This window comes from Lissotriton helveticus, chromosome 5_1 (assembly GCF_964261635.1).
Source record: "Lissotriton helveticus chromosome 5_1, aLisHel1.1, whole genome shotgun sequence".
Classification (NCBI taxonomy): domain Eukaryota; kingdom Metazoa; phylum Chordata; class Amphibia; order Caudata; family Salamandridae; genus Lissotriton; species Lissotriton helveticus.
The window spans coordinates 1,522,342,405-1,522,414,493 of NC_136065.1; positions in this window are offsets into that span (position 1 = coordinate 1,522,342,405).

The window sequence follows — 72,089 nt, forward strand, 5'->3', positions numbered from 1 at the left end:
CCGCTCTTCTTCCCTTGCCTTTCTCCTCTTTTCACTTTTCCTTCTCATCACGTTCCACTCCAATCTTGCAATTCCAATCTCTGCTTTCCACATTTCTTTTCACATTCTTTGTCTACCGCATCTATCTTTGCCTTCAGACCTCTCCTCCTTCCTCACTCTCCCTTTTAATTTTTCCTTCTTGCACAGATGTTTATATACACTCCAGGAATCTGTGTTCTATCTCAGGGTCATAAGTTGAAATCTTGGTGGGGCCACTCAGTTTTTCATCTTTAGATAAAATGAGTGCAATTAAGATGGATAACATATTCAATTTGGTGTCAAGGCCCCCTCTGGTAAATATGTGCTTACAAACATACAAGGTGTGTTTCTCCCTCTATCCCTTCATTTCTCCCTTTCACATTATTTTCTTAGTTCCTCCTTCTTTCAACCATTACTTATTTAGGGGCATATTATCAAGCTGCAGGTATAAATATTCCTGGACGCTCTTAGTGAGAACTTATTTATCTACGGCTATCGCTGGCAATTATCGCCATGCTATCGCTGTATTAACAACGCATAGCGCAATGGCGATAATTTTCCAGCGATAGCGGTGTTTTCCATGGAACATTGCTGTTTTTCCAGCGATGTTCCATGGAAAACGTCGATGACCTTGCTGATACGACCCTGTGGTTGTATCAGCATAATCCACCCCCATTGTTAGGTATAGGTAAGTCAGCATTTTAGCAGACGTTAGTTTTTGATGAAAACCGCAGCTTTTGCCAAAAACTAACGTCTGCTAAAATGTGTGGGCCACCTTGTAAATATCGCAATGTACATTTAGTGATATTTGACAAAGTAGTCCATCAGGGGTACTCACAGTGATGCCCACTTTGCATCTTATTAGAGATGCAAAGCGAGGCGTTGGGAAAATGGGTGCTAAAATGCGCTAATGCGTGTTAGCACCACCTTGTAAATAGGGCGATGAAAATATCGCTGCTTTAGCGGCAAAAAGTGCCGCTAAAAGCGGCGATACTGCCCTTGTTAATATGCCCCTTATTTCCTTACTCCAGTGCTCCTCTTACTGCCTGCATTTGTACAAGCACTTTTTCTTTCATTTGCAAAGCTGCTCAAGTCCTCAAAGTGACCTTATCTAAAGCTCTATTTTTTTAGATTTACACACATTTACTTCTAAGTTGTTGTCATAGGCTACCTAAATGTTATATTATTTATATGGATTTGTATAGCACACTGATCACCCAGGAGGGTATCCAGTGGACTGGGCAGGTTTGTAGGTGTGAGGTGCCTGAGGTGCTTTTGTGAAGAGTAAGCATGGGCGGATTTTGCGGATCCACGATTCACGGATTTGCGTAATCACGGATCGTGGATTCGCAAAATCCGCGTATTTGCGGATTAGCGGATTTGCGGATTTGGGGCGGGGCTTCCATGCGAGTGCACATGCCTCTTGTGTGTATAAAAGGTCAGAGACCGATCAGAGCAGCGGATGAAGAAGATACAGAAGCTCCTGGCCACAGGAACAGCACGAGGATTGCGCTCGTGACAGTCAAGGATGCAAAGGCCTCTGTCCAGCATCACAGCCGATTTTCGATGGTATATTTGGGAAGAGGGCACAGCTGCCCAGCCTTGACAACGCTCACAATTGCTTTTTGGGCCGATGAATGAGTCACTGAATTTAAGCTTCAACTAGGGCACATGCTTAAATGATATCTGTAAGTGCTTCCGGTTGAGGTTTAATTTTTGTGCCAGGACCATCGTGCCAGAATGAACCCTGCCCTTCATATTTATTCAAGAAGACGCCACTGTTTTGTGCCATACCTCGTTGGCTAAATGTATAGTGCTTTCACTACACTACAATACAGCAGCCTAAAGTGCCAGAGAGTTGTCTACAGCGACCAGGTGTATGTTACTATGCAATAGTGCCGAAAGGCGCAGGGGTCCCTTGAGTGAGCTATAAAAGCTCCTGTCCCCAGGAACAGCACGAGGATTGCGCTCGTGACAGTCAAGGATGCAAAGGCCTCTGTCCAGCATCACAGCCGATTTTCGATGGTATATTTGGGAAGAGGGCACAGCTGCCTGGCCTGTTAACTATTTTACGATGGCGCCGGCAAGCTGCCAGCGCCATCCTAAAATAGTTACTAAATTAGCTTCAACAGGAAGCTCGAATAGATAAAATAAAGCAGATGCACGAGCGCCTGCTTGATTTTATCTATTAGTGCTTCCTGTTGAAGCTAATTTAGTAACTATTTTACGATGGCGCTGGCAGCTTGCCGGCGCCATCGTAAATTAGTTACAACAACAGGCTAGGAAGGCTTGAACTTTTGGCCTCGGAATCCGCCGCTCGCGGATTGCGAATTTTCGGTAAATTCGCGAGAGTTCACGGATCGCGGATTTACCAAAAATTCGCAAAATCCGCGAGCGTAGCGGATTTTGCGCTCATGCTTAGTGAAAAGACAGGTCTTCAGCTTCTTGCAGAACTCAAGAAGTGAGGAGGTGCCTCTGATGTCTTGAGACTTGTGGATGTGGATGGAGCTAATAAAGGAAGTGGATGGAGCCACTTGAGGAAGTGGGCAGAGCTGGGGAATTGGGTGTGGCTCTTTAAAAACTGTGAGCACTTGCACTTCATATTTTACAAATTAGGCACTGACACTAAGTCAAGGTTTCTATCGATGTGGCCTTAGCGCTCAGCTGACGCTCGAACTATTACAAAAGAGATGCAAGTCTTTATCGTCACATACGTAATAGGCACACTACATTCTGACCAGGGCCCTGCGTTTAGCTCTCGAGTTTACAAAGAAGCCATGGCCAGTCTGGGCGTATCATTGCGGTATTCCAATCCGTTTCATCTTGAGGGAAATTCTGCTGTGGAGAGGAAAAACCGGGACATAAAGCAGTCTATAACAGCTAGGGTATTAGGTTCGGGAGATGGGTGGGTCAAACATCTTTATGGGGTCCAACACTGATTAAACAATTTGCCAAGAAGTTATCTAGGGGGGCTCACTCCATATGAGATCCTATTTGGGATAAGACTGTGGGTATCGGATCTCGAATGTAAAGGCACACTGGTGGAAAATAAACCCTTTGATATCAAAGATCGTTTGGCTCTTTTACAGGACTTAAATAAACTAAGATCGAAACAAAAGCAACATGTTCCCGAAGCCAACCACCACTAGAGAGATTCCAGCCATCCCAGCAAGGCCCGGTTAGATCCCAAAGCTTGGGGATCTAGTCAGAGATAAGATTACGGACAAGAAAGAATTTGGGCCTTCTTACAGACAACCAGTACCTGTCCTAATCATCCACGGAACAAGAACAGTACTTCTGCCACCCCTTGCTGGAAAAGAGGAGAAAAGATTTGTGTCAATCGACCTCATCAAAACACACTATGTGACCAATACTAAGCAGTAGGCCTTGTGGACTCTGACCAAGTGGCAAATGCACTCCTCTAGCTACTAACCAAGAGGTTCAAACTGAAAGACTCATCACCATTGAGAATTTAGAGGTAAAAAATAAAGGACTAAGCAACAATGCTATGGAACTTATTCCTCTTGACACCCAAATAACAGTTCGTCCTGATTAGGGGTGGGTGGGAAATTCCGTTCCGCTCTCGGAACATGCGAAATTTTGGCATTTTAGCGTTCCCCGCGGAACGTGAAAATGTCAAAACTTCCGCTATACGCATCGGAACGGAAGCATCTTCGTTGATAATGTGCAGGGCAGGATTCTTTCTGGCACAGTGCTCCTGTCACAAAAATTTAAGTTCAACAGGAAGCACTTACAGATATAAATAAAGCAGGTGCCTGAGTTTAAGCTCAAATTCAGTAATTCATTAATCAGCCCAAAAATATTGTGAGCTTTGTATCACTTACTGATTAGCCAGTAGAAAGTACTCCAGTTGAGTAGAGGTATCGAACAAAACGGTGGCGTCTTTTCTTGGATAAATATGCAGGGCATGATTCATTCTGGCACGATGCTCCTGTTACAAAAATTAAAGCTTAACAGGAAGCACTTACTGTTCAGATAGAAATAAAGCAGGTGCCAGATACGCATGGAACGTAACGGAAGCATCTTCGTTGATAATATGCAGGGCAGGATTCTTTCTGGCACAGTGCTCCTGTCACAAAAATGTAAGTTCAACAGGAAGCACTTACAGATATAAATAAAGCAGGTGCCTGAGTTTAAGCTCAAATTCAGTAACTCATTAATCAGCCCAAAAAACTCGTGAGCTTTGACGAGGCTGGGCAGGTGTGCTTTCTCCCCATATCTACCCTCGAAAATTAGCTGTGATGCTTGATGGAGGCCTTTGAATCCTTGACTTTCCCAAGCGCAATCCCCATGCAGTGCCTGTGACCAGTAGCTTCTTTCTCCCCATCTGGTGCTCTGATCAGTCTCTGACCTTGTATAAACACGAGAGGCATGTGAACTTGAATAGAAGCCCCCCGTTTGGCCCCACCCCGCACACCAGCAGTGTGCACCGTCTTCCTGCTCTTTACACATTATGATGGATAGCTCACTCAAGGGACCCTGGCTATTTCATTAACTTTGATATGTTTTCTGAGGATCCAAGCGAACCTGAAACAACACCAGCACATAGAATCTTCAAAGAACAAGTACAATATTTTTTTCATCTCCTGAAAAAGACTTTTCTGGTTTCACCATGGATTGAACTTTGGATTATTTCTGGAATAGTTTTCTTTCTGCTTTGGCTAGCTTTAGTAATGACTCTTAGCGTTCTGATAAACGGAAGATATATTCACTTGGACACTGAAATTAAAAATGTGAACTTACTTTTAAAACCACACAAATCATCCCATTGTGAAGCAAGAGATTTGTCAGCAGTGAAAATCACAGCCGTTCCTATACAAGATGTTATAGTTTGAAACAAAACCGATGATGATATATTCGGCCTGTCGGAACTTTTGAATATTCAACACTTATTTAAAATTCCATTAAGTGAATTTATTAACTCTAGTAACTATTCTGATGATTGGGACTTTGCGATTTTTAATAACATGATGTCTGATCTAAAAAAGTCAGCTGCATTCTCTAACCATGAAAACTTAGAGGGTTCATCAGACTTTGAACAGCTTTATTGTATAACCACTATGGTCATAATTTGTTGCATAAATCTGCAACACCTAAAAATGTATTTATGTATAACCAATGGGAACATTGTCCTACACCACCAAAGGGTAGGTCAAAAACATTTGCAATAAAGTTTCCTTATTTTTCAGAATGTAATACATCCAATCCAGAAACGTTTTACTTTAAAAATGTGAACAAAACAGAAATGAAAAATATGTTTACTAATACAAAACAGTTTTATTCTGCAGCCTTTATTGCCCAACTGTCACGGGTTTGACTTTTGGAAAGGCACAATTGACAAAGAATCTGTCTGGGGTTCAAAAGATTGGCAAATGCAGCCAATAGAAGCTCTGTTTAGAACCCGTATCATCCCAAAGCAGATAATGTTTTTGAATCTCACTGTCAAACAAACATCTTGCCTTGTATTAGCCAACATCAAAGACATGAACACACCTTCTCTGCCAAAACCTTCATGCAATAGCACTACACAGGAAGCGGTCACAGTAGACACAATTTTACAAAACAACAGATCAGATCCTGAATGGGAAAAATTATTGTTCTGGTATACAGACACAAACATCTGTCAAGCAAGATGCCTGAATAGAATACAGGGTTTTACTATGAATAGGCCAGACCCCCGTTATGTTCAAAGACAGCTTCTAGGGGTAGTAACAACATACAGTGTAGGAATATTATGCCTTGATTGGCTACAGAAATCTACACTCGAGTATGTGAAACAACACTTATCTTTACTTAAAAAAGGAGCAGACCTTAGGATTTCTTGCTAGGACCGAGAAAACCGCATCAAAATTTTTTATATATGCCGGCATCTATGCTGCTTATAATGAAATATGCAAGGCTACCCAAGCAGGCGCCGCAGAAAGAATACGAGAAATTGGATCGTGTTGATTTAGAGAAATCTCTCGCTGTGGTTGACAATGAGTTAATGACTCTGTCATCCAGGATATATTCACTGGGTAACATTGTATCCTCTGCTATAGACATACTGGAACAAGTCAGTCAGTCAAAATACTTTATTGCGATAACTTAATATCATATAAAGACGATGGCAAAATACAAACATACATATGCAACAGATATAAACATCTAAAAGCAGTTAAAATACAATACTCTAAAAATCATACATCAATTTACAATTCATGATGATGTGATGATGCAAAGTGCAAAATACTAAAGTGATTAAAGTGCAACAATGAAATACTAAAAGGGAATATCCCCAAGAAAATAGGCATTACTAACACAGAAAGTCCATGTGAGAAGATCTTATATAATTACAAGTCCTGATGTAAATACATGTAAATACATATAAGTACACATAAGGTGTCTATTTAGGGGAAATAGCCACATATTTTAATCTAACATTCCTACTCCTAATAGCTCTAACCAGAAAACTAGCTACACAAAACATGATCTTGGGAGTCTGTAGAAGCTGTAAATAAATAAGAGCAGGTTTAACCTGGATAAATCCAGCTTCCCTAAGAATAGACACCAAAAACTTTCTCCTAGCATCAATGTAATGACTACAAAGCATCACAAAGTGCATAGTGTTTTGTTCGGAGAAATGATCACAAGAACATGGTAACGCCTTGTCGGGGGTAGACCATACAGGATAAAAACCAAGAGTAAAATGTATCAAGTTAAAACGAAAACGAGTTAAAATAAACCTGTGGTAGGGATAGGTCACTGTATTCAAATAATTCTCTGGGCCGTCGGGTATAGACAATATTAAGCTAGCCCTGACACTGTTTTTTTTTAGCTCTTGTTCTTCTCTCTCCAAAAATAAGAGCTCTTTCATTGCAAGTTTTGTAGACTCTATATCTCTAAGTGTTATAGAGTCTGTTTCAGAATAAAGCTCCGGCCTCCCCAGCCTTATGAAGTTTTCCTAATGTATGTCAGCCATCTAATGTTATTAACCTTGTCCATGCACAGACAGTCTCTCATAATGATATGGTTTAAGGGGATTTCCTTATTAAGCCACAACCTCAGCCAAGCAACTAACGGTGCTGTTTTTATTAGGTCTGTGATGTAGCCTTCCCCTAATTCCAAATGGACAGTGTAGGACGGGGTTGACTGTGGGACTCCGACGACAGATCTGAAAAATTTATTTTCCATCGTCTGTAAGGGATCCAGTCCCCTATAACCCCATAATGAACCACCATAGGATGCCACTGAGATACATTTGGCTTTATAGATTTTCAGTATGGCTGCAATTGGCCTAGCCCCAAGTTTCTTAGAAAACCCCTGAAGGGCTGCAGATGTTCTAGCTAACAAGGTTGCTCTATTCTTTACATGAGGTCCCCAGTTACCCTTCTCATCGAAGGTAATCCCTAGATAGGGAAAGGAGGTTACACGAGCAAGTTTTTCTTGTCCACAGAGAAAAGTTTTATGATAATTTTTTCTAACTACCCTGCCCATGAGCATAATTTGTGATTTTTTCACATTTATTTTCAAATCGAGTGAGCCCATAAAGGATTCAAAAGCATCCAGGAGTCGTTGGAGTCCCACCCCGGTGCGCGCAAGAAGAACCGCGTCATCCGCGTAAAGGAGAACAGGAATCCCCTGTTCCCCTGCACGCGGAATGTCGAGGGTCGCGTTCCTAAGGGCGGGCTCCAAAGCGTTCACATAAAGCGTGAACAACAGAGGTGCCAAGATGCACCCCTGTCTAACTCCCTTCTCAGAGGCAAAGACGTCAGTACACCTACCATTTGAGGAAACTCTGATTTTTGCAGTAAGGCCAGAGTGCAGGTCAGCCAATAAATTGACTATTGACCTATCTAAGCCCATTTCCAGTAATTTTGACCAAAACTTAGATCTATTAACTAGGTCAAAGGCTGAGGAGAGGTCCATGAAACCGAGGTACATGGACCCCTCCTTAGCCCTGGTATATTTCTCAATCAGCAGGTGGAGATTAAGGCATTGGTCCAGGGCACTTCATCCAGGTCTAAAACCATATTGCACGTTAGTCAAAATGCCATTCTCGTTAACCCAGTCATTTAATTTTACTAGTATAGCTCTTCCTAAGATCTTAACTGATGAATCAATCAGTGAGATTGGTCTATAACATGCAGGGTCCTGCCTGTTTCCCTTTTTAAACACCGGGATAATTATAGACGATTTCCATGACTCAGGAATGTTATCATGGTTTAGTGCGTTAAAGACCCTGCAAAGTAGTCTTGACCAAAAGTTAGGAAAGCATTTAAAGGCGTCAGCAGGAACACCGTCGGGTCCTGGCGCCTTTTTCTTCAGGGTACAATCAATGGCATATAGAACTTGCGATACTTCAAAGTGCAAATAGTTCCCAACAGCATTAGTGTCAACCACCTGATCCCCAAGATCACCGCTGGTATGATCGGTATAAATATCACTAAAGTGTTTAATCCAACCTTCATCAGGGATATTATTTTCAAGGGGCGAGTTTTCCTCACCTGTAAATAGAGGTTGATTGACAATCTTCCAAAATTCTCCACTGTTTTTCAGTACTGCTGGATCTATAAGCTGCAACCAGGCTTCATCTTTAATCTGTTTTTTCCTGTCTGCTATGGCCTTTTTATACTGGGCTCTACAAGTGGTAATAAGTTCACGATCTTTCGGGGCAACTTTTAAAGCATTTAACAATGCAGAATGTGCGTTTGAACATCTACGATCAAACCATCTTTTGATGAGCATTTTCCTAGGTTTAGAGCCAACAGATAGCCTAGAGTTAATCTTACTACATATACTAGCGAACGCAGATATCACTTCCTTGTCCTCAGATTCACTAGATAGACACACTCCAACCTCACCCTCAGCCTCAAAGAGTACCTCTTGTATAAAAGAATCCGGAGGTATACTATCCCATTTCAGTCTGCGTCCTTGGTCTTTAGCCTTAAGTACATGTTTAAAACTACAAGGGCCATGTTTACGCCCTATGAAGTCTGAGGCCAATAGATCCAAGGAGACAGGGTTGTGATCACTGAAAACGGATACTACGGTTTTATACATTAAAACCTTAGCTAAAAAGCATGCTGAAATAAATATGTAATCAATAACAGAGCCATTGTCGGTTCCCTTAAATGTAGGGGCCCTCTCCCTTCCCTCTCCGCAACCAGACTCATATAAGTTCCATCTTGCTAAAAAGTTCTCTAAACATTCCCCCTGTTTATTATGTTCAAGATGGATAGGCAAACAGTTTGGGGGGGATTCTGCATCATCGCAAACACAAGTTAGTGAACACGGGTGTATATTAAAATCACCCAAAAACACAATTTCAAAAGAGTTAACGTTTTCACTATAGACTGACAAGAAAACATCCAATCTGTCTAGACTATATAAAGTACAGTCAGATGCATTAGAATAATAAAAATGTATGAATAAAATATTAGGGAATTCTGCCGACGAAAGTTCAACAATTAAACATTGCTCGGATCCCGAGTCACATTTCTTTAAGTTTCCTTTAATGTTCAATTTAAAGAGGCTTAACTTACTGGAACAAGATTTGGTCATGCTGCGACAAGGCCTGTCTCAATTGCGTTCTATTATGCTATTAGGCTGGACACTACAAAACTTGTGTGCAGGCTATGTGCCTTGGCGTTTCATCAACACGTCATCTCTGTTTACAGATACAATCTCACTGATAATCAGATCAAACTGGCACAAAGGTGAGCAAAGTGTACAGTGCTGAGCATTGAAAAACTGGAAAAATTGCCATTTAGGGTAGCAGAAAAAACTACTACAGAATGGATCATTCATGGCAAAATACCTCTGTCTGTAACAACTTTCCATTTTCAGTATTGCCTCAAACAAATGCAAGCAGGCAAATATGAAAGATTGGGTAAATAATGCATTAAGACATCCTGGGATTTACCTAACACACACACATATTGGAGTGGGGGGCGTGAACTGTTTCTTAGCGGTACACACTGTGAAAATGCACTGAGCGGCTCACTCATATATCGGGATATTAGATTACACGGGGCTTGTAACGGTTCTATGGCAAATCTATCTTGCCACCTGCAAGGTTCACCGGCTGCTGTGATTAATCCAATGTTTGGACAACTTTCAATGGGACTTACCTCATGTTGAATGATCAGAGTTGCTGTGGCAAGTTGCCAAGCATTTCATATCTGGTAACGGTTAGCTCCAGGGCCACTTGCTGTATGCAAGTGTTGTTCCCCCAAATAGACAAAGTCAGGGAGTTGCCTTTATGGCATTCACTGAACGTTTCTTCTATACGAATTGATACTTTAAGCAGAATGAAAGCCATTCTTTTACAACAAACCGTGCTTTGCCCTCGGCCAAAGAAACCTATGATCTACAAATTGCAAGGAGTTCGGCCAAGATACAGGCTTTAAGAAGTACATACTACCCTATACATTTCACAGAAATTATTAGACATATCTTAAACATGTCTGATACGAGCAGTTTTGTGCAGGTATTTAAGACCATATGTTCAGAACTGTTAATACCTTTGCAGGCGGTTCTTGGAATCATTCCAAACTTCGGTGTTTGGTGGTCTGCGACCAATTCTAGCATTAGTTGCAGGAATCCTGTTTTTATTCCTACTACTACGCTATGCCAAGCAAATCCACGGGCGTCACTCCAAGCAACTTGGAGAAAGCTCTCCTAGAACGGAAATGTCTTGAGAGCATAGTACAACTTTTGGGCTTACTTCATCTACGAGAATTAAATTAGGAGGGCTGGGCGTAGTTTGCGAAGTAGCTCTTCGCGAAGCTACGCAAAGTGCACTTCGCACTACGTGAGCTAAGCGTAGCACTACGCAAACTGCTTAGTACCCTGTTCGCACTGTGCAAGATGCAATTTCCAATGATTGCACAGTGCGGACAAGCATCCGGCACTGTGCAGTCATTGGAAACGGCATCTTGCACAGTGCGAGCTGTAGTTTTCTGCCACTCGAGTAGATTTTTTCACGAGCATATGCGACCACTCGTAATGAGAAACCTGTCCTCCCCGCGTTGAGAATCTCACCGGGAGGTTTATTTTCCAAGCTCACGATCAGCAACTTGATGTTGCTGATCGCGAATGAGGAAAAAGTCTTGCTGCTATGTCGTTTTGCTTGCTCGCGGTCGTCAACTTGACGTTGAGGGCCACGAGCAAGCAAAAACTGACCACTGCTCTATACTACGCTACACGTGTTTGCACTGTGCTACGTGCAGTTCGTGTAGTGCGCCGTAGCGCAAACTTCGCAAATTACGCCAGCGTAGCGTAGTGCTTCGCCCAGGCCTAAATTAAATACAACATGGTTTCTATCATTCAGACCTATCTGGTTAGATTACATCTTACCTGTTCTATGCTGCCTGCTTTGTGGTGAAGAATGCGTGCTAGACATCTCTCTAACACTCCCATCAGACATGCCAACTGATAGCGATACTCTGCTGGATCCGTTAACGGCCCATGCTCTGTGTTGTCCCCAAAGGCTACCAATCCTGATGACGGCATTTGCTGAGATATCACAGACACAAAATGCTACTGCTGAGGTACAAGATGGATCAACAGGCACACAGGTAACATCGGAAACGGACATTGCTACTTGCGATGCTTCACATCTATGTGCAGTTAATCTTCTAAATGAGGTATTCCAACTATCACCGACATCGGTAGATGATCTTTTATCTACAGGAATAGAGGATTTCATGTTTTCACCAGCCCCTTACACTGACTTTTGATTCGGCTCACAGTGTACTGGGAAAGCTTTTTCCTGCAATTTGTAGGTTTTCCTAAATCATGTCCTTATATAGGCACAATTTGCTTTGCCCTGATTTAGGCACAAATCCCAGTCGTATTTAGGCATTTGCCATGCTATCCAAATACAGGCATGGTCACCTACATCCATCCACCCCAACGTCACAACGAGTTCTTAGAAACCAGACCCTTAATCCATTTGAACTTTCCCTAGCCTAGGATTATTGATTTCTCCTAGACCTCATTCATTATGCATGAACCGCTATGCCTCAAGGGTTCATTCATGATGTCTTCCTCTGCCCGAATTTACGTCAATGCTAACATTCCAAGACACCTACCAGGTATAAATATACCTTCCCTTACCAAGGCAAACCATGGCTTGATTCGGCTTGGCTCGCCTCAGCAAGTTCAGAAGAAACCACGACTCCAGGGGAATTCATGTCCCAGCCTGACACACTGACCAGACGCTGTCATCCTTGCTTGCAGAGAATCTAGCTTCCAGTGTTCTGACTCCCTTCGCGGGGTGTTAGAGTTTGAGACCCAGAAAGAGACTCCCACCTCTCTCATTCTAAGGTATGGAGCAGACTAGAACTTGGATGGACTCTTGGCATACCAAACTAATTCTTACCATACTATAGAATGCAGCACCTACTTCTTATTTTGTACTACACTTAGGTTAAGTACACTAGTTAGAAGCATCAGACAAGTATCCCCTTTTTAGCCTGTGTTATTTATGTATATGTGTATGAATATGTGTCATAGCTAAAAGACAATGCTATTGCAGTATTATTTATTTTTACTACTTACACTGTACGTAATATATCTCGCATACTGTCTTACGATTATAAAAGCTCATATCTCTTATATGAGAAACAAGACTGTTTAATAAATCCTTTTATAGAAACGCCCATCTATTCCTTTCTGTGTAACTCTGAAGAAACTAAGCATGCACCTTTAGCTGAGTGTACCTGTTATCTATTGTTTCCATGATTCTGAGACATGTTCCAATTCTAAAGGGAAACAAAGTTGTCATGTTTATGCGGTTGCCAGAAACTACTCCCTTCTTGTTTTTCAAGGAGTTACTAGCGGCCTACGAGTTAGCTGGCACATATAATACTTACGTTTAATGTACTCAATAGAGGCATACTGACCTCAGTCCTTTGCCAAAACTATAGTGTATATTATTCCAATGCGCAGAGCCTATTGGGAAAATAGGAACTACACTACAATACAAATACTTGCATACCTCCCTTTCTTTCTGCTCATCATACATGGCACATGGGTATTCAATAGGATATTTGAGGGGCTCTATAACACCTATATACATAAGACATGTCTGCCAGTGCAATCGAATGACAGAACAGAACTAAGAAGATTTGACCACCTATAGGAGAAGCTACCCACTTTTTAAGCTACCATCTTCAGATGTCAGATGTGAGAATACATGTACAAGTAGACTCATACCTCAGTCACAAGACCACGTGGATCTTTAAACTTGACAGCTTGCGCTTCTCATTTGAATACAGAAAGATGCAAGACAAGTACAGAAAGAAGCAATAGAATTTCAGAAAAAAGCGAAAGAGGTGCAGAAAGAGTAGGAAATGTGCACAAAGAGGCAAGAGAAGTGCAGAAAGAGGCAAGAGAAGTGAATAAAGAAGCAATAGAGGAGCAGAAAGAGACAGGTGAGGTGCATAAAGAGGGTAGAGGGACGCAGAAAGAGGCTAGAGGGGTGCAGAAACAGGCAAAAGAGGTACAGACATAAGAAAGAGCAGTGCAGAAAGAACGAATGGAGATGCAGAAGGAGGCAAGAGGAGTGTAGAGAGAGGCAAGAGGGGTGCAGAAATTTGCAAAACAGGAACAGTGCAGAAAGAACCAATAGAGGTGCAGAAACAGACAAGAGGGGTGCAGAAAGAGGCAAGATATGTGCAGAAAGAAGCAACAGAGGTGCAGAAGGCGACAAGAGAACTGTGAAACGAGGCAAGAGATTTGCAGAAACAGGAAAGAGAGGTGCAGAAAAAGGGAACGGGGTACAGAAAGAGGCAAGAGAGGTGCAGAAAGAGGGAAGAGAGGTGGAGAAACCAGCAAAAGAGGTGCATGAAGAAGCAAGAGCAGTGCAGAAAGAACCAACAGAGGTGCCGAAGGAGGCAAGTAGGGTGCCAAAAGATGGAAGAGAGTAGCAGAAACTGGCAAAAGAGGTGCAGAAAGAGGAGTACAGAAAGAGGCAAGAGAGGTGCATAAAGAAGCAAGAGAAGTGCACAAAGAGGGAAGAAGGGTGCACAAAGAGGCAAGAGGGGTGCAGAAATCAGCAAGAGAGGTACGGAAAGAAGCAAGAGAAGTGCAGAAACAAGCAACTGAGGTACAGAAAGAGGCAGGAAGGGGGAAGAAAGAAGCAGGAGAAGTATAGAAACAAGCAACAGAGGTACAGAAAGAGGCAAGAGAGTTGCGGAAACAGGCAAAAGAGGTACAGAAAGAGGGGATAGGGATATAGACAGAGGCAAGAGAGGTATAGAAAGAAGGAAGAGGGGTGCAGAAAGAGGGAAGAGGGGTGTAGACATTTACATGAGAGGTGCAGAAAGAAGCAAGAGCAGTGCAGAGAAAACAAACAGAGGTGCAGAAGGAGGGAAGAGGGGTACAGAAAGAAGCACAAGGGGTACAGAGATTTGTAAGAGAGGTACAGAAGGAAGCAAGAGCAGTGCAGAAAGAACCAACAGAGGTGCAGACAAGAGAGGTGCACAAAGAGGAAAGAGAAGTGCAGGAAGAAACAACAGATGTGCAGACGGAGGCAACAGAACTACATAAAGAGGCAAGAGAATTGCAAAAAAAGGCAAGAGAAGTACAGAAAAAGGGAACAGGGGTGCAGAAAGAGGCAAGAGAGGTGCAGAAAGAGGGAACAAGGGTGCAGAAAGAGGCATGCAGAAAGAGGCAAGAGAAGGGCAGACAGAGGCAAAAGAGTTGCAAAACAAGCAAAAGAGGTGCAGAAAGAATTAGGAGCAGTGCAGAAAGAACCAAAAGAGGTGTAGAAAGAGGCAAGAGAGTTGTGGAGCCCGGCAAAAGAGGTACATGAAGAAGCAAGAGCAGTGCAGAAAGAACCAACAGAGGAGCCGCAGGAGACAAGCGGGGTGCATAAAGAAGTAAGAGAGTTGCAGAAACAGGCAAAAGAGGTGCAGAAAGAACCAGCAGAGGTGCAGAAACAGACAAGAGAGGTGCACAAAGAGGCAAAGAAGTGCAGGAAGAAACAACAGATGTGCAGAAGGAGGCAACAGAAATGCAGAAAGTGGCAAGAGAATTGCAAAAACAGGCAAGAGAGGTGCAGAAAAAGGGAAGAGGGGTACAGAAAGAAACAAGAGAGGCGCAGAAAGAGGGAAGAAGGGTACAGAAAGAGGCAAGAGAGGTACAGAAAGAAGCAAGAGAGGTACAGAAAAAAAGCAAGAGCCGTGCAGAAAGAACCAATAGAGGTGCAGAAACAGACAAGAGAAGTGCAGAAAGAAACAAAAGATGTGCAGAAGGAGACAACAGAACTGCAGAAAGAGGCAAGAGAGTTGGAGAAATAGGCAAAAGAGGTGCAGAAAAAGGGAAGAGGGGAGCAGAAAGAGGGGCAAGAGAGGTGCAGAAAGAGGGAAGATGTGTACAGAAAGAGGCAGGAGGGCTGCAGAAAGAAGAAAGAGAGGTGCAGAAAGAGGTAACAGTGGTGTAGAAAGAGGCAAGAGGGATGCGGAAAGAAGCAAGAGAGGTGCAGAAAGAGGCAAAAGTTGTGCAAAAAGAGACAGGACAGGTACAGAAACAGGCAAGAGCAGTACAGAATGAACCAATTGAGGTGCAGAAGGAGGCAAGATGGGTATAGAAAGAAGCAAGAGGGATACAGAAAGAGGAAAGGGAAGAGCAGAAAGAAGAAAAAGTGGTGCAGAAAGGGGCACGAGACGTGCACATTGAGGAAATAAGGGTGCAGAAAGATACAATAGGGGTGTAGAACGAAGCAAGAGAGGTACAAAAACAAGTAAGAGAAGTGCAGAAACACGCAACAGAGGTACAGAAAAAGGCAAGAGGGGTGCCCAAAGAAGCAACAGAGTTGCAGAAAGAGGCAAGAGAGGTGTAGAAACAGGCAAGAGAAATGCAGAAAGAGGCACGAGAAGTGCTGAAAGAAGCAACAAAGTTACAGAAATAAGCAAGAGAAGTACAGAAGGAGGCAAGATGGGTATAGAAAGAGGCAAGAGGGGTACAGAAAGAGGCAAGGGAAGAGCAGAAAGAAGCAAAAGTGGTGCAGAAAGGGGCAAGAGATGTGCACAACGAGGGCAGAAGGGTGCAGAAAGAATCAAGAGAAGTGATTTAAGAGACAAGAGAGTTGCAGAAAGAAACAAGAGATGCAGAAAAAAAGCATGAGAAGGAGGCAAGAGAACTGCAGAAAGAGGCAACACTGCAAAAAGAAGCAAAAGGGGTGCAGAAAGAGGTTAGAGAAGTACAGCAAGAAATAAAAGATGTGCATAAAGAGGCAAGACAGGTGCAGAAAGATGCAAGAGAAGTGCAGAAACAGCCAACTGAGGTACAGAAACAGGCAATCGAAGTGCAGAAAGAAGTAAGAGAAGGGCAGAAAGAAGTGAGAGAAGTGCAGAAAGAAGCAAGTGAGGTGCATAAAGAGGCAAGAGAAGTGCACAAAGAGGCAAGAGAGGTACAGAAAGAGGCAAGAGAGGTACCGAAAGACAGAAGAGGGTACAGAAAGAGGCAAGCGAATGGCAGAAAAAAGCACCGGAGGTACAGAAAGGTACAAGAGAGGTGCAGAAAGAAGGGAGGTTCAGAAAGCAGAAGAGATATGTGGAAAGAGGTAAGAGAAGTGCAGAAAAAGGAAGAAATTAATAACTGTTCCATCATCTTTTATCATGCTCACCTCTTCAATTCCAGCTATATTATTTACTGCTAGCTTTTTTAGAGAACTATGTCGTTTTTTTGTCATCAGATGCAAAGACACAAGCGAAATGTAGAAAGAAGCAAGAGAGGCGCAAAAACAAGCAAGAGTGGTCTGTACACCATTAGTATCAATTTAACACCCACATTTAGCAATAAGTAAAAGGTGACCATTCCAGGTTTGCAAAGGGCCTTCCACCATGCTATAACGCTTGTTGCTGCATTGTTGGTAATGTTTGAGCAGTTTGAGATAGAAACAAGTTTTTTTTGTTCAAATCTGCAGATTATGCAGCAGATGATGGATAATGTGGCAAATGCGCAAAATTTAAAAATGTGCAAAGGTCGGTGCAGCCAAACAGTTCCATTTTTCCAGTGGCCCTGCTCATACAACTGACTAGGTCCAGAAGTGCTCCTCACTGGTTCCTTCTTTGTTTTCTTTCTTTTTTTGTCTCATTGAGTTCATAGTTTAGCTTCTATGGAAATGAGGAAGATTAAACCTGAGGTTACTACTCCACAACACAGACTACCATACCACATAAATACTCTTCATAACACATAATCCCACTCTACATAATTCCTATACACTAAATACCACATACTTTCTATTCACTCAATTTCACTGCACACCATACCACATAATTCCACTACAAACAAGGTACACCCACTCCACTCAATAAAACATTAGTAAAAACTTTTACATTTACAACGCCCATAGCCCTAATTTTCACAAATGCGGGACCTAATACATTGCAAATGGTTCTTTAACTAGTAGTCACATTTGCAGAGAGGTGGAGAAAGGGGGCTGGGCCTCTGACCAGCGCTCCGGAATTTGGCTGCATAGGACGTACAGGAGGTACCAGGAGGGCTTCTAGGCCCTAAAAGTCCTTCAGGAGTATAGTGGACTTCATCCCCCAACCAGTAGTTTGCCAGGAGGCCCGTGTGCTGAGTGGTGGTGAAAGGGGGCGTGGCCTCTGAAGACCTCTTAGCAATCCCACTGTGTGGGACTTACTGGAGGTAACAGGAGGGGTAGTTGGACCCCAAGGAAATCCTTGGGGGCCGATTACCACTCCTATTGACTCCAATAATTCCCACACAGCAGGATGTGTAATTTCTTATAACAGGTCATGCCCCCTTTGCCCACCACTTTGCAAAAACACTCCCTGGCATGCTCATGGATGGGGATTGAAGTCCCCTTTGCTTCTGGTGGTCCTTAGGGCCCAACTAGCCTACCTCTTACCTCCAGTAAGCCCCACACAGTGGGATTGATGAGAGGTGGACATAGGCCACACCCCCTTTCTCTACCACTCTGCAAACACACCTCACGGCATGCTGTTGGTTGGTGATGAATTCCCGTTACCTCCTGATGGTCCCTGGGGGCCAACTAGCCCTCCTGTTATCTCTAGTAAGCCCAACACAGCTGGATTGCTGAGAGTGGTCCGAGGCCACGACCCCTTTTTACACCACTCTGCAAAGATGCCCCCTGGTGCACTGCTGCTTGGGGGATGAAGTCCACTTCAGTCCTGAGGTCCTTAGGACACAAGAGGACCTCATCACCCCACCAGCAATGTGCCAAGAGGTGCATTTGCAGAGTGGTGTTATAAAAGGGGCATTGCCTCGAACCACCTCTCAGCAATCCCACTATGTGGGGATTACTGGAGGTACTTGGTGGGCTATTTGGACCCTAAGGACCCTTAGGAGTCAAGGGGACTCAATCCCCCAACCCAGAATGCACCAGGAAGAGTGTTTGCAGAGTGATACAGGAAGGGGGTGGGGCCTCCGGCAAGATGCAGGCTTCTTTTTTCTTTTCTTTTTTAGAAGAGGGGCTGTGTGGCCCCCTTTCTCTTAATATTTTTTGGGCCCTATTGACCCCATTCCCCAGGGCCTGAGATATTGTTTATTTATTTTTTTATTAATTGGTAAGGGGGCCACGTGGCCCTCCCAAGATTGATTTCAGCCCAGGGGACCCCATCCCCTGAGACATGGGCACTTATTATTTTTTTAATATATTTAAAAAAGGGGGCCCCTCATGAGGCCATTTTTGGCCCAGGGACCCCATCCCCCCCCGCTTTGCCTCTAAAAAAATCCAAATTTAATTACTGAAGGGGGCTCCCCTTCCCTGGGCCACTTTTGACTCCAGGGACCCCATCCCCTGGGTCCTGGCCTCCCGTTGGGGATAGCGGGGGTAGCTCCAATGCCCCAGCGGTCCCTGCTGGCTTCCTGCCTGCTGCAAGAGCTGGCATTGCTTTTGGACAAAGGGTGCTGCAAACATTCAGCTCCCTTTGCCCAAAAGCAAATCTGCTTCACTTCATGGAAGTGAGAGCAGGAAAGCTTCCATGAAGTGAAGCAGAAGTTTGCAATGGCAGGGCGGCATCAGTGCTCTCGCCTTGCCATTGCATCCTGCAATGTCCCGAGTGTAGGCACCCCAGGACATTGCTGGAGCTGGTCCCCAATGGATAGGGACGGCCCCGGGGATGGGGTCCCCAGGTCTAGAAGTGGCCCGGGAGGGGGGCCACGTGGCCCCCTGACCCAAAACAATAAAAATTAAAGAAAGGCCAGACCCGGGAGATGGGGTCCCCGGAGCCAATAGAGGCCTCAGGAGAGGGGCCACGCAGCCGGCCTCCATAAAATAAGGAATATATTTGGTCATGCCCCGGGAATGGGTCCCCCTCACCCAATTTAAAATAAATAAATAAATAAAGGCCGGCCCCGGGTGATGGTGCCCCAGGGCCAATAGAGGCCTCAGGAGGGGGGCCATGCAGCCCCCTTCCTTAAAAAATTAAATAAATGTGGCCATGCCCCAGGGGATGGGGTCCCCTAGTCCGGAATTGGCCAGGGGAAGGGGGCCCACAAGGCCCCCTTCCCGTTCAGACTTTATTTTTTTTTAAAAAGAGGTCAGGCCCTGTGGGATGGGGTCCCCAGGGCCCAAAAAAAAGAAAAAGAAGGGGGGCCACACAGCCACCCTTCTCAAAAAAAGAAAGTTAAAAAAAGACCAGCATTGTGCCCGAGGCCCTGTCCCATCCCAGCAACATTCTGCAAACGCGCCCTGTGGCGCATTTTAAGTTGGGGAATCAATTCCCCTTCAAAACTGGGGGTCCCTGGGGGCCAACTAGCCCACCAGGTACCACCTGTATGCACCACAAGCCTGCCTTGCAGAGAGGTGGTCCGAGGCCACACCCTTTTTGAACACCACTCTGCAACTCAGCTCTGTTTCGCTTACTGGAGGTACCTGGTGGGCTAGTTGGACCCAGGGACCCTGAGGCTTCAAGGGGACTTAATCCCCCCCAACTTAAAGCACACCAGGGGCGTGTTTGCACAGTGGTGAAGGGAAGAGGCGGGGCCTGATGTGAAATGTATGCAAATACGCCCCGTGGTGCGTGTTAAGTTGGGGAATTAATTCCCCTTCACTGCTGAGAGTCCCTGGGAGCCAACTAGTCCACCAGATACCTCCAGTAAGCACCACAGGGCTGCGTTGCAGAGAGGTGATCCGAGACCATGCTCCTTTTTACACCTCTCAGCAATGCAGCTCTGTGGCGCTTGACTGGAGATATCTGGTGGGCTAGTTAGACCACAGGGATCTTCAGGGTTTAAAGGGACTTAATCCCCTAGCTTAAAAAGAGCCACTTGGCGTGTTTGCACAGTGGTGAAGGCAGGGGATGTGGCCTGATGTGACAAGTGTGCGAACGCGCTCCGTGGCACATTTTAAGTTGGGGGATTAAGTCCCCTTAGACAATGAGGGTCCCTCGGGCCAACTAGCCCACCAGGGAACTTCAGTAAGCACAACAGAGTTGCGTTGCAGAGAGGTGAAAAAAGGGGCGTGGTCTCAGACCAACTCTCTGCAACGCAGCTCCGTGGTGCTGACTGTAGGTACCTGGTGGGCTAGTTGGACCCCAGGGACCCTCAGGATTCAAGGGGACTTAATCCCCCCACTTAAAACGTGACACGAGGCGCGTTTGCACACTTGTCACTTCAGGTCCCACCCCCTCCCTTCACCACTGTGCAAAAGGGCCCTCTAGCACGTTGTAAGTTCGGGCGTTAAGTCCCCTTGAATCCTGAGGGTCCCTTGGGTCCAACTAGCCCACCAGGTACCTCCAATACGCGCCACAGAGCTGAGTTGCAGAGAGGTGTAAAAAGGGACATGGCCTTGGACCACCTCTCTGCAATGCAGCTCTGTGGCGCTTACTGGAGGTACCTGGTGGGCTTGTTGGCCCCCAGGGACCCTCAGAATTCAAGGGGAATTAATTAGGGCTTGGCGTACTTCACAAAGTAGCGCTACGCGTAGCTACACGAAGTGCACTTCGCACTACGCCAGCTACGCGTAGCACTACACAAACTGCGTAGTACCCTGTTCGCACTGTGCAAGCTGCCGTTTTCAACGATTGCACAGTGCGGACAAGCATCCGGCACTGTGCAATCATTGAAACCTTCATCTTGCACAGTGCGAGCTGTAAGTTTAAGTTTAGTTTAAGTTAATTTTATTATGTTCGGTTAATTAAAAATGTTGCATACAAAGGATTGAACATTTCTTGTGATAAAATTGGTCTTTAATAAAAAGTTTAACATCATATTAAAATAGCACAAATTATTAAAACATTCTGTACATTAGCTTTGCTTATTACTGATATTATTTTGAGTATGGTTATTCTTGTTATCATCCTTTCAGTTCATATGAAGATTAGTCTTTTTGCTGCTCTTTCCCATATTTTATTCTTTTTGCGGGTATATCGAGGGATTTCATTAGCCGGCAGTTTACCTCAAATTTGAGGTGGAATTTTGCTTTTAGATACAACTCCCTTTACCTCTCTTGTTTTGGGGGTGCCTATCTGTCTCTGGACACTACTATCTAAACCAGAGGTTGCCTCGGGTTGAGGCTGGCATACAACACGAATTTGGACACCCAATGATAATGCCTTAACGCATATGTGGGGCGGAAGAAAGATATACACCACACAATTAACATAGCGTTTATGAGGATGATTCAATCTAACCTATGGTTATATAATTACCAGTGTCCACTCTCTCACATGATTATTTGATAAACTGTGTAAATGTCTGTATCCGTATGTCTGTTGGTGTGTAAGCGGCTGCATGGGTTTGCGAATAGTTACATGAGTGTCGATATGGGTTATTGATTGGTTGTCTGAGTATCAGTATGGGTGCCTGAGTGTTTGTGTGTGTGGGGTGTGTGTGACTCTGTGCTTAGATGTGTAAGTGGGTGATTCACTGGGTGCATGGTTTCAAGAGTGCATCTGTGATGAACTGTAAGGGTGGGTGAGTGTGTGTATGGGTGTGTTAGTGAGTGAATGTATATCTCATTATACAAGTGTGAGTAACTACGTATGTGAGAGGCAGTATATATGTGTGTTGGAGTATATAAATGGCTATAAGTGAGAGTGTGTGATTGTGAGAGTGGCTGTATGGATGAGTGTGTGCTTGTATCAGTGATTGTATAAGAGTGTAAGAATGTGCTAGTATTTGTATGAGTAATAGAGCTGTGTGTGTATAACTGTATAGGTGAATAAATGGCAGTGTGATTAATTATTTGCATGACTGACTAGGTGTGTGACTACTTCTATGGGTGAGTGGTGGTGTGTGAGTGTCTATATAGGCGTATGAGTGCATATGATAGTCCTGTACTGAGTGACCATAAGTATGAGTAACTGTACGGGTGAGTGAATGGATGTGTGTGTAAACCTAAAAATCAGTGAGTGGGTATGTCATTATTGGTGTTGGAGTGTCTATGGTTTTGAGAATGGCAGTCTGTAATTTAGAGTGGGTGTCTCAAATGTTTTAATAGGGTCTGAGAAGATGCGTCAAACCATCACAAGGATGATGTCATCAGTGATGTCATTTGAGATGTCCTCAGTGATGTCATCAGTGATGCCACTGACCATGTCAAGAGTGATGTAATATGTGACGTCATCAGCACTGCATTGCGGGGGCCTGAGTTATAGTTAGTTGAACTAACTATAACAGGGGAATTTCTATGGTTTTGTACAAATGAAATATCCAACTAACTATAACGTCCCTGAAACCTATGTTTTTTTAAATGCTAGTTTCTAACTATGCCTACAGAGGTAGGACATGTGAAGAAAGATGGAAAACGCACGGAAAGATGCACAAAAAATGCAGAAAGAAGCAACAGAAGTACACAAAGACGAAGAAAAATGCAGGAAGGAGCAAGACATGCGCAGAAAGAACCAACAGAGGAGCAGATAGAGGCCTTGTTGCAAAATCATTCTGTGCCCACAGCTTTTTCTGACCGGTACTGGTGGTAACTAACTCTGACTAACCAGGCGTAGAGACAGTGCTATACTAAAACACACATAGAATACAGTAAAACCACCTACACACACAAGGGAACACTATGCGTTGGGGTACCCCTGTGATAAGCATGACCTCTTCTGTAAGGCCCTAGTACATAATAGGGCAGGGGGATTAAAACGACCTCTAAGTCAGATGTGCAGAAATGTGCTACTTTAACTAGAAGTCGCGTTTGCAGAGTGGGGGAAAAAGGCATGAGTGTCCCTGGGTCCAACTAGCCCACTAGGTACCTCCAGTATGCGCCAGGGAGTCACATTGAGAGAGGTGATCAGAGGCCAAGCCCCTTTTTACACCTCTCTGCAACGCAGCTCTGCGTTGCTTACTGTGATGAAGCAAAGCTTCGCATATTTTGCGGCTTGCCGAAGTCAAGAACCTCGTTTATGTGTAATAAGGTAACAAAGCGTATGTTTTACTAACATTTATTTTTGTTTAGGCAAAGTTCCCGAAGCTTGCCTATGTGTATTTCTAATGAATTTAATCCGTGTCCTTTAATATGGCCGCCGCTTGTATTTTAGTTAATGCGCATGCGTCAGCCACACTCACGTGTCCTGACGCGTCTGCAGAAGTGGAGGGAAAGTTATGCGCATGCGTAATTCATAGCTGTGCTTATCATGTGGTACTGCTCGTGCCACTGCTCTTGTGACTGTGTCAATGTAGCTAACATTTAATGCAATAGTTTTATTTCTTGATGATGAGTCAAAAGTACAAATCCTGTGATGTATTTCCATAATGACATTATTATGTATTAATTTGTTTTCGCTTACTTTTCATGTACCGCGGGGAATGGGGGTCCAAACTGATTGGGAGCCATATTGACGGTCTCTTCTGCGCATGACCAGGGAGCATTGAAAGGTGGCCACTTTGGACAGTGGAACTCAGCCAGCTGGCAGCCACAGTCAAGATGCGCCTGGGAAAGCCACCTCTGCGCTACGAGAACGGCGAATGTTGCTCCTCATGTGTTACAATGTTAATTTTCACTCGTATTTCTGCACAGTTCTCATGAGAACCCCAAACCTGCTAGGCGGTACCCAAGTATGCTAATGAAGGCTTAAAATCTTGTATTGTGATTGGTGTGTTACCCAAATCCTACCTTAGGACCAATCGAAATTGAGGGATTCTGACACTTTGCAACATTGGGGGGTGGTACACTGACCCCAAACTGTATATCTACACTGGGTTCACCTAGTGAACCGTCCGACTTGTCTGGTTTAGCTGACCTGTCACTGACCCAACGCACTCAATAGGTGACTGAAGATACAGAGCGCTGCGAAGCACTCTGTCCGAATTTGACCATAGACTGAGGTTCTACTGAGCCTTAAAGTGCTGGGCAAGCACTTAGCTGGGAGTTCGCTGACCCAATCGGGGTCTTGATCGATAGCTGCAGAGCGGGTGGAGCGCAGGCGTTGCTTCCGAACTGTGGGTTCCGGTCCTGTCCTGAAGAGGGTCCTGTCCTGAGGGTTTGCTGTCCTGTCCCGAGGGTCCTGTCCTGATTCCTATTCCGAGGGTATCCTGTCCTGTCCTGGGTGACCATTCTGCACCTGCTGTCCTTTGAGGGGTATCCTTCCTTGAGGGTTTCCTGTCCTTAACTGACCCGTGGCCAGGGTTTGGTTTCCACACCTTTCTAGGTAAATATCGCTCTGAAAACTCTTTAAATCTTGCACCTTCTGAATTTCTGACTTTTGCTTTAATAAAGTTCATCATTGCATATGTTATATTTTCCATGCCTTTCCGCAACTATTGAAAGTTAATTACATATTTTTCCGTGAGGTTTTGTTCCTATGTCTTCTCACTGGTTAGAAATTATATTTTGCATTGCAGTCTGTAATTTTATGATATGGTCTAGAACTTCATTACCTAGATTGTTCAAAGGCCCATTCACCTTAAGTGAAGCGTGCTACTCTTTATAGGCCCTCCCATAGTTATTCATGCATAAAATATCCATGCTTAATCATTTCTGAGATTTTATAATATTTCCCATCTGCATTTCATATTACATTTGAATGATTACCCTGTCATTATTTCTTTATGCCTATATGATTTATGTTATCTTGGTTATTGATTGCCTTATTTTACTGTACCTCATGCAAGAAAATATTGAATTTAGATAAACATTTTAAAACTTCCAGTTGTCCGTGGTCATTTAAACAGTATTTGAAAGTTATTGTTTGGGGTTGTATTTTGCTGCCTTTCTTTTACAGCTAAGCTCCCTGATTCATTGTGGTCATTAGGTACCCGCATCGGTGGATGGTAAGTCGGGTGCACTGAAAATTATTAGCAGGGAACACACACACACAACTTGTTAGAGCTCGTGAAGTCACCTGATCGATGTATATGGTGATTTGAAAAGTATATGGGCCCTGAAGCCGGAAACGGCGAAAACTATTGGTCGGGTGGCCTCGCGCGCTCTATCAGTTTTCTGGTAGCTAGAGGATGGTCAGGGACTAGTTGAGAGTAAGGCAGGGATTAGTTGGGCTAGTTGAGTCGGAAGCTGCTATTATATTGATGCTGCTAGAAGAGCGGCTGTTCTAAGAGACCTGATCATTCTCTTGTGAATACGCTGCTGAAACTCATGAATTTTTGCATTGTTTTTATTCTTGTTCTTATATTGCTATATGTACTAATCCATGCATTTGTAAACCGTATCGTTTCGTGTTGTCCGAACTCCCCGGGGAATTGAAAGGGCAAGTGGTGAATAGAATCCATTGTCCTGAGGTCACAGGTTCGAGGAAAGTTAGGTGCAGGTTAGGATAACCGGGAAGCACTAACTAGGGTTTTCTGAATACATGTGTGAATAAATGACAGTAACGGGGTTCATTGGCAAAATTCCCATAGTGGCGTAACCTAGTAAGGGTCACATCGGAAGAGTAGCAGGTTCCTCGGAGCTAGCGTGAAAACAGAGGGGTCCGCTGAGAAACCTTAAACTCGGAATATATCCCGGAAAGAAGTGGATGAGTTTAGGGGAATAACAGGTTCACCGATGCTAGAGTGAAGGGTAGGCGGAAGAGATCTGCCCGCAGCGAGTGAAAAGTAAATGGAAGTAGTTTACTTGCAGTAAAACAATTCTTTCTCTGTCTAGACACTTGAGCACTGTGGCGAATGTGTATTTGTTGTAAAATAACCAAGCACTGAGCACTTTAAAAGAAAGAAAGTTTCCGTTACCTTGTGAAGGGAGGGAGTCAGTCGCGAAGCGCCTCTGACGTCACTCTGTGCCGCGCTGGGATTGGTAGAAGCAGCGGGCGGGTAGCGGAGCTGGAATTGTAAAGGAGGGGTGAGCGCCGGAGCGTGGGAACTGTCTCACGAAGGGGCCGCGCACCCATTGGCGGAGCTTATTTGGTGTCGCACACCCATTGGTTGCACGAATTTCTGAAGCGCGTTCTGATTGGAGGTAGTTTGTAAACAAAGTTTAGCGCAGAAGTTGTATGTGGCACTCGCAGACTACAGGAACTCGACCTGATTCAAGGCACCTAGGGTTTGAAAGGGATCAGTGGAAGACTAATAGATACGATATTATGTACGGAACAAAGAGAAAAATGTCACTTATAAGTAAGGTGAAAAATTATTTTAAAACGGACAAACCGATTAAATCTAGGGAAGGTGTTCTTGTCCCACCACCTAATACTCCTGCCTCATTCATGATGTTTGACCGAGGATACAATACCTGTGTGTGGCTGGAGAATTGGGTGAAATACACGAAAGATGACGGAGTATTGGCTTTTCCGTTAGATGGTACTTTCAATGGTAGGATCCTATTTAATTTAAGGACTCGGATGAATGAATTGCATCCCAGACCAAGACTAACGCAGTATGAGGCATTAGAGGAATGGGAGATTGAGGCTTTTGAAAGAGAAAGACCCCGAATGGACAAGGGTTTGACCAAGTGGTACCCCAGGCAGAAACAGGAGTCCAGGGATAAAAGGATGAAACAGTGGAGGCAGAGCATGATTGTTGAGGGTCTGTTTCCCATGATGCCGGCATGTCATAACATTGGAGCGGGTGAGAAAAGTACTGAAAAATGTAAACATTGGGGGGCCCTGGGGGAATCAGATGATGAACTAATAGATGACATCTGTACCAGAAGTCCGCCACCTTACAATGAGGGAACCCGACCTTCCAGTGTAGGAGATGTTCCCCGACGCCACTTCCTAAAGGAAGAAGACAGGTCCCTGGGACTGGGAGGGGGTGGTCAAGTATTGCCCTATCCTGAAAAACCCGAACCGACGGAAACAAGGGATATATATCCCAAAGTGCCCGCGAGCCAGGAAGAAAAATACTCACGTACGAAAATCTTTTTTCCCAGACCCTTGTATGAAAGCGAAGAAAAACCATCAAATTCAGGACTGCCTTTTGTTCAACCTCCATATGGGGAAGAGCGCAGGTCCTTTAATACTGGAACTTTATTCCCGAAACCAAATTATGGGGGAGGACCCAGTGAAACGCATCCTACTGCCCCGAGTTTTACTCCTCCATTGACCCCACAGATATTGCATGACACAACTTTAAGAAGGGTACTAGTGGAAAAGGAGCAAGAGGCTCTAGCTAGACAAAGGACAGAAATAATTCAGAAAATTTCCCAGTTAAATACCAGTCCTGAGGCATTGACTATTCCAGTAACTATTGGACCGGTGGTCCCGTTATACGGAAATGGTCAGGGAAATCCGATTACTCCAGTTATGACCCCAGGCATGGCAACCCCGAGACAGGAACCGATCATCATAGATGATCAGTCCAGTGAGTGCGAGTCTGAAGTTGCGTTCTTGGAATTGCCAAACAAACAGACTGGAAAGGGAATACAGCAGAGGCATAACCCTTTTAATACAAAAGAAATTAAATTAGAGACAGCAACAGGTACTAGGAATGTCTCTCTGGTAACTCCGGATGAAATTGAGAGTTGGAGTCGTGAATTAGAGAAGCAGACTCCGCAAACAAAACCTTTAGACCTCTACAAACTGAGGGTCGAAATAGAAGAATTAATGGCAGGAAATGTGGGGTTGGATCGATTGAATACCTACTCTGAAGAAGAATTGTCGTTCATATGTAAAAGCTTTACAAGGAACACCAGAGTGCTCCACGAAAAACTGACCGAAACAGCAGTTAGTATGGGGGTAGATATCTCAAAATCCAAGCCCTTACAGAAACCGTATAGAGCAGACTTCTCAGACAAGGATATAGAACACCTGAATGTGGCAGGGAAGAAATTGCAGATTAAAGAATTAATGGGGGTACTGCAGAAATGGGGAGATGTGGAAAGATGGAGAAGCAGGTGGGCGAAAAAGAGAGAAGAGGTTCGCTCCCGACAAGTGACTCCTGAATTTGCTTTAAGGGAGGTAGAAAAACCTGAGCAGTTATGCCCCATGCGCGAAGTGCCAGGAGGGAAATATGTGCATGTCCCCTGGTCTAGGCAGGATATTGTGTCCTTCACGAACGATTTTCCAAAATTACGAGAGAAACCAGTTGACTGGTACAGGCAGGTGGAAAGGTTCGTGAAGGTACAGAAATGTCTGTGGAAAGACCTGGATGGGTTTTTCGACATTGTGGTTCCAGTAGATTTATGGACCCAGTGTAAAATAAACATAGACTGGCCGAGTGAGGAGTACCCAAGAAATAAAGAAACAGGGGAGCCATCAAAGGATGTCATGCGAAAATATGAGCAGGTAATTCAGCACTTGAAAGAAAAGGTGCCCGCAAAGGAAACTGATTGGACAAAAATAGATAGAACAACACAGGAAAGAGACGAGACAGTGCACTCCTTCTATGAGAGGTTATTGCAGGTATTTAAAACATACAGTGGTATTGATAACATCGACCTGAAGGATATGACGCACTTTATTTACAGGTTTGTAAATGGTTTAAGACCTGAAATTTGTCAGTGGATAAAAGATAATAAAATCTGTTGGCATACTAAGAAAATGGATGAGGTCCTGCGGTACGCTAAGTACTGCGAGGACGAGATGGCAGAAAAGAAAAAGGCCCTTAAGGAAAAGGTGATGTGGGCTCAGGTGAAGCTCGCAGAACAGCAGGAAAAACAATTGAGTAACATGGTTAAGAATGCTGAGAACAAAAGTCCTGGGGGAGGGGGTGGAGGAAAGCCCCGGCCCAAATTTAGCAGGGAAGAGGCTATGAAGAAATTTCCCTGCCATCAGTGCGGCGAAATTGGACACTGGCGGAATGAGTGTCCCCAATTAGTAGATATTAATGAAAAAACTCCTGATTTAACTCCACAGACGCAGAAAGAAAGACCAAGAAAGACTCAACCCCAGGTAAAAACAGTTCAGGTGCCTCGAGCACCCAAGCAGGTATACAGGGGAAGACAGGCAGAAGATGAAGAGATAGAGGTTTGGGAAAGCGGGGAGAACAGAAATACAGCAACTTCGCAGTATCTGCTAAATGATACCTTCCTTTGTAATGATCAGGTCTGACGGGGCCTGAGAGGGGAGGACGAGGAGTGCGTACTTGGCGCTTCCTTGCCGGTAGACCAGTCTGGACCATATATTGAAGGAAAGGTTGACGGAAATGATGTCACCTTTCTGTTGGACACTGGCGCTACCCGTTCTACTGTAAGAACAGTGGACGTTCCAAACCTACCCCTCTCGGGAGAAAATATCCAAGTAGTGGGTGTATCTAATCAATTGATTAGTACTCCTGTTACCGAACCAATGGAGATTTCAATTGGAAATTTTAAACAGATGCATAGATTTGTCGTCTGTGACACCAGTCCAGTGAATCTACTGGGTCGTGATTTGCTGTGCAAAATGAACTGTACCATCTTTTGCACACCAAAAGGTGTTGAGATACAGACCCCAGATGAAGATGGCATTTATAAATTATTGTTACTCAGACCTGACTCAGAAATTAAAAGATTGACCCTGCAGGACTTGCCCCAAGAACTCCAGGAAGCCGTAAAGCCAGAGGTGTGGGATTTCACTGGAAAAGATGTGGGTTTGATGAAAGATGTGGACCCCATACAGATAGCCATCAAGGACAATGCAGTATATCCTAACACTAGGCCCTACCGAATGAATGCTGAAGTGAAAGCAGGTGTCACTCTAGAAATACAAAAATTATTAGAAGGAGACATCATACAGGAAGTGATGAGCAGCCCATGCAACTCACCGATTATGGGCATCAAAAAGCCTAGTGGCAAGTATAGGGTAGTGCAGGACCTGAGAAAGGTTAACAAAATTGTAGTTCCTTGCTGCCCTATTGTCCCAAACCCTGCAGTGATATTGTACCAGATTCCTTGGGATGCTGAATGGTTCACTGTGATTGATTTATGTCATGCATTCTTTTCGATACCCCTGCACCCCGACAGCAAATTTCTTTTCTCATTTGCCTTCGAAGGTCACGTGTATTGTTGGAACCGGGTCCCTCAAGGGTATACAGAGAGCCCCTCTATCTTTAATCAGATCTTGAAAAAATGTCTAGAGACTTTGACCTTACCTGGGAACTCTGTGTTAGTGCAGTACATAGACGACCTTCTACTGGCGTCTAAAAGTCACAGGGACTGTGTAATTGACACCATTGCCCTCCTAAATCATCTGTGTGAGAAAGGGCATAAAGTGGCCCCTGACAAACTACAGTTCTGTGCGAAATCAGTGAAATATCTAGGACACCAGATAGAAAAGGGTGTCAGAAAAGTCACATCAGAAAGAGTGAGAATAATTCAAAAGATGCAGTTGCCCCGTACTCAAAAAGATGTCAGAATGTTCCTGGGTGTATTAGGGTACTGCAGGCAGTGGATTCTGGGATTTGCAGCCTTAGCCAGGCCCTTGATAAAAATGACCACGAGAGGAATGCCAGATGTTGTAGAGTGGGACGATGAAAGTCTAATGGCTTTCACAAGACTGAAAAACTGTCTGTGTACGGCCCCTGCGTTGGGAATGCCAGATTATTCCAAAGAGTTTGCCCTATTCTGTGACACTCGCGATAATTGCGCATTGTCAGTCCTGACTCAAGAACATGGCACGACCAGAAGGCCTGTGGCCTATTTCTCTGCCACTTTGGACCCAGTAGCTGCTGGGTTACCAGGCTGTCTGAAAGCAGTAGCTGCTACCTGTGCAAGTTTGGAACAGAGTGAGTCCATTGTCATGGGACATCCTGTGACCGTGTATGTTTCACATGGAGTGGTAATTCTATTGACCAGAACTAAAACACAGTATCTCACCCCTAGTCGGCTGACTAAATACGAGAGGATTCTTGTGGGTGCAGCAAATGTAAGCATTGTTAGGTGCGGTATTCTGAACCCTGCCACCTTACTCCCCGACCCCTTGGAAATAGAAGGTGGGGATGATGATGAACATGATTGTATTGACCTGACAGAGTTCAGTACTAAACCACGCCCAGACATAAAAGAAACGCCATTGCCTGAACATGATAAAGAACTATTTGTGGATGGTTCCTGTCTAAGACATGAACTAGGAGGCTTGAGTGCTGCTTATGCAGTAGTCTCTTTTACAAAAATTGAAGAAGCAGGTTACTTATATAACATCAAGTCTGCACAAGTAGCCGAATTGATAGCTATGATAAAAGCTTGCAAAATTGGGAAGGACTTACGCATAACAGTGTATACTGACAGTCAGTACTGTTATGGAGTTGTGCATGACTTTGGCCAATTATGGCTACAGAGGGAATTCATGACTTCCTCAGGTACTCCCATTCGGAATGCAAAGGTTGTTCATGACCTTTTAGAGGCCATCCAGTTGCCCAAAGAACTGGCAGTGGTAAAATGTGCTGCTCATCAAAGGAGCATGGACAAAGTATCACTGGGAAACGATTATGCTGATCGAGTGGCCCAATGGTGTGCCAAAGATCGGTATATTGTAAATCCAAAACGAGGGGGGCCAGGAACCAGCTGCCAGCTTCAGGTGTTTGAAGAAGTGCCTACGTGGGATGAAGTGAGAGAGTGGCAGGAATCGGCTCCTTGGCAAGAAAGAGAGAAATGGAAGGAGGATGGGTGTAGACCGAGACGTGTGGATGGTGTGATTTTGGGCCCAACTGGTATGCCTGTGTTACCCCGACACTTGCTTGGCACAATGGCAAGATTAATACATGAAGGATCACACATTGGTAGGGATGCCATGATTCTGGTATTTCAACAGACTTGGTACAGTAAGAAGTTCAGGAAGGTAGCAGAGTCCCTCTGCCAGAGGTGCCTGTCATGTCAACAGATGAACCCAGGCAAGAGGACAATGGTTGAACTGAGCAAAATTGGGAGATCAGGGGGTCCCTTTGTAAGGATACAGATTGATTTCATCACCATGCCCCGTTGTGAAGGGAAGCGATATGTCCTTGTCATTGTTTGCGTATTTTCAAAATGGGTAGAAGCTTACCCTACTTCCCAAAGTGACGCACTGACAGTAGCGAAGTGTTTACTAAAAGAACTGATACCTAGATTCGGGGTGCCATTCATTATTGAATCAGATAAGGGTGGACATTTCCAGAATGACATACTGGCTGAACTCTGTAAGGCCTTTGGAATAAGGCAGAAACTTCATTGTGCATACCACCCAGAGGCTTCTGGAATAGTGGAACAAGTAAATGGAACTATCAAAAACAGACTAGCAAAGCTGACAGATGCTACTGGCATGACCTGGGTGAAGGCCCTGCCCCTGGTCCTGATGGGACTGAGAAGTGTTCCTGACCGCAAGACAGGCCTAAGTCCCCATGAAATCATTATGGGAAGAGTGATGAGACAAGCATGGGTGCCAGGAAGCAAACTGTTGAGTATTACTGATGATTTAGTGCTTCAATACTGCAGAAGATTGGGTGACCAAGTGCGTTCTATCTCTCGCCAGATTGGAGACGACGGCATCCTCAATCCAACGACTCCTCTCCACAGCTTGGTTCCAGGAGACTGGGTCAAAATAAAGAAGCACACTCGATCTAATTGTCTGGCACCAAGGTGGGGAAAGAAACGCCAAGTAATCCTGGTAACAACAACTGCAGTGAAGGTCGCAGGTGTTCCCCAGTGGATCCACGCTGGACACACTCAGAAGGTATTACCAGACAAAGAATTTGCAGAAAAAGGGCAACCAGCAGAGGACCCTGCAGGAGCCGGGCCAGAAGCAGCTGACAACGAGCAGCCCAGCACCAGTCAGGTTGCAGGAACAGCAGACGTTGGCCCAGGAGTAGTTGACTACGAACTGCCAAGAATCCAGCCTGCTGAAGAGGTCCAGGAAACTGAGCCAGGAGTAGCTGAAGACGAGCTGCCAAGCATATGGCCAGAAGAATGGATACCGATGATTGATCTGACCGAAGATCCTATCAGAACAAGAGAGCGACTTAGTGAAGGTAGAGAGTGGACTAGTCAGGAAAAGCAAGGCACAGGCGAAGAACCTCAGCCACTTGAGATTCACATCAAAACTGAGGAAGGAGAAGGTCAGACAGGGACAGAGCAGGTATTCGATACACCACCGCTAACACCTGATGCAGATAAGGGAGAGACTAGAAATAGAGTGATAGTTCGAGCAGAAGAAAATCAAGAGATCGAAGTGCTTGAACAGGATCAGAGAGGGTTAAAAGAACGGGTTCAGGAAACAGAAACAGAAACAGAGACAATCGAAAGCCAAAAACAAAATATTCCTGAACAAGGCCAGATTAGCAACCAGGCAGAAGAATTTGATGCTAGCCCTGGAACTAGCCAGATAGGGGAAGTAGGAGAAGAAAGTGGAGAAGAATTACCACAAGATAAAGAGAACAAGAGAATAAGAGAAGAGAGTGAAGTCCAAGTACCGACTAAGAGACTAAAGAAAAGAAACAACCTTGAGCCTAGGTTTGTAAAAAGATTGAGACTAAGGATAAAGACAGTGGAAGAAAAACGTGCAGAAGCAAGAAGAAGTGCTCGGATAGCAGAGCAAGAAGAAGACTCTTCCAAAAGAAGGAGTGAACGAATAAAAAGACAAAACAAAAAGTACAAGTCTCCTGAATGGACACTGGTTTTGGAAGAACTTGAAGATCTTGATATAACTGACGTGAGCGACGGAGAACCCGTCCCAGAGTACTCAGCTGAAGAAGAAGACGAACCACCGTGAATTTGCACAAAGTAAGCTAATTGTGTAAAGCCAAAAAGAGGGGTTCGAGAGACTCCTTCTGAACCAAAATGTCTGATTCAACAGTGAATGGTAGACCTAGTTGCAGCCGTTTTAAGACGTGTTGCAAGGTGTGTATATGTAGTGTAGTAGTACTGATAGTTATCTGGATAGGATTAACAATTTTCATTCCCTTTGCTGTAAGTAAAGATACTAACATTGTCCCTACTGAAGTTGTAAATACTGACAATGAGGAGCTAACAACACAGAGTGTAGCACGACATGAAAGAGCTTTGAGACAAACAAAACAGAACTTAGAAGCATCAGATGAGGGAGGACTACATTATCATGGAGTTAAGAACAAGACACACTTAAATGTTTTCGCAAACTTATTAATACACTATGTAGAGACTATGGAAATTGAAGATTGCTATGTCTGCATGAAGCTACCTACTTCTGTGGCTGAAGGCGTGACATACCATCACCTGCCATTGACATATGGAATCTCCTGTAGCATTTTAGCTAGTTTATTTTACAAAAGGGGACCGTTACAGTATTATTATTCTAACAATGACGTGATCTTTTCTGAACTTCCTATACGTGGGAACTTGAATCCTGTACATACCAAAACTGACACCATAAGATATATGGGAGACTACTTTCTGACTATAGGTAACATTGACATAGCAGACGCACACAGAGATAACTTGACTTGTTCTTTGCGTGAGCAGGAAAAGATGTTCCTGAACATGGCAGAGAAAAGGAGAATTAAAATTCAAAAGAAGGCTAATGACGAAAGTCAGAGAAAGCCAAAGTGGGCAGAGAACATGGAAGGCACCTCATCTGGTGGAGCGGGTCCTGCTCTGTTGCTGGATTTTGAAAAGAAAGGCAAGCTATGTCTTCACCGCGAGAAGACTAGCTATTATAATAATGTTTTCATTGGTTCCAGTGAATGCGAACATAATTACAAGGTAATTGGAGGTTGGGGTTTCAAAAATGGGTCAGAGCCTGTGTTTCCTGGAATTTATTATATTTGTGGGGACAAGGCTTATTTCAAATTGCCGGATCACTGGTATGGAAGCTGCTACTTTGGCATTGTCTTCCCGAAAATATACCATGTGAATGGGAAAGCTGGAAGCAATGAAGATACTAATGGCTTAGTGCGTAGTAAAAGAGAAAGTATAGGTGAAATTATGGGTAGTTTTTCAGTGCACTGATACCTGGAGTGGGAGTGGTTCTGAACACTCACAGAATTTGCAAATTGTCTACTATAGTAGATGTGCTGTCTACTGAAACAGCTCATGGATTTCTGCTGGTCAACACTGAAATGGTTGCGATCAGATCAATGGTTTTGCAGAATCGACTTGCTCTTGACACCTTATTAGCGAAAGAGGGCGGAGTCTGCCGGATGTTGAAGGCGCAACATTGTTGCACTTATATTCCGGATAAAAGTATACAGATCAAAAGATATGTGAAAAACATTACTAATTTGGCAAAGGAACTCAAACCACTCGAGGTTGATAGTGCCTGGAAGAGACTGGTAGATGGTCTCTCAAATGTAGGTCATTGGCTTGCTAGCATAGGTAAAAGCTTATTATTCAAAATTCTGATGCCAATTGGTATTATAGGTCTTATTATACTTTCCATTTTCTTATGCTGTAAATGCCGCAAGCGCACCAAAAAGCACGAGGTAAATGCAAGAGGAGTGAAACGAAGTGTGGATGAGATTGAATTAGAGGAAGTGAATGATCAGATATACAAAAAGGTGAAAACTTCTCACCCTGCTAAAACTGAGAGAGAAAAGTTAGAACGGTTGCTGGAAGAAATAGAACTTTATAAAGTGTGAAAGAAAGTTGGCATCTGGTTCCATTATAATTTGTGATGATAGTAAATATCATCAAAGAGGGGATTGATGAAGCAAAGCTTCGCATATTTTGCGGCTTGCCGAAGTCAAGAACCTCGTTTATGTGTAATAAGGTAACAAAGCGTATGTTTTACTAACATTTATTTTTGTTTAGGCAAAGTTCCCGAAGCTTGCCTATGTGTATTTCTAATGAATTTAATCCGTGTCGTTTAATATGGCCGCCGCTTGTATTTTAGTTAATGCGCATGCGTCAGCCACACTCACGTGTCCTGACGCGTCTGCAGAAGTGGAGGGAAAGTTATGCGCATGCGTAATTCATAGCTGTGCTTATCATGTGGTACTGCTCGTGCCACTGCTCTTGTGACTGTGTCAATGTAGCTAACATTTAATGCAATAGTTTTATTTCTTGATGATGAGTCAAAAGTACAAATCCTGTGATGTATTTCCATAATGACATTATTATGTATTAATTTGTTTTCGCTTACTTTTCATGTACCGCGGGGAATGGGGGTCCAAACTGATTGGGAGCCATTTTGACGGTCTCTTCTGCGCATGACCAGGGAGCATTGAAAGGTGGCCACTTTGGACAGTGGAACTCAGCCAGCTGGCAGCCACAGTCAAGATGCGCCTGGGAAAGCCACCTCTGCGCTACGAGAACGGCGAATGTTGCTCCTCATGTGTTACAATGTTAATTTTCACTCGTATTTCTGCACAGTTCTCATGAGAACCCCAAACCTGCTAGGCGGTACCCAAGTATGCTAATGAAGGCTTAAAATCTTGTATTGTGATTGGTGTGTTACCCAAATCCTACCTTAGGACCAATCGAAATTGAGGGATTCTGACACTTTGCAACATTGGGGGGTGGTACACTGACCCCAAACTGTATATCTACCCTGGGTTCACCTAGTGAACCGTCCGACTTGTCTGGTTTAGCTGACCTGTCACTGACCCAACGCACTCAATAGGTGACTGAAGATACAGAGCGCTGCGAAGCACTCTGTCCGAATTTGACCATAGACTGAGGTTCTACTGAGCCTTAAAGTGCTGGGCAAGCACTTAGCTGGGAGTTCGCTGACCCAATCGGGGTCTTGATCGATAGCTGCAGAGCGGGTGGAGCGCAGGCGTTGCTTCCGAACTGTGGGTTCCGGTCCTGTCCTGAAGAGGGTCCTGTCCTGAGGGTTTGCTGTCCTGTCCCGAGGGTCCTGTCCTGATTCCTATTCCGAGGGTATCCTGTCCTGTCCTGGGTGACCATTCTGCACCTGCTGTCCTTTGAGGGGTATCCTTCCTTGAGGGTTTCCTGTCCTTAACTGACCCGTGGCCAGGGTTTGGTTTCCACACCTTTCTAGGTAAATATCGCTCTGAAAACTCTTTAAATCTTGCACCTTCTGAATTTCTGACTTTTGCTTTAATAAAGTTCATCATTGCATATGTTATATTTTCCATGCCTTTCCGCAACTATTGAAAGTTAATTACATATTTTTCCGTGAGGTTTTGTTCCTATGTCTTCTCACTGGTTAGAAATTATATTTTGCATTGCAGTCTGTAATTTTATGATATGGTCTAGAACTTCATTACCTAGATTGTTCAAAGGCCCATTCACCTTAAGTGAAGCGTGCTACTCTTTATAGGCCCTCCCATAGTTATTCATGCATAAAATATCCATGCTTAATCATTTCTGAGATTTTATAATATTTCCCATCTGCATTTCATATTACATTTGAATGATTACCCTGTCATTATTTCTTTATGCCTATATGATTTATGTTATCTTGGTTATTGATTGCCTTATTTTACTGTACCTCATGCAAGAAAATATTGAATTTAGATAAACATTTTAAAACTTCCAGTTGTCCGTGGTCATTTAAACAGTATTTGAAAGTTATTGTTTGGGGTTGTATTTTGCTGCCTTTCTTTTACAGCTAAGCTCCCTGATTCATTGTGGTCATTAGGTACCCGCATCGGTGGATGGTAAGTCGGGTGCACTGAAAATTATTAGCAGGGAACACACACACACAACTTGGTAGAGCTCGTGAAGTCACCTGATCGATGTATATGGTGATTTGAAAAGTATATGGGCCCTGAAGCCGGAAACGGCGAAAACTATTGGTCGGGTGGCCTCGCGCGCTCTATCAACTGGAGGTACCTGGTGGGCTAGTTGGACCCCAGGGAACCTCAGGATTCAAGGGGACGTAATCCCCCAACTTAAAATGCGCCACAGGGAGTGTTAGCACATATGTGACCTCAGGCCCGCCCCCTTCCTTCACCACTGTGCAAACATGCCCCATGGCACATTTTAAGTTGGAGGGTAAAGTCCCCTTGTGTCCTCAGGGTCCCTGGGGTCCAACTAGCCCACCAGATTCCTCCAGTAAGCGCTACTGAGCTGCGTTGCATAGAGGTGTAAAAAGGGGCGTGGCCTCTGAACACCTATCTGCAACGCAGCTCCCTGGCGCATGCTGGAGGTACGTGGTGGGCTAGTTGGCCCCCAGGGACCCTCAGTATTCAAGGGGAATTATTTCCCCAACTTGCAACTCGCCAGGGAATGCGTTTGCTGAGTGCTGCAGGGAGGGGGCTCTTATCAAGTGTATAATTTGAATTGAGCCATATCCAAGTGTTTATAACGGGCACATGAAGTTGTAGCTGAAGGCAGTGCCAGTTTCTCTCAGTGGGTCAGTATGGTGTTTCATTGGGGTGAGGATGTGGCACTATGGCCAGAGCTGTCGAATTTGGAACTGGGGAACCAGGCAGCCTTCATGACCAGTCCACCAGACCACTCTCCTGAGGGAAGCAAAACCAAAGGTGGTGATGGACGGAGCGTTGACAATACAAGCACTCACCCCCAGTCAACTGATCTGGGTTTAATCCATCACCGTTCTTTAGCCCACTCTGCCACCCCAGTTCAGACATTACCATATGCAAATCAATCTGACCCTGTACCTCATGGGAACAGTCCAGCCCGAACTGCCAAGCCATGCCTTCCCTGGACCGGAAACAAGCTTCCGAGGAGCGGTTTCTGGCATTGCAGCCGTCTTCAGCCCGGCTTGCTTGAATCCAGTGGCAAAGTTAGCAAGGGACTCACGTCTGAGCATACCCTGCCAACTTATGGCGAACAAAGCAAAACCAAAGGTGGTGATGGACGGAGCGTTGACAATACAAGCACTCACCCCCAGTCAACTGATCTGGGTTTAATCCATCATCGTTCTTTAGCCCACTCTGCCACCCCAGTTCAGACATGACCATATGCAAATCAGTCTGACCCTGTGCCTCATGGGAACAGTCCAGCCCGAACTGCCAAGCCATGCCTTCCCTGGACCGGAAACAAGCTTCCGAGGACCGGTTTCTGGCATTGCAGCCGTCTTCAGCCCGGTCAAGGGAAGGCATGGCTTGGCAGTTCGGGCTGGACTGTTCCCATGAGGCACAGGGTCAGACTGATTTGCATATAGCAATGTCTGAACTGGGGTGGCAGAGTGGGCTAAAGAACGGTGTTGGTTCAAACCCAGATCTTTTGACTGGGTGTGAGTGTTTGATTAGTTCAGATACTCCGTCCATCACCACCCCCTTTTGTACCGCTTTGGCTGCCATAAGTGTGGCAGGGTATGCTCAGACGTGAGTCCCTTGCTCACTTTCCCACTGAATTCAAGCAAGCCGGGCTGAAGACGGCTGGAATGCCAGAAACCGGTCCTCGGAAGCTTGTTTCCGGTCCAGGGAAGGCATGGCTTGGCAGTTCGGGCTGGACTGTTCCCATGAGGCACAGGGTCAGACTGATTTGCATATAGCAATGTCTGAACTGGGGTGGCAGAGTGGGCTAAAGAACGGTGTTGGTTCAAACCCAGATCTTTTGACTGGGTGTGAGTGTTTGATTGGTTCAGATACTCCGTCCATCACCACCCCCTTTTGTACCGCTTTGGCCGCCATAAGTGTGGCAGGGTATGCTCAGACGTGAGTCCCTTGCTCACTTTGCCACTGGATTCAAGCAAGCCGGGCAGAAGATGGCTGGAATGCCAGAAACCGGTCCTCTGAAGCTTGTTTCCGGTCCAGGGAAGGCATGGCTTGGCAGTTCGGGCTGGACTGTTCCCATGAGGCACAGGGTCAGACTGATTTGCATATAGTAATGTCTGAACTGGGGTGGCAGAGTGGGCTAAAGAACGGTGTTGGTTCAAACCCAGATCTTTTGACTGGGTGTGAGTGTTTGATTGGTTCAGATACTCCGTCCATCACCACCCCCTTTTGTACCACTCTCCTGAGGGAGCATATTCCCATGCTAGACCTTAGAAGGCCCCAGTAGACCTTAGAAGGCCTAATGTTTTAGCACAAGCAGGTGCACCCTAGTGATGTGAATTGTGGATTAACCTTCAATGCCTGTCCTCCACAATCCATACTAAAGTTCATCTCCAGTCTTGCTGGCAGGCCTACGAAGCAGCACACCCTAGAGCAACAGTGATCCAGTCACTGTGACTCTGTCACTGAGTTCACATGAACCTTGAGCAGGTTAGGGCGGTGCAAACTGTGTGACCGCACTGGGTACCTATTTTGGGTGGGTGCGTAGTGTTGCAAGTAAATTATGGTTTTAAAAACAACTTGCAGCCTCCTTCCTAGCCTCCAGCAATTTTCAGCAACATTAAAAATGTTATGATAACTTCGGTGATTAATGTTCTTCCTAGAGAGAGATCGGAGTTTTGACTATTGGAAGGGTTGACTCCTGGAAAGGTAGCACAGAGGGTTAATGTGCCTGCTCCAAAGAACATTTACCATGCAGATCACAAAGTGCACATAATGTTAACTAGGTTAGCAGGTTACTGCTTTTGTCAGAGAGATCCCTTTGTTACTAAGCATGGGCGCAAAATCCGTTCCGCTCGCGGATTTTTTGGATTTTCGGTAAATCCGCAATCCGCGAACTCTCGCGGATGTGGCGAAAATACGCAAATCCGCGCGCGGCGGATTTTTTGCTTGTGTTCGCACTGCTCGCGGGCCGCGGCGCGGCAGCAACAATCTCGCACTCGCGAAATTACAAAAATTACAATTGGGGAGGGGTGAAGGAAGTGACCCAGTCTCCAACTTCCTCTTCCTGTCCAGCAAGCTCCTCCCATTGCTTAGTCCATTTCCTGGCCACTTTGAATTCGATCTTGACTGGGAAGGATTACTTTTTGTGGATGCTGCTGGAGATTTGGCTTTGAGGCCTTTTGGATTACTTTTTGATTAGAAATTTGATTTACAAGTAAGTTGATAAGTTGATGTTTGTTTGTGGTGATTTTTGTGTGTGTTTTTCGACTTTTTGGGGTGGGTTTGGGGGCTGGCTATGTGTGGGAGGCCATTTTGAGGCATGGTCCTGCAGGTCCTGGCCATGTGGATGGTGTCAAGCGGCCATTTCGAAGTCAGGCAGTGTGCTTTGTGCCCTATGCCCACCCAGTCTGCTCTGATTGCTTTCATTATGCCCAGGGGGCCTCGAACTCCCGCGGATTACCCGAAAATCGGATTTTATAAAAAAAAATTGCCTGTGTTCGCACTGCTCGCGTCCCGCGCAGCAACAATCTCGCACTCGCGAAATTGTAAAAAAATTACAATTCTGCACATGAATTGAAAACTACCAGGCTTAGTTATGGGTGCATGCATGATACAACAGTTTTTTTTAATTTTAACATTATTCTGGCCAGGGCATGGATGGCATTGGATTGTTGTGATTTTTGTGTGTTTTACGACTTTTTGGGGTGGTGTTGGGGGCTTGCTATGTGGGTGGGGGCCATTTTATTGCCTGGTCCCGTGTGGGTGGGGGTCTAGGGGCCATTTTTAAGCCAGTTTGTGTGCTTTGTGCCATAGGCCTGCACCCAGTGTGCTGTGATTTTATCATGCCCAGGGGGCCCAGGCCAGAATACGTTTGTTCGCGGATTTTGCTGGTTTTTCGCCATGTTCGCGTCGTGAAGCAACAATCTCGCACTCACGAAATTGCAAACATTGCAATTCTGCACCAGAAAACCACCAGCAGGCAGCCTAAACCTTCTGAAACTTGATGGATGGCATTGGATTGTGGTGATTTGATTGGTGTTGTGTTTTTTGACTTTTTGGAGTAGGGGTTGGGGGCTGGCTATGTTGGTGGGGGCCATTTTGAGGCATGGTCCTGGCCATGTGGATGGGGGTCAAGTGGCCATTTTGAAGGCAGGCAGTGAGCTTTGTGCCATAGGCCTGCACCCATTTTGCCTTGCTTTCACCCATTTAGCCCAGGGGGAGTCAGTGGTACATGAAACTATAACCCTCTCTGTGTGTGCTCTCTTGGATCAATGTTAAATTCCTGTTTCCCCAAAATTTAGCAAATCCTAATTTTGAAATTTCCATATTGTGTGGTGTGCATGTGTGTATTCATAAATGCCTACTTGCAAACTATTTATTGAAGCGCTACATATGCAACATATATTTACTGATGTTCCTCTGTCTTTGTTTGCTTTTAGGTGCACAAAGTCAATAACTCCGCATCATCGTTGAGCATCAGTGCCAGGAAGAAGTCCTGCTGTGGCCTGTTGTTCCGACATCTGAAGAAGATGGCTCCAAAAAGAGGTGCCCGTAGCTCCTCTTGCAAGAAAAATGTCTCTACTAAGGAGAAAAAGAAGCAAGTGGCACCACTTACCAAGGAGACTGGTGGCTCGACCACTACATTTTGGGGGAAAAAACAAAGGCCCACCATGAGTGCTGCACAGGTAGCCTGTTTAGTAGTTCAATCACCAACGACCAGTGATGTTGGCTCATCGCAAGAAAGTAGCAGCACACCATCAACACAGGTTGTAACTCATCTCACAAGTACTATTCAACAACCAAAGCCGCAACAACAACTGCATGGGCTACTAGTACAAGCACAAGTACATGCGCAAGGAGCTGTCCGAGAAGGAGCTGTCCGAGAAGGAGCTGTCTGAGAAGGAGCTGGCTGAGAAGGAGAAGGCCGAGAAGGAGAAGGCCGAGAAGGAGAAGGCCGAGAAGGAGAAGGCCGAGAAGGAGAGGTCCATGGAGAGTTGCAAGTAGAGGTCAGTGAAGAGGCCCATGTAGCGGCGCATGGAGCGGTGCAAGTGCCCACAATGGTTGTTCTTCCAGAAGTAGGGGCACAGGAGGAAATTGACTTTGGAGCCGGGGTATCATGTCAGGAAGACGAAGGCATTCCTCCTGATGATTCATTTTCTCCCAGCTCCCCACCAAGGAAAAGATCAAGGAGTGTGTGTAGAAGTTCCTCTTCAAGCCCCGCTCCATCAGATGATGATCTGGATCTAGATTGGCAACCATCTCCGACGTCTGAGAGGGAGGCACACCATGAGCTGCAAAAGGTATCAAATGTTAAAAGGAAGGGCCCCGGAAAGCTCATACTTATGGATCCGAACGTCGGACTTGATGAAGTGGTGCATTCTGATGTTGTTGAACAGGATGACAGCAATGACCTAGTCATCACACATGTCATTCCAGCCACACCGGCCATGCAGCAGACAGACATTTATACCCTATCCCGACGTCATGCTGAGCGTGACCCTGGCGACGTGGCACTGGTAGCACCACCAACGCAGTCAAGTAGTACAACAAGTTCAACAAAACCTACAGCTCCCATATTTTCTCCCCAGAGGGGGACTCCATCCAGCTCGACTCCCTCAAGTAGGGTTGCTGCAATAATTGCACAACCCAGTAGATGTCTGCAAGGCTCATCCACCACTGCTTCATCTGGCATTGGCAGTATCATCTCGTGCGGGAAAACCAGAAGTTTCCAGTCCCCAGTTTGGAACTTTTTTAGTGTCCATGCAAAGTATGATAACATAGCCGTTTGTTGCATTTGTAAGACTAGAGTTAGCCGTGGTAAGACTGGTACCAACTATGGAACCGGAGGCCAGATAGGTCATCTTCAAAGAAGGCACGCTATCGAATGGTTTGCGCACCTAGCAAACATCAAGGGAAAGCAATCCCAAAGGGCAAGTGGCCAAAATATACCCATACTAGGTGTTTCATCTGAAGATGACGGGGAGGTAGAAGAAGCGTCAGACATTTGTCCGGTTGCACCCAGTACCCCTGGCAGCACCACACCCTCCGGAACACATAGGAGGCACACTGAGAGTCTGGGAGACACACCAATGCGGAAAATGTCAACACTGAGCAGAAGTGGGTCGAAGAAGGCATCAGCATCATCCAGTAAATTTGTCCAGCGCACCATTTCAGCCATGTTCTCCTCAGATGCGCAATTTCAAAGCAACCACCCAACTGTACGCCTGTATAACACTAAGCTGGCTAAAATGCTAGCGGTGGACCTTCTCGCTTTTTCGTTTGTCGAAAATGTGGGTTTTCTTGAACTCGTGGCAACACTGGCCCCTAAATGGAAGGTTCCTAGCCGGTTCTATTTTGCCAGGGTTGCTGTTCCAGCACTACATAAAGAGGTGCTTGAGTTGGTTGGGGCAGCTTTGCAGAAGAGTGCAGTTCACACTATACACCTGACAACAGACATGTGGACCAGTTGCCAAGCCCTTGATTACATGTGCATCACTGCACACTGGGTCTCCTTTTCAGGGGTTGCACAACAGATAAATGCAGGTGGTGACTTGGTCGAGATTTTTAAGGGTGCTCGTAAACATGCAACATTAGCCATGTTTGGCATGGAGAAAAGTCATACTGCAGTCAACATTTTGGATGACTTTAACAAAAAGGTCTCACAATGGCTGCCCCCAAGAAATTGCAAGGTTGGTTATGTTTCTACTGATAATGGCAGCAATGTAGTTAAGGCCATGGAGAACGGTTACTATTTCAGAGTGCCGTGTTTGGCGCACTGTATGAACCTTGTCGTGCAAAAGTTCTTGAAAAAAGAACTTGCAGTCGACCAAATACTGACCATCTGCAGAAGAATATGCACACACTTCAACCATTCTTTTAAGGCCCGGAAGGAGCTGAGGCGCCAGCAAAATGTACGTAGAATGCCAGTGAAAGCACTTATCCAGGAGGTGGCAACACGTTGGAACTCAACCTTCTACATGCTTGAGCGTCTGCATGAGCTGTTTCCAGTAGTCAATGAGTATTTCTACAACCTGGGTGGTGATACGACAGAAATGATGCTAGCGGTGGAGCAATGGCAGCGAGTTAAAAGCCTGACAGACATGCTTCGTCCTTTTGAGGTCTTCACGCGTGACGTCAGCAGGGAGGACTGTTCTTTGAGCAAAGCTATCCCATTGTTGCTGAAGCTCGAGCACCAAGTCAAGGTGGTGTCTTCAAAATTAAAAGATGCTGGAAAGAATGAAGCATATGAGTTGGCGCAGAGATTATTACATCGCCTAGTTAGCAATAAACGGCTTGTAAATATCAAGAAACAACAGCACTACATTTGTGCTACTATTCTGGATCCACGTTACAAAAAGCCATTGTTTGGCAAAGTAATAATTCCTTTTGAAACATCAAATGTTACAGAGTACAAAGGTTGGCTAGCTCAGTCAGCCATTCGTTTTGAAAGAGAGCGGAAGGAAACTGTAGGAGAACTTGAAGACAGTACTACTAGTGAATCAGCAGGCCATCAGGCGTCCCAAAAAAACACTTCTGCATCTGTGCCTGTGGCAGAAGTGAGTGACTTTTCCTCTGAGCCGTTAACCACACCAGCAACCGTATCATCTGCACCAGGCCCAGGCGATATGACTGAAGCGGATTTGCTAAGTGAGCTAGGGTTTCCTTGTCCCAGAAAGGACACAGAAGTGCAAAGTACAGGAATCCGGGAGAACATTGTTTCTATGGTGCAGGCCTATCTGGATGACTCAACAGCGGTCAATATTACTGAGGACCCATTGGCGTATTGGCATGGGAAAAGAAACATATGGCGAGAGCTCACCAACCTGGCTATCAATTACTTGTCTTACCCACTCGCAAGCGTGTCTTCAGAACGTGTTTTTAGTTCTGCTGGTGGCATTGTGACTTGCAAAAGGTCCCGCCTCTTGCCCGCAAATGTGGAGCGGCTCACCATGATAAAGATGAACCAGCACTTCATACCACCAGATTACAAAGTACGAGAATGCACGCAGGAAGAAGACGAGGACACCGACCTACCTGAGGAAAGTTCTCCTCAGTTACCAGAAGTACTACCGACTCAATTTGCAGAGTTTGAGGACGAGCTCTGCTTCCCTGACAGCGAGTTCTGAAAATGAGTCAATAATTAATTAACTTTAACATTAGTCCTTATTCACTTTTATTCCTGTGTGTCTGTCTTTCTTTTTTTAGCAAGTGCTTGATCATATTCACAACAAAACTGTAATCACCCCATCACAAGCAACAACAAGCCCATCAGCAGAACTGTCTTGATTTTGATGCCGCAGCATTCCTCAGGTTCACAACAGTTAGTTGACAAGAACTCAGTCCTGGTCGTCTATCCTCCTCCTCCAGACTCACCCTATCCATTTCCCGTAATGCTGATGCCTGGAATCTGCACAATGAAGAAACTTACGTTGACGAGTCCCCTAAAGAGGGACTGTCTGGAAGTAGTGAGTCCTCATTTAAATACATTTTTCTAAGTGTGACTTTTTTGCGTTTGGGTTTACGGGTCTTGGCTGGGCCATTGCTGGCAAGGTCTATTAAGGGATGAAATTGGTTAGGCATTTACTTTGGAAAACATTTGGCCTATTACACGTGAACGTTTAGGCGTTATTATTGCTCGTTTGCCTGTCTTAGGGGTGCTGTCTGTGGGGCTTCTAGGATTTTGGGGTCTGTGAGCACCGCTGCCATATTTCTAATGTTGATTGCTTTTGTTTTGCAGAAAATCCACGCCGGGAAACTCCAGTTGGGGCCCTGCTGCAGAACGCTTTAGGACACTGTGAATTCCAGGTGGAGCCAGCCCTCAAACACAATTTACAGGTAAGATAAGCGTTTGGATGGGAGGTAGTATAATGGAGTATTCGGAGAGGCGAGAGAGTGACAGTGGTACTAGTAGTAAAGTCCTAGGGCTCTTGAATTAACAAACTCTGTGACAGGCATTTACTTTGGAAAACATTTGGCCTATTACACGTCAACCAACACGATGACAGTGTTCAGTTAAATGAACTTACTGCAAAACCACCACCCACCAAGCTCAAAAGTAGTAAAAAAACAGGTATGCTCAGATAAAGTTTGAAAAAGTATATTTTTATATCCCTAACAAAATAATCTCCCGCAAGACCCTCCCTAACCCCAACAAATAAATAGTTATTCAAAAGTCCCCAAAAAACCCAACTCCCAATTCCCACCCCCCAAAAGTCTCTAAAAAAGGGGCAAGGGACACTCTAGGGATGCACAGTGTTGAGTTTGGCCTCCAGGGCATCATGCCTTAGGGCCAGGGCATCGTACTTCTCCTGGAGGGTGGCGTGATCTAAGCGGAGGCCCTCCACCACATTCTGATAGTTTTCCATTTCTGGACCTCCGCCTCTAGGTCGGACACTCTGCGGAGTGCTCGGCGCAAGCGAGCCTTTACACTGCTGTGAGGTGCAGCCTTTGCTGCTTGGCGGTGGCGTCTGCCAGCACGGCTCCGTTTGGCTGGAGCACTGCGCTTACCGGCAGAACGTGGGGTCACGGAGGAGGATGCAGATGTTACATTTGATGCACTGGACTGCGTGTCGTCCCCCTCCAGTTCCACCAGCCGCCGATATTGGGCAACAGTTGCTTCCAGCCTCCGTTGCCGGGCCAGTACAGCCAGCATACTCCTCGTCGGTTTTGAGGTTTTAGTATTACCAACTATATGAAGAAAGAAAGACATAATATGTAACCAATGCTCTTTAAGAATATGATTAACACAAAATAATTCAGCAGGAAGTTGTGTCACAGTACAACTAGCAACTAGCCAGCGCTGTACAAAACTATTCAGGCCAGTATCATGGGCGTCCGCAGGGAGGGGCATGGGGGGGCGCTTGAATCACCATTTCCCTTCCCACAACTCACTTGTATCCTTGGTTTGATGCTCTTTCATATGAAAGAGATCTGGCAGAAGCCCAGGCGATATGTCTGTTTCCCTCTCTCTCTCTCTCTCTGTCTCCCTCTTTATGTCTCCCTGTGTCTCCGTCTACCTCGCTGTCTCTCTCTCTCTGTCTCCCTCCCTCACCCTCCCTCTGGCTCCCTCCCTCTCTCTCTCTCCTTCTGTCTTCCTCTCTCTCTGTCTCTGCCTCTATCTGTCTGTCGGCCCCAGCCTGCTGTAATTACCATATTGTAATTTGTCACTGGGCCAGCACTGGATACACATAATATCCTATCTAAGAGTCAGATAGTACCATGATCCAGCTTACCTGTACTCGCCACCGCCACTGTCTGCTTCCTCACAGTCTGTTCATTGGCTACTTGCGCCTCATTCTCCCCAGAGCTGTCCTCGGACTCAGAGTCAATGATCACCACCACATCCGAGCTGGCCCCGCCACCAGATGTTCCACCTACAAAGTAGATTTAAGAATGTTAGATTACACCACTCACTAGTATTTGGTCTATGAATGAAGAAATGTGAAAACAACAGAAAAATTAATTGACTGTCTACTCTAGTCTAAAGTAAAAATGTCCCTCCTTCCAGGGAAGGTTGTTGTCTTGCTGCATTTTTTTGTCATAATTGATGAATGCTTGATTAATTTTAACACACATCATTTTTCTCTGAACAGACAGAAACTGGACTTCTAAGGACAAGAGCAACATCAACTTCAAACCAGGTGAAAGCTCGGCTCGACCACAAGAAATGTGTTCCATTACTCATCAACTCAGCACCAAGCACTTTTCCATTTCCAACTAACTTTATTTTAATATATGTGTTTACTTAAACTTTTAATAAAGCTTTTAAACTTGAATAGACTCTGTGGTTTTTGGTCCTCCAGACTAGAGTGACTGAGCGAAAGGTTTTGCAATTTTTGCAAGGAGGAGTCCGTGCCGCTGACACTACCAGGTTTATACAGTGTGCCAAACACGCCACTCTGAAATATTATTACTCTGGTCTTTGGTGTCCATAGTTCGGTTTGTGGAGAATTGTCCCTGCAACAGTAGTATTATTGATTTTGCTCCTATCTAAACACTATTTCGAAAAAATTAAATTAGGAACGCTTGGACAACAATAGGTCCTCTATATTTAAATGAAAACTTACTGGGGCCAGCAAAGGAGCACTCGCCGCCCTGGCCTGCATCCTCCTCCTTTGGAGCCACTGCATCCGCTTTTTCTGTCCGCTTGCCCCTGGGCGGACCTGACGTACAACATGAAAGAATGAACAGAAAACATTGATGATTGCTGCTTGCCGATGTCCTTGTCAACCAAATCAAACATTTAGAAAGAACAAGAACCAACTATTTCAGCCAAAATGAGGGCTACAAAGGAAGGACTGCACCTGAGCCTCTACTCTAGGGGCAGATTTACAAGCCCCTTGCAGCTCTTTTGCTCCGTTCTTGCGTCACTTTTGTGACGCAGCGCCACAACAAGAGAGGCGCCATGGTGTGGCGTATATTAACAACGTGACGCATATGGGAGATGCATCCCATTCTAAAGCCCTGCGCCATTAGGGAGCGTTCCAGCGCAAGGGAGGGCGTTCCTGCGCAGGAACGCATGCTAAAAGTGGCTATGGGGAATATATAAAATTTCAATCAGTCATTTAGGACAATGATGCGTCACTGAAACCCTGCGCCTGCATGAAGCAGACTTACGGCTTGACGCAGCATTGCTGGAGCTGCGCCATCGTTGCAACGCAACTCCATCAATGAGCCGCCTTTACGGCACCGATGCGTAACGCTTCGGTGATGTTTTGGGACCATGGTGTGCCGCATTGTAAATACGGCGCACCATTGGTGGTGCTGGCGTGCCGGACACTTTGCAGGGATGCGCAGGTAATTGCTAATCTGACACTTAGGGGCATACTTACGAGTTCTGAGCTGGACACCTCCAGATGTGCACCAGAACAAATGCGTAACGCAAAATTAACCTTGCGTCACGGCAGATGCGTCGCAATTACAATGCGGCAAACCCTGGCGCAAGGGTAGGCAGATGCGTGACGCATCTCGTGACGAAAGAGAGGCGCATCTCTAGAGTCGCGTCGCAGGCGCGATGCAACTATAGCAATGCTCAGGGCTGCCCAATACTCAACATACCGCATCAGTCCTTACGCCTGCTTCAAGCAAGCAGGCATAAAGAATTGACGTCGCAGCGTCGCGGAAGTGCCTGCGTTAAATCTTGTAGATTTCACGCAGGCACTTTTGCGAGGCGCACAGCTGCCTGACCGCCACCCCCCACCCCCCAACCCCCCCCCCCTGCATGGGAACGCACCCATTGTGGCGCAGGCCCAGGCCTTAACGTGGCGCATCTCCTTAGATGCATCACGTTGTACATGACTCGCAGGGATGCGCCACGTTTACGTCGCTGTGCGTCAGGTAAGGCAGCGTAAACGTGGCACAAGGGGCTTGTAAATCTGCCCCTTTGTGTCTAGCATTACGCAGTTCTGTAAAATACACTCATACATTACTCAGCCCAATTAAATGAACACAAAATAGAAAACAAATAAGCAGTGGCACCGCCACAGAGAAGGAGAACAGTGCACCTGAAATGCACAGAAGATTTTGAAATATTAATTTACCTCTCTTATCAATGTAATCAGCAGCATTATTGCTCTTTGTAAAAAAGTTAAAGCAAACATTTGCAATATAACACAGTCACACAGAGCAGGAGAAAAAACAGAGTAGTGAGTGATGAAAAAATTGCTACTACTACTCACCAAGCCCGGGGACCTCCACTCCCAGCACGTCTAGCAGGTCGCGCTCTCGGTCCAGGATATCGGTCCAGCGGTGGGTCACTTGATTGTAGGTGCGCTGGACCCCCGTGATGTTAAAAAGGGCCCGGCACACCTGCCCCCACCGCTTCCGTCGCTCCTGGCTGTTGGTATAACCAGCAGCGATCCTGCCGCCTGCCGCGATGGTCCTGGGGAGACGGCGCTGCACATAAAAAACAAGTGCGCCCACCTCCTCAGGGCTGAAGATCTCCCGGGGCACCACCATTTCCGCCCTCAAGCGGCCACACGGGAGCAGGGCACGGGCTGCGGTGCCCGTCATGGGCAGCTTGACAGCTGTCTTCACCATGTTCTGGGCAGGTGTTAGCAGTAAGGAGACAAAATGAAAAAGAATAAGAGTTGGGAAGAAGGAAATAAAAGTTTAAAAAAGTAGTTGAAAAGTAAACAAAAGTAGCCTAAAACACAAAAATATAGACCTAGAAAAATAGAGGGATAGAAAAAAAGTTAAATAGATCAAAAAAATATTAAAACAAGCAAAGGATGGCAGAGATATACAGAGGATAGAAACACCATGCCCAGACACATAGGAATGAATGAAAAACAAGATGGCGGCCCGAACACGTGCGTGTAAGTAAGTTCGCACGCGATTTCTCTCGCGAACTCGTGCGAACTTGCATTCGCAAGGCGCTCATTGCGCGAGATTACACATAGCGGGCGGAAACCGAAATACGTCACGCAAACAAAATGGCGGCGCCCATACTCAACCTTGGGGTAACTCGCACGAGTTCGCGGCTTCCACGGTCGATTTCGCACGACGCCGCGCCTCGCGAATAGGGCGAAATTACCGAAAAACGAGTTTTGCAAAAGCAAAACCAACGAGCAGGTGCAAAAGTTCGAGCTCATCATTTGTAACCATTTACCTGTAGTGCTTCCTGAAGGGGCCCTCCAGAATCCGGTTGCCTACTTGCAACTATTGTGTGACCCTGCTCTGACAGTCACAGAATAGTTACAAGTATGCCATTGCATCCTGTTATTGCAACAAAAAGGAAAGGGAGCAGACAAGCAGGTGCCAGCCTTCATTAATGTCAGTTGGGGCAGGGCAGGTGTTGTTGTTTGCAAAACTTAGTGCAGGTGTGCTTGGCTTTGCCACAATAATGTACACTCACTAGTCAATCAGAGGGTGCTGTGATGACACCGAGGGTGGCATGGGTGTGCCAGCCAGAGGGTGGCATGGGTGAACCAGAGTGCCAGTGTTGACAGAGGATGGCAGTGCTTTGCTTTGCCCCAATAATGTACACTGGTGAACCAGAGGGTGCTGTGATGACACAGAGGGTGACATGGGTGAGCCAGAGGGTGGCATGGGTGACCAAAGAGAGTGCCAGTGGTGACAGAGGGTGGCAGTGATGAAGAAAGCCTTGCAAACAGGCTGGGCACGTAGAAACAACAAGTTCGCAAAACTGGCGACCCGACAAGTAAGTTCGCAATTTGCGAAATTGTACAAAACCCTCGCGAACTTGCAGAAACCCGTGCGAACACACACCCCCCCAAAAAAAAAGCAAATCCGCGAGAATTCGCGGATTTTGCGGATTTTCGCAATCCGCAAATACGCAAATATGCAAATTCGCGGATTGCGAATCCGCAAAATCCGCCCATGCTTATTTGTTACTTGCAGTTTATAAGTTAAAATCCTAACATAGAACAGTGAGCTATTAAACTATACTGCCTGCTAGTATGGTTGTCATGTGGCTTCTACACCTTGTAGTCCTTTGTCTTATGTAACATTTCCTATACAGTGATTTACGCACATATAAATGATTGTCTCTGTGTAGTGTGTGTGACGTAGAGTGCTCTGATACTGGACACTGGTATGAGTGGCGCTGTAAATCAAATGAAATGCATCTGAGTAAGAGTGTGGTTATGGAGACTTGAGGGGGACTGTTAAAGGGTGGTAGTGAGGGAGTGCAAGGCGTAGGTGATCATTGGGGGCACCAGCAAACATTGTTGCACAGGGCGCCACCAGCACTGAAGCCGGCCCTGCCATCGAGGCCAGTCCACCTCACCCATTGGTACCTCCATTGGCCTTGTTTCAGCAGTAGTAGCTGCAACTCACCAAGGATCGGCAATGCAGGATTTCCAGGCACACAAAACTAAGTTTGCAAACTTCACAGTCTCTCTGCTTCATGCACAAGCACTTTTAACATGTGCTGCCTGCTCTGGAGCCACTGGAATTATGCAGCAATGGGGGACAAAATTATGCTGCAGTGTTGACTAAATTATGCAACAAAAAAAAGGCTGCAGCGTAATGCAATACATTTTCTTATACTTTAATATTTAGACATTTTTACACATGTTAAGTCTCTTCAAAGATTCTGCCTCAATAATATCAGTATAACATGCAAATGCAGCAGTGAGAAAGGTGATCAGTCAATCTTTGCAAAGGGCCGTTCACTTTGCAGCAACTCGTCATGTTTTTTAGTAACTTTTTATCCATTTGAGCTGCCAAAATGATTAGCTAAAACTGTAAGTTTATGCAGTGGATGATGTATTATGTGGCAAATATGGCAGAAAAGTAAGTGCTCCTAATGGAACATTAGTTGCATCCCTGCAGGCACACTGTCACCCCTCAGCGCGAAATGAGGGTTCTGAACGCAGTTTGTTCAAAGATTCTCCATGTTTTGCTTCACAAGGTATCAATGCATATGTGTTTCATTTTTCTATTGTTTCATTCATTTTCTTATTTCACTGTTATACATGCGGCATTAATTGCGTCAACATCCAATGCATTTCGGGCATAATAAACTGCCCTTCATCAGGGTAGAAATACTGAAAAAAAATTCAAATAAAGCAAAGTCAACATATGAACTATATATCAAAAACTTTACATAAGATAGTGCGACTTGTGTAGCCTAGTGTTCTGTGCTTGTTTGTGAATAAATTCCATGTCACCGCCTAACCAATAATAATCCCGTGAAGTCCATAAAAGACACTCTCTAATATGCCAAAAAGTCAACACCGCCAACATATAGCGATCTATTTGTGAGTCTTATATCAACACCCTTCATGACCTTAAGACCCGTGGGTACCGTTACAAAAGTTCAGCACACTCACATGCCGGTTTCACCGCGTTTTAATCATCCATGAGTACGAGGGCTGTTATGAAACAAATGGTAAAAGACCGGGTAAAAGCATCTGGTATCATGCTTTTTATCTTATTCATTATTTCCATTAGTCTTATTCTAATCAAACTAACCTGTTCTTCTTTCGTGTATCAAAACCTCCTCGTAGTTCCGACTAGTGAAAGCATCCAGTTTGCTTTTAAAAATAATCCCGGGCACATTCTCATTGTTCCATTAGGAGCACTTTCTTTTCGATTACTTTAGGCGTCATAGGACGTTCAGACACCACCTGTGGAGCACCTACAAAAAAAACTTAAAACCAAGGATAAGTGATTTAAACAAATAAAAGGCGGTGCACCTGCCTCAACAACCACTGCAAATATGGCAGAGCCATAATTATTTCGAAAACATTTGCAAACTAGGATATTTTGCCATTCATGTTTGAACTGTTCTTGTGGAAGAAGGGTGTAGAAGTGCTAATGAGAGAAACTGCATGGCTTGGAGACAAATGGCTTATAATTCCACTTTTAAGTGTATTTGGGACATCATGTGATTGGAAATATATCCCACTTTGTGAATGTATTTAAATGCCAATAACTCCTATTAAACCTTAAATAATCAAGTGAATCGATTGGTTCAAATAAATAACACAATAAGCTGCAACTGGTCGGTGAAATGCCAAACAAATACTAAATATGGGGATGTTTGGCACATTCTGGCCACACCTCTAACTCCGCCCACGGATTGAATCCTTCGGTTAACTCCGCCCTCCGAGTCTCCGCCCACATTTCCCCTACTTTTTTTCCCCACTTCGACCACTGAGTATAGCGTTTATGCCGCGCCAAGCCATGCTGGAGGCAATGAGACCAGCACAGGCATCCGGTTGAGACAAACAGTGTCATTATTGTGGCTTGCCGTGTTTTGTTATGCTGGCTTTGTAACACGTCAGCATGGCCCTACCTTCAGAGCATAATGAAAGGACTGCTTGGCAAAGAGGTGTTCAGTTATAAAGGGATGTGTGTCACATCAATATATTCAATCTATGCAGAATTTCACGCATCTTCATGAATTCGAAAAAAGCTTTTGTAGATGTTTTCATTTATTTTAATGATTTGCATAGCGCTGGCATCACACCTTTATGTCTCTCTGCAGCCAGGGGCCCAGTGCAGGCCCTTGCAGTGTTGTTGTTCCATCTTTAAGGGTCTCCAGTACAGCCTCCATACTGAGAATGTGTGTGAGGTGTGAGAGTTTCAGTGACCCCTCAGCTCATTTTGCTGGGGGAGGGGGGTTTGCATCACACCACTATCTGCAGCTAGGTCTCTGTGATGAGTATCTATAGCGCTACCAAGAACCATGTGATGCCTCCTAGGCACTTGGCTAGTGAGGAGCTTAGGTCCTGGGGTATGTGGGAGTGCTGAGTGAGTGAGATAGCATGCCTCCTTTTTTAGCAGGTCAGTGTGTGACTAGAGATTTGCGATTTACCACCTCAGTTGTTTTTACAAAAACTAATCTTGCCCTGTTTCGCAGTTTGTGAGCTGATACTTGTAGCCTGCGTTCATAGGAGGAAAATCTATACTACACAAGCATCTTGTGTTCTTCATGTCTATTCGATATTGCATTCTGGAAGCTGCAGTCCTGCATTTGTAAAAAGAAAATCAAAATAACAGTGTGCATTATTTTATATCATACATGTACCTTTAATATTGCATTCTGGTACTTGGAGTCCTGCTAAAATGAAAATAATATGTACAGTGTGTTTTATGCTATTATTGACCTAGGATGCATTTTGATACTTGTAGTCCTTCATTTGTAAAATGAAAACCAGCAGAACATGTACTCTGTGTGTACTATATAATACACATAGGAGGAATATTTCATTCTGGTACTTGTACACCTGCATTTATAAAATGAAAATCAAAGCAACATGTACAGTTTGTATTTTTGTAGCATATCTGTGCTTGATAGATTTCACTCTGGTACTTACAGAGCCTGAATGAAACTAAAATTACATGAATTTTTTATGTCATAACTAGGGAAATTGCTTTATGGAACTTGAATTCCTGCGTTTATAAAATGAAAATCAAAACTGCATTACAGTGCGCATTGTTGTATATAGGACTTCTGCAAGGCAGAGTGCACTCTGGTACTTGCAGTCCTGTATTTATTTTTATATTGGTGTTCTGTTATGGTATTTTAAAGCAAAGCATTTACAATGAGAATTCAAACCACAGATGACGCTTGTAATGTGTCCTCCCAATCTGTGTGTGGAAAGCTGTTTTCCTTTGTATGTTTAGCACGGACAGGGGTCTGGCGAAGATTGACTTGTATGTAGTATGTGCTGATTCGGTGCTAGGGGGTTATGTGCTTCTCAGTGGTTTAACATACTAGGCACCCTGTATGCTACATGCCCACGTCAAAGAAAAGGTGGCATTGGGTTTGTGCTCACACACTGCCAGGCCAGAAAGCTTGTGACTGAACATGCTGGAGTAAGTTCTGCGAGAGGTGTACCCACATGTTAAGGGGTGCTCACACATGCAAGGGCAGACTGATGTGTTTAGCACCATGGGATGCAGGCTGGTTCAGGGGCACCCCTCTGCTGGAGGGGGATGGGAAAGAGAGTTGGTGGCACCAGGAAAAGCCACTTGGTAACTGGCATCTTGTCAGCAGTACCCTGTAGACCCAAGTATGTGGGGACACATACAGAGACTAGGTGTAGTGAGTGGTAGCTAATGAGGAGGCCCAAACACATTTTTTGTCTACATTCTTTTCACCACTGGTTGATGAAATTGTGATTCACTTTGAAAAACGGACTGTAAAATGACTCCTGACCAGCATGTGATGCTTTCACCCCATCGTGACCTTTTAGCTTCAGCACTTTGCATGACATTCTAGACCCAGGCCCATAACTGGAAAAACAAAACTACATGTCCCAGAATGCAAGGTAATGTCTGGGAAACAAGAGTAGCGCCTATTGTCATGGCATGTGGTCTTCTGGCAGCACTGCACCCTGCAGCGACCACAGGCACCCAGCCCAGGAGAGACCATGGCACAAAGATGACGTATTTAATTATTCTCCGCTCAAGGGCATTGTGATGGAATCATCCATTATTCCTATGAACTGGCTCAGTTGTTCATGGTTGACGTGATCAGTTATTGGAATTGCCTCATTCATTGCAGACATGGTGATATCATCAGTGCGGTTTAGGAGAGAAAATGTGTTGAAAAATGCTTAGTTTTGGACTTTCTGTCTCCAAACTTTTCTTAGTGGGACAACCCCTCTAAACTCCCCCTAGTAGTGGTTGCTCACCGCGCTTGCTCGCTACACACCATGTGGGGGCTGGTCTCGCTTTTACTTTGTTCTCTCTGATTCACTACTTGTCTATTTTTGGTGCTCTCTGAAAGAATGTCTATGGGTATGGGTACATTTGAGTGGGTGGGTAACCTGCTGCTCTTAAAGGTCATCATCTACTATTTGCTGTGCTTTGAAACTTGATACAATTGAATATTTAATGAAAAATGTGCTGTAAAATTCACCATTTTGGTCTGTCTTTTTCCAAAATTTTCTCTTAGTGGGAGAATCCCCCGAAACCCCCCCCCCCCCATTAGCGGTCGGGCTTGCTCACTCTGCTCACTTGCTATGCGCCAAACGGGGACTGGTCTGCCAAAATTTGCCAGGGCTGATTTCAGTTCCCACTCCAACCCTGGGCCTGAACCCTATTTTTAAATGTTTTTTAAAAATCGAAGGGGGCTGCGTGGACCCCTCCAGAGGCCATATTCGGCCCCAGGGACCCCATCCCCAGGGCATGGCCAGTGTTTTTTTTATTTAAAATTTGTTTGAAGTGGGCTGCGTGGCCCCCCCCTCCGCGGGCCATTTATGGATCCGGGGACCCCATCCCCCGGGGCCAGCCTTTGCGTGTTTTTTTTATTATGGGGGAGGGGATACATGTGCCCCCCTCCCTGGCCTCTTTGGCCATGGGGACCCAATCACCCAGGGTCTGGCCTCTTCGTTGGGGACTGTGGGGGAAGCCCCAATGCCCATACGTTCCCTGCCGGCTCCCCGCATCCTGCGGGAGCCGGATTCCTTTTCCACATGGGGAGCTGCTAACATGCAGATCCACGTGTGGAAAAGCAATTTGGTTTGGATTTTGGAAGCAAGTGCAGGTTTCTGCTCTCGCTTACAGAATCCAAACCAAGTTTGTGATGACACGGCGGGAGCCACACGGCTCCCGCCCTGTCATAGCAAACAGCAGTGTCCCAGGGGTGGGCACTCCGGGACACCGCAGGAGCAGGCCCTGAGGGGTGGTGGTCTCCATGGCAATGAAGGGCTCCTGAAGGGGGCCTGTGTGGCCTCCCTCCCACCTATTGCACAGCCCCGGGGAGGTGGTGGTCCCATCAAGCCCCCCACACACAGGTGCAAAAAAATGTAAAAGCCCTGGGAGTTGTGGTCCCCGGGGCAGTGGGGGGCCGTGTGCCCCCGCTAATTAATTATTATAAGCCCCCGGGGTGGTGACCTCCAAGGCCCTCCCACAGAATAAAAAAGAAGCCCTGGGGCGGTCCCCAGGGCTACATGCCTCCGCATCTCATTAATATTGGCCCTGGGAGGTGCCGGTCCCTGGGGCAACGTGCAGGAGCCCACGCTGTGTTTTTTTTTTCATTTTCTCAGCCGGATTCGAGCATCCAGCATGAATTCGGGCAATTCTGTTTGAAAAAATGCCTTTTTGGGTCCTGGGGGTCCTTGTGGGACCCCCTGAGCAGGCCTATGGAGTCAAGGTGTTTCTATCCTGCCCCCTTTTCTTGATTTTTGTGTTTCTTTTTCTGTTTTCTGGTGACTCGGTTCTACAGTGTCACAAGAAGGCTGCCAACACTTCCTGGTTTGGAGTGTTGACAGCCAATTAGAATGAAGCTCGTGGTCGGGAAGGTCCGCAGACCCACTGCGCCTCTAGATATTGAAACGTTTATTTTTTGATTTTCTCAGCAACTACTGAACGGATTCATACCATTTAAAAAAAGGTCTCTTTCTGAACCAAGAGCTATCTTTGTGCCACATTTGGTGTAATTCCATTCTGCAGTTTCGGCTATAACTGTGTCTAAAGTTTTCTATGGGAAATTGATTTTGCAACCTCTATTTTTTGAATTTCTCAGAAACTACTGAACGGATTTTAAAAAAAGGTCTCTTTCTGAACCAAGGGCTACCTTTTTGTCAAATTTGATGTAATTCTGTTCAGCAGTTCGGGCTGTAGTTGTGTCTAAAGTTCCCTATGGAAATTAACATGGAGAAAACAGTTTTTGGGACCCCCCTTTGTTCTCGGCCCCCGCTTGCCGAATCACCCTGAAACTTTCAAGATAGGAGCGGACTGGAGGAGGCCATAAGTTTTGAAAAGTTCACGAAGATTCGTCAACTGGCGCCAAAGTTATTGGGAAAGAAAAAACGCTTTTTGAATAGTAACCTGGTCCTAACTATTACTACCTACTGGCAATTGGTAATACACGTGTATATATATATATCATTACATTCCTTGTTTCCAATGTTTAATATGCAGCTCTTCGCACTTTGGCAATAGAGATAATTCTCTGGGGTTTTGTATGCCAGTTCAATGCCGATACACGGCGAAATTATTTTTGGTTTCTGGCGGTGGTAAAAGTCAGTATAAGACACACAATTTAATTAACCTAATCACTTGTGTAAAATAGTGTGATTGAAAACGTTTTGATGAGAGAAACGGCGAACATCAATTGAGTATATGTACTCTTTGCCTTTGTATGTCTTGTATAATATGGCTGACACACTGAACCCTTCTTTGCGTTCTATATGTCCAAATGTTTATTTTACAAAGTCCGCTTTTTATGTCTGTGAGAATGTTACAAAAAAGCGTCACAGACTCTATGTCGGCGACACTGAAGGAGGACTATTGTCCGAAACGCGTCTGCCATCTGCGTTGCTGTGTGCTGAATAAATAATATCTGTCACCAACCTGGAGTGCTTATATCCTCTTTCCGAGACGGGAGGGAGATTCAGGAGCCTACATATATCACGCATGCAACCGGCGCGAAGATAGCACCCGCCACACGAGTGCCCCGAGGTATCTGGTTGAATGGAGCTTTACGGAGTTGATCGGGAGCACCGCTGAGATTAGTATTGGACCGAAGTGACTGGAGATAGCGGATGGGCGCACGGCCAAGATCAAGCAAAACCGGTAAGTCGCCGTTCCCGCGATTGCTGACTCCTGTCTGCACTTGCATTTGCAAGGGTCCACCATCGTTTCTTCTCAGCGCGGCGAGTAGGTTTTGGCACCACAACCCAGGGAGGCTTCCCTGAGGTTATTCAGCACACAGGCATGTGCGATGAAGAAGAACGCCGCCAAGCGGCATTGGACATATTTAAAAAATGCACACCAGGCGCGACCGCTGCGTTAAACACTGGAGACAAGAGGGATGCACCACAGAGCACCCTAAAAAATCTTTTTTTTAAATTGGAAAGGATGAGTGAGAGGGAGATTCGGAAATGGTGGGAGGCTACCTCCTTACAAAACTATATGGATGTCGATCGTGTACCAAGAGGTCTCCGCATCTACACGGTCCCTGCCTATGAAAGCCCTGACCCCATGCTTTTAGAACAGTGGGCGGAGTTGACAGCAGCATTCTGTAAGGCCATGCTAGAGCTACTAGTGAAGTTCGCATGGAGTGACAGAACTAAAGCGATCGACGAGATAGCCTCTCTAGAATTAGAAATTGCAAAGGAAACGGATGAAGCTACAGTGACACAATTACGTGATGAGATGAAGAAACGCCTGGTCAGGTATGAACTAAAGATACGTCAACGCAAACAAGAAAAGTTTGAAAGGGATGAGCGTGACTATGTACAGGGAAGAATTTTAACATTCTCTAAAAAATTCGATGGTCCTAGAAAAGCCCTCAAGAAAGGTAAAAGCACCGGACCTGCCGAAGAACCACCCACCTCTGAATCATCTGCCACAGAAGAAGAGCCTTCCGAAGATGAAAGACCAACCACGAGCAGTGTAGGAAGGAAAACTCCTTTTTACTTGGAGTTCGACCTCATCCGCAGCACATGGTTGAGAGGGGGGAAGCTGAAACCACCCGAAAAAGACGCAGAACCAGACGAGGTGGCTGGCAGAGGAAGAGGAAGGGGCAGAGGCACAGGACAACAGATCCGCAAGAAAAGAGGCAAGAAGTGGTAGATGCGGGTCTCACCATAGTTAACCTCACTGAAAATCCATTAACAGCAGTAGAAGAAGAGACACTCAAATTAGGGCTGAGTTTCTGTCCTAACAAAAGATTGGAATACACCCAAACGCGCATTGACTTGTTCAACCTGACTCGTAAGATGAAACTGCATAAATTTCACAAACTAAAGCCGCAAACGGAGGGTTCTAAGAAAACACGAAAGAAAACCACTATTTATCCAACCGATGCTTTATCCATTAAAGATCTTGACACAGCACGGGTATTAGAAGATCTCCAAGCTGAACAAGGTGACGAAATCACTGACATCAATGTCAATATGCCAGGAGTGGGGAATATTGAACAACAATCACCAATTACAAGCTTCAAATCCCCGTCACAATTTAATCCGCAAATTCCCTACGATGCAATTGATACATTTGCGGATGCTGTAACACGAGATCTCATGCATCACAGACAGTCCAGTAGTAACAGAACTTGTAAAAAGAATAACTTAACTCTGGCACAATCGAAGACTTTAATAAACCTTCAGAACAACGACGGAATAGTGGTGAAACCCTCAGACAAGGGCGGCAATGTCGTTTTGTTAACTCGCAATCAGTATTGCAAGGAATCTCTGAAACAACTAGAGGAACCCGCATACTACCAAAAAATAACCATGGAACAATACAAAGAAAGTATCCGTTCTTATCACACCTTGCTAACTAAATGGCGGAATAAATCCATGTTAGATACAGATGAGTTTTTGTTTTTACGCAATCCAGAACCAACATTGCCAACCTTCTACCAATTACCGAAGGTACACAAAGACTCCAAGAACCCTCCAGGACGACCCATCGTCTCCTCTAAGGGGAGTTTGACTGAGAACCTATCTATCTACATTGATTCCTTCCTCTCCACTCATGTTACTGCTTTGCCTTCCTTTGTGAAAGACACCAAGACTTCATCCAACAAATTGACCAGATTACATGGGATCCATCCTACTTATTGATCACTCTAGACATAGCCAGCCTCTATACATGTATCCAACATGACCAAGGTATAGAGGCTGCCAAGTACTTTTTGGATAAGAGACCGGCCAAATTTGCCCTACATGGACGATTCTTGATCGAATGTCTACAATTTTGCCTAACAAACAACATCTTTTTATTTCAGAATGAATTGTTTAGGCATTTAAGTGGTACAGCGATGGGAACCTGCTTTGCCCCCAGCTGCGCGAATCTTTTTGTTGGCTGGTGGGCGGAGCAGGTTGCCCTAACAGGTGAAAACCACAAATGGGCCGGTCACATTGTAGTCTGGCGTCGATATATCGACGACCTCTTCCTGGTGTGGAGGGGCTCCACCACGCAGGCTGAGGAATTTGTTGAAGGACTCAATATCAACAATCTTAACCTTAGATTCACATCTGATATTAGTGAAAAGGAAGTGCATTATCTTGATCTAAGAGTCTATGTACATCAGGGTAAGTTAGAGACAAGCCTTTACCGCAAGCCAACAGCTGGCAACAGCATCTTACACTACGAGAGTAGCCATCCTTCCAGCTTGATCCGTAGCTTCCCTTATGGGGAGCTACTTAAACTACGACGGAATTGCTCTTTGGAGTCTGAATTCGTCAGAGCTGCACAAGACAGTATTGCTAGATTTCTAGCAAGAGGCTACGAACAATCTCTCCTTGATAACACCTATAGGAGTGTTTCTGAGAATTCCTAGAAAAGATCTTCTTGCTCAGATGTCTCCCTCTACTGAAGATTCAGATTCCAAAACTAAATTCCGTCTGATAACCACCTATTCTGATGAGGTTCCTCAATTAAGACAAATTCTCATGAGGAACTGGCACATCTTACGAACAGATCCTATTATAGGAAGTGATGTCCCAGCTAAACCCCTCTTAACCTTCAGAAAGTGGTGCAAAGTCATCTTCTGCCATTGCCACCCAAATCCACAGGAACCTTAAAAGAAATGAAAGGATTTTTTCCTTGTGGAAAATGTAAAGCTTGCGAAAACTGTAGAAGGACACTAACCTACAAGGTCCCAGGACTCAAGAAACCAAGATTGATAAATAAATTTATCACATGCACAACACCTTTTGTGGTGTACTGTTTGGTTTGTCCCTGCGGTCTCCAGTATATGGGAAGCACAATGAACAACGTGAAACTCCGCATACTGGAACACCAAAGGGCAATCATGAATAAAGATGCAACCTATCCCGTTGCCCGCCACTTTGCTGAAAAACATGGAAGTAATAGGGAACTATTACGTTATTTCGGCATTGACCACGTGCCCCCACATCCCAGAGGAGGAGACAGATTACTCCGTCTCCGCAGACTTGAATCTAGATTTATATTCGATCTACAAACCAAGAACCCAATGGGATTGAATGTAGGGGAAGAACTGACAGTACACCTTGGTAGATAACCTATAATCAAAGATGTAAGAACATGATTATAGTGTAATGCATTATATAGTTTTTATTTGAAACCTATGTGAATCTAGATATAGCGTTCTTCTATTTTCCATTTTTTCCCCCATCTCCCTTTCAATTTTATTCAAAATTGTTTTGAAAATATTTTTTTCTTCCTGCAGCCTAGCACAACAAATTATTACACAGAAATTACCTAGTATTGATCGAATAGTCGAGTGTAAATAGAATTTTGATATTTTGATCCTAGGAACATGTCTGTGTAAATAGAATATGAATATTTATATATATACCTGTTGAATGATTATCATAGTAACCTCATATAATTTTGGGAGATTATTGTTTGAGATTATTCCTTGTAAATATTATATGGTATGCTATCCTGACAGGTTATTGTCCGGTTTATAATTAATTGTATGTTACCGGAGTCTCGCCGATCCACGGCTTTATCATTACATTCCTTGTTTCCAATGTTTAATATGCAGCTCTTCGCACTTTGGCCATAGAGATCATTCTCTGGGGTTTTGTATGCCAGTTCAACGCCGATACACGGCGAAATTATTTTTGGTTTCTGGTGGTGGTAAAAGTCAGTATAAGACACACAATTTAATTAATCTAATCACTTGTGTAAAATAGTGTGATTGAAAACGTTTTGATGAGAGAAACGGCGAACATCAATTGAGTATATGTACTCTTTGCCTTTGTATGTCTTGTATAATATGGCTGCCACACTGAACCCTTCTTTGCGTTCTATATGTCCAAATGTTTATTTTACAAAGTCTGCTTTTTATGTCTGTGAGAATGTTACAAAAAAGCGTCACAGACTCTATGTCGGCGACACTGAAGAAGGACTATTGTCCGAAACGCGTCTGCCATCTGCGTTGCTGTGTGCTGAATAAATAATATCTGTCACCAACCTGGAGTGCTTATACCCTCTTTCCGAGTCGGGAGGGAGATTCAGGAGCCTACATATATATATATATATATATATATATATATATATATATATATATATATATATATATATATATATATATATATATGAAAGAAAAGAGTTGCCCCTCCGGAGGCCGAGCACTTGCAGGTAAGAATCACCACACACCAGGGGCAGCCCACGCAAACACAGTCCCCACCAGGATCAGCGTTGTCTACGCGTTTCAGGCATGGCGCCCTTCCTCATGGACAGCTTCAAGCGAGTAACGGAAAACAAAGCAGCACCAGTGAATCCCCTCTTTTATTTCCATGGCAATAGATCGTCCAAAAGCATTATGGAACTGGTAGTGTGGCATTATCCCCAAGTGGGTCGCCGCCGTTATCTCACCATCAAAGTTCAATTCAACGAGGATATTTAGTGTCCTGCAGATCTGCCTCCAATTTCAAGCAGCGCTTCCTGCTCCATTACCATCGACTAAATAAGTCGCGATGGACCCGCTCAGGTCTCGTGGTAGCGCTCAGCCGTGGTCTGGGCCTACCACATTTTATGAAAGAAAAGAGTTGCCCCTCCGGATGCCGAACACCTATAGGTAAGAATCACCACAAACAGCATGGGCAGCCCAAGCAAACACAGTCCCCACCAGCAGCAGCGCTGTCTACACGTTTCGGGCATGGCGCCCTTCCTCATGGACAGCTTCAAGTGAATAACAGCAAACAAAGCAGCACCAGTGAATCCCCTCTTTTATTTCCATGGCAATAGATCGTCCAAAAGCATTATGGGACTGGTAGTGTGTCATTATCACCAAGTGGGTCGCCACCATTATCTCACCATCAAAGTTCAATTCAACGAGGATATTTAGTGTCCTGCAGGTCTTCCCCAATTTCAAGCAGCGCTTCCTGCTCCATTACCGTCAACTAAATAAGCCGCGATGGACCCGCTCAGGTCTCGCGGTAGTGCTCAGCCGTGGTCTGGGCCGACCACATTTTATGAAAGAAAAGAGTTGCCCCTCCGGAGGCCGAGCACTTGCAGGTAAGATTCACCACACACAGCAGGGGTAGCCCACGCGAACACAGTCCCCACCAGGATCAGCGCTGTCTACGCCTTTCGGGCGTGGCACCCTTCCTCATGGACAGCTTCAAGTGAGTAAAGGCAAACAAAGCAGCATCAGTAAATCCCCTCTTTTATTTCCATGGCAATAGATTGTCCAAAAGCATTATGGGACTGGTAGTGTGTCATTATCACCAAGTGGGTCGCCGCCATTATCTCACCATCAAAGTTCAATTCAACGAGGATATTTAGTGTCCTGCAGGTCGGCCCCAATTTCAAGCAGCGCTTCCTGCTCCATTACCGTCGGCTAAATAAGTCGCGATGGACCCGCTCAGGTCTCGCGGTAGTGTTCAGCCGTGGTCTGGGCCGACCACATTTTATGAAAGAAAAGAGTTGCCCCTCCGGAGGCCGAGCACTTGCAGGTAAGATTCACCACACACAGAAGGGTTAGCCCACGCGAACACAGTCCCCACCAGGATCAGCGCTGTCTTCGCCTTTCGGGCGTGGCGCCCTTCCTCATGGACAGCTTCAAGTGAGTAAAGGAAAACAAAGCAGCATCAGTAAATCCCCTCTTTTATTTCCATGGCAATAGATCGTCCAAAAGCATTATGGGACTGGTAGTGTGTCATTATCCCCAAGTGGGTCACTGCCGATATCTAACCATCAAAGTTCAATTCAACGAGGATATTTAGTGTCCTGCAGGTCTGCTCCCAATTTCAAGCAGTGCTTCATGCTCCATTACCGCCAACTAAATAAGTTGCAATGTACCCGCTCAGGTCTCGCGGTAATGCTCAGCCGTGGCCAGGGCCGACCCCATTTTATGAAAGAAAGAGTTGCGCCTCTGGAGGCCGAGCACTTGTAGGTAAGAATCACCACACACAGAAGGGTTAGCCCACGCAAACACAGTCCCCACCAGGATCAGCGCTGTTTTCGCCTTTCGGGCGTGGCGCCCTTCCTCATGGACAGCTTCAAGTGAGTAAAGGAAAACAAAGCAGCACCATTGAATCCCCTCTTTTATTTCCATGGCAATAGATCGTCCAAAAGCATTATGGGACTGGTAGTGTGTCATTATCCCCAAGTGGGTCGCCGCCGTTATCTCACCATCAAAGTTCAATGCAACGAGGTTATTTAGTGTCCTGTAGGTCTGCCCCCAATTTCAAGCAGCGGTTCCTGCTCCATTACCGGTGACTAAATAAGTTGCGATGGAAAAATTCTTTACAACGCAACTTTAACACGCAGTGCCTTTACGACACAACTTTTACAACGCAAACCATTACAACGCATTGCGCTGGGTGCGCTCTAGGATAGGGAATAAGTTTATTTACTGCCCAACACCTTCCCTAGTGTCCACGGGGACGGGAGTTGGAATAGTAAATTGAACTATTCACTATCCAGCACCGCAAAGCGCTATGCGTTGTAAAGGTTTGCGTTGTAAAAACTGCGTTGTAAAGGCATGCGATGTAAAAGCATGCGTTGTAATGTCATACATCCATTGCGATGGACCCGCTCAGGTCATGCGGTAGTGCTCAGCCGTGGTCTGGGCCGACCACATTTTATGAAAGAAAAGAGTTGCCCCTCCGGAGGCCGAGCACTTGCAGGTAAGAATCACCACACACAGCAGGGGCAGCCCACGCAAGCACAGTCCCCACCAGGATCAGCACTGTCTACGCGTTTCGGGCATGGCGCCCTTTCTTATGGACAGCTTCAGGTGAGTAACGGCAAACAAAGCAGCACCATTGAATCCCCTCTTTTATTTCCATGGCAATAGATCGTCCAAAAGCATTATGGGACTGGTAGTGTGTCATTATCCCCAAGTGGGTCGCCGCCGTTATCTCACCATCAAAGTTCAATGCAACGAGGATATTTAGTGTCCTGTAGGTCTGCCCCCAATTTCAAGCAGTGGTTCCTGCTCCATTACCGGTGACTAAATAAGTTGTGATGGACCCGCTCAGGTCGTGCGGTAGTGCTCAGCCGTGGTCTGGGCCGACCACATTTTATGAAAGAAAAGAGTTGCCCCTCCGGAGGCCGAACACTTGCAGGTAAGAATAACCACACAAAGCAGGGGCAGCCCACGCAAACCCAGTCCCCACCAGGATCAGCGCTGTCTACGCGTTTCGGGCGTGGCGCCCTTCCTCATGGACAGCTTCAAGTGAGTAAAGGCAAACAAAGCAGCATCAGTAAATCCCCTCTTTTATTTCCATGGCAATAGATCGTCCAAAAGCATTATGGGACTGGTAGTGTGTCATTATCACCAAGTGGGTCACCGCCATTATCTCACCATCAAAGTTCAATTCAACGAGGATATTTAGTGTCCTGCAGGTCTGCCCCAATTTCAAGCAGCGCTTCCTGCTCCATTACCGTCGGCTAAATAAGTCGCGATGGACCCGCTCAGGTCTCGCGGTAGTGCTCAGCCGTGGTCTGGGCCGACCACATTTTATGAAAGAAAAGAGTTGCCCCTCCGGAGGCCGAGCACTTGCAGGTAAGATTCACCACACACAGAAGGGTTAGCCCACGCGAACACAGTCCCCACCAGGATCAGCGCTGACTTCGCCATTCGGGCGTGGCGCCCTTCCTCATGGACAGCTTCAAGTGAGTAAAGGCAAACAAAGCAGCATCAGTAAATCCCCTCTTTTATTTCCATGGCAATAGATCGTCCAAAAGCATTATGGGACTGGTAGTGTGTCATTATCCCCAAGTGGGTCACTGCCGATATCTAACCATCAAAGTTCAATTCAACGAGGATATTTAGTGTCCTGCAGGTCTGCTCCCAATTTCAAGCAGTGCTTCATGCTCCATTACCGCCAACTAAATAAGTTGCAATGTACCCGCTCAGGTCTCGCGGTAATGCTCAGCCGTGGCCAGGGCCGACCCCATTTTATGAAAGAAAGAGTTGCGCCTCTGGAGGCCGAGCACTTGTAGGTAAGAATCACCACACACAGCAGGGGCAGCCCACGCAAACACAGTCCCCACCAGGATCAGCGCTCTCTACGCGTTTGGGGCATGGCGCCCTTCCTCATGGACAGCTTCAAGTGAGCAACGGCAAACAAAGCAGCACCATTGAATCCCCTCTTTTATTTCCATGGCAATAGATCGTCCAAAAGCATTATGGGACTGGTAGTGTGTCATTATCCCCAAGTGGGTCGCCGCCGTTATCTCACCATCAAAGTTCAATGCAACAAGGTTATTTAGTGTCCTGTAGGTCTGCCCCCAATTTCAAGCAGCGGTTCCTGCTCCATTACCGGTGACTAAATAAGTTGCGATGGGAAAATCCTTTACAACGCAACTTTTACCACGCAGTGCCTTTACGACACAACTTTTACAACGCAAACCATTACAACGCATTGCGCTGGGTGCGCTCTAGGATAGGGAATAAGTTTATTTACTGCCCAACACCTTCCCTAGTGTCCACGGGGACGGGAGTTGGAATAGTAAATTGAACTATTCACTATCCAGCACCGCAAAGCGCTATGCGTTGTAAAGGTTTGCATTGTAAAAACTGCGTTGTAAAGGCATGCGATGTAAAAGCATGCGTTGTAATGTCATACATCCATTGCGATGGACCCGCTCAGGTCGTGCGGTAGTGCTCAGCCGTGGTCTGGGCCGACCACATTTTATGAAAGAAAAGAGTTGCCCCTCCGGAGGCCGAGCACTTGCAGGTAAGAATCACCACACACAGCAGGGGCAGCCCACACAAGCACAGTCCCCACCAGGATCAGCACTGTCTACGCGTTTCGGGCATGGCGCCCTTTCTTATGGACAGCTTCAGGTGAGTAACGGCAAACAAAGCAGCACCATTGAATCCCCTCTTTTATTTCCATGACAATAGATCGTCCAAAAGCATTATGGGACTGGTAGTGTGTCATTATCCCCAAGTGGGTCGCCGCCGTTATCTCACCATCAAAGTTCAATGCAACGAGGATATTTAGTGTCCTGTAGGTCTGCCCCCAATTTCAAGCAGTGGTTCCTGCTCCATTACCGGTGACTAAATAAGTTGTGATGGACCCGCTCAGGTCGTGCGGTAGTGCTCAGCCGTGGTCTGGGCCGACCACATTTTATGAAAGAAAAGAGTTGCCCCTCCGGAGGCCGAACACTTGCAGGTAAGAATAACCACACAAAGCAGGGGCAGCCCACGCAAACCCAGTCCCCACCAGGATCAGCGCTGTCTACGCGTTTCGGGCATGGCGCCCTTCCTCATGGACAGCTTCAGGTGAGTAACGGCAAACAAAGCAGCACCAGTGAGCCCCCTTTTTTATTTCCATGGCAATAGATCGTCCATAAGCATTATGGGACTGGTAGTGTCTCATTATCACCAAGTGGGTCGCCGCCGTTATCTCACCATCAAAGATCAAACCAACGAGGATATTTAGTGTCCTGAAGGTCTGCCCCAATTTCAAGCAGCACTTCCTGCTCCATTACCGTCGACTAAATGAGTCGCGATGGACCCGCTCAGGTCATGCGGTAGTGCTCAGCCTTGGTCTGGGCCGACCACATTTTATGAAAGAAAAGAGTTGCCCCTCTGGAGGCCGAGCACTTGCAGGTAAGAATCACCAGACACAGCATGGGCAGCCCACGCAAACACAGTCCCCACCAGCATCAGCGCTGTCTACGCGTTTCGGGCATAGTGCCCGTCCTCATGGACAGCTTCAAGTGAGTAACGGCAAATAAAGCAGCACCAGTGAATCCCCTCTTTTAATTCCATGGCAATAGATCCTCCAAAAGCATTATGGGACTGGTGGTGTGTCATTATCACCAAGTGGGCCTCCGCCGTTATCTCACCATCAAAGTTCAATTCAATGAGAATATTTAGTGTCCTGCAGGTCTACCCCCAATTTCAAGCAACGCTTCCTGTTTGATTACCGTCGACTAAATAAGTCACAATGGACCCGCTCAGGTCTCGCGGTAGTGCTCAGCCGTGGTCTGGGCCTACCACATTTTATGAAAGAAAAGACTTGCGATGTAACAGCGTGTCACGCAACTTCCAGCAACGCGCTGCGCGTAGCAGCGGAGGGAAGGAGAGCACTACAGTCAGCGGCGCATGATCCGAAAGAGCCGCGACACCCATCTCTACCTCAGTCGCAATCGCCTGAAGGGAAGCAGAAGACAAAAAATAGTCCAGCCGCGCGTAGGTTTTATTGGCATTCGAATAATACGAGTATTCCCTGACTCCCAGATGAAAGCTACGCCAGAGGTCCACCATTCCCAGTTCCGCTAACCTGGCCAAGACTCCTCAAGAAAGAGTTCCTGCCTGAGTAGAGTGCTGCCCTGACTGGTCTAGGAGATTGTCAAAGACTAAGTTGGGGTCCCCTCCCACTAAAACATGTCTATCGGGAGAGGCAGCCGCCTCACTAAGCGCCTGATGGGAGAACTTCTCCTGACCCTCATTAGGGGCATAAACCGAACAAACTGTGAAGGTGGCTTCCCCCAGGGAAAATCTATATGACAGGGTCGGGAAACATAGTGACTTCAGGTTGTGACAGTCTTTGGACAATAAGTGCGTTTCCTGGAGAAGGCAAATATCAGCCCTTGAATGTTCCAAAAAAGAAAGGACCGCCTTCCCCTTTACGGGATTGTTAAGTCCCCGGACGTTCAAGGTGAGGACACGCAATTCAGCCCAACCCCACACGCTCAATATCCCAAATCCGCATCATCCCAGTGTCATGTCTAACCGGAAAGCGCTGCATGCCCTGCCAGAAAAATAGCCAACGGAGCTGCCTGCTAGGCAATAGGGACCCTGCACCACCACACATCCATGGGCACTCATGGACCTGGAACCCCCCACCCACCCCAACAATGCTACCCCTGCTGTCTCCGAATGAAGAAGAAAGAACCCCCGCCAACTTTTAAGCAGTACACATTGTCCATCATCCGTAGGTGATTGGTAAGATACAACAACGGGGAATACTAGTCAGTGCCGGGAAGCCCTCCTTCCCGCCAACAGTGTGAACTATGTCAAATAGAAAAGCACGGCCCTTTGATGCATCATCTCGGAGTTCAGCTAGGATGGGACACCTCCGGGCCCAAGGAGACAGCTTCCACTGCAGCACGCTGGCCGTCCCTACTTTCAGCCACCGGGGGTTTCGAACACGACGTCGTCTGCACTGTTGATGCCATCGTGGCCTACCATCGCCAGGCTCCACCGCAGGCCCATCCGTCTCATCAACCTCAGCCGGTGGCTCCAGGCCCAACAAACGACATGCCTCCTTTAAGGACAGGAGCTGGTGGTGTGTGTTATCTTTTTAAAGATCAAGCGAAAGGGGTGGCCCCAACTGCAGGAGATGTTATGCTGCTGAAGATATGCCACCTCCGGCCTGAAGCACCTGCGTTTCTGCAGTGTGAGTGCAGACAGATCCTGATACAATACCGGGGATTGCCCCCTGAAGGACAAAGGGTGTTGCTGTCGTGCCTTCTGCAGAATCTCCTCTTTGGTGCGGAAGTCCTGCACCCATGCCAGAATGTCTGGAGGGAGAGCTGAGGGAGAACGTGGGGGGCCCACTCTATGAACTCGGTCTATCCGGATCTCTGACTCAGTTGGGCGCCCCAAGATGTGGTTGAACAAGTGATGGAGCGAGATAGAAAACAAAATTTTGTTTAAACTCGCAAAGTCACATTTCCATAACATGAATAAATTTATTAATGATTTGTGATATGTCGTGCTAATACAACTTAGATTAAACTTTACACGTGGGGGGATTAACATGTGTGCTAATAAACGTGCATATTTGTTGCATCTTTTTGTTCGTGCAAATTAATAAAATAATTTATTGTTTTCGTTTTTGTCATTACTAACTGCTGCAAACTTAAAA